Genomic DNA, 72,089 nt, shown 5'->3' on the forward strand with positions numbered 1-72,089 from the left:
CTTCTTACGTCCAAGAGAAAACTGCAGGAAAACCTATTTTGTTCTAGTATTAACAGGTACTGGAAAATATGTTACATTTTTTTTTAAACTTTATTGGACTAATATGATTCTGCAGATAGTAAAATTTAGTTAATCGTTAAAAGTAGTTTCTGTGTTTTATGATGTTCCCAGATAAAGAATTATCTTTTTCATAATCTTAAAACTTATTTTTCATTATATTTCTGCTTATATTAAATAATACTTGCTTATTTAAAGATATTTCAACATCAAAGAACTACAACATTTAAGAAGTGTAAATTCCTTATGTCTTTACATTCCTAGAAATTACTGTTAGGTTTCTTATATATTCTTCTAGACTTTTATTTGTTTATACTTACATATATATTTTTGATTGTTTTAAAAAATGTATTTATTCCGTACTTATTATTTTGCAGCTTGTTTTCTTCCCTGCTAACAGTATATCTTGACTATTATTCCATATAAAGACACGAGACATATAAAACCCTCTCATTCTTTTAACATCTGTTGTATGAATATTGCGGAATTTATTAACCAGTCCCATGTTAATGTGTGGGTTGGTTCCATGTTTATTGTCCAAAAATGCTGCATTTAAACATTTTTGCACAAGGGAGCTGGAATATTTTTTTTTTTTAAATGAGTGACATGGTAACATGGTTCAAAAATCAAAAGTCTGAAAATATATACAGTAAAATTTATCTTCTGCCCCCTATTCACCCAGTTTTGCCTCTCCTCCACATGCACAGAAGTGTATACTGCAGTTTCTTGTGTTTTTCCAGAGATTTTTTTTTATGTCTGAATAAGGAAATATAAATGTATTCCTGCCATACATACACTTTTTTGTTGTTGAAGAAAAGGTAGCAAACTATACACACCTTGTTTTTGTATTAATTTACAGTCTCACCAGCAGTAATGTGTTGGACTGACTGCCTGTTTACCTGTGGCGCCCTCACACAATGTGTGAAATAAAAGTTTCTAATTTTTTTCCAATTTTATAGGTGAAAAATACTCTTCCAATGTAGTTTTAATTGCGTTTCTCCTATTATGAATGAGTTTGAGCATTTTGGTCCATTTGATAACATTTCTGTAATTCTGTTTCTACAAACTCTCAGTGTGTGTTAATATTTACATTTTTAATAGATACTACCAAAGTATAATTCACAGGCAGTAAGTATACTATATGAACGTCCTCTCATTCTCACTCTCTGAGAAATTTATATTCTTGAGTCAGTTTCTTTAGATAAAAATAATATAGTCAATAACCATATAATGACTGATGTTTTTAGTTATGTGTGGTTTATGATGCTGTTCATAGTATGCTTTTCTTTAAAAAAAAAAAACTCAACAGCTAAATTTGTTGTCAGATGCAAGCATAAAGGTTATTTCATTGATGTCCCAGATATTTAGCTCTTCCCAGAAAAACAGTGACCTGAAAATGGTAAACAGGTTTTGGTCTTAGTGATCTGAATGGTTGGTGTTTTGGGATACACCCTGATCTTTGAGGAATTCTCTCTCTTCAGGCCTAAGTGCACTGCGTCAATGTGCTATTGTGAGACTACCTTGTACTTTAGACTTGATATGGCTAGATCTGGACGCATAACTTGTTATTGAGTCTGTCTTTGCACTGTATTTGTCAAATAAACCAGAAACGTGATGCCACACGGTGGCAGCAGGCTTGTCACCTTAGCTGGGTGTCTCTCCCCAAAGCCTTAAGATTTCTAAAAAGTTGCTCTTTGCTCTAACCAAGACCAAGCATGCAGCTTTATCTGCTTTCTCTCTTCACCTCTACCCCTAGCCTTGCTAAGTAGGGCAGAAAAGATAACCATGGCAAAATATATCAGAATGCCATTATATAGAGAACATGCTCTCAACTATATTAAGAAGAATAATAATTTTCTTAAACATTTGAAAATACATGCTAACACATTACTAGCGTTTGCCTCTAACTGTTGGATTTGGGGCATTGTTTAATCGTCTGACTGTGTGTTTGTGTGTTCGTGACATGCATGTGCATGTGTGCACATTCTTCTTCAGTGACCTAGGATAGAAGGGGTTGAGATTTTTTTTTTTTAATTTTATTTCAGGGTAAGGAGGTGTGTGTGTGTGTGTGTTTGTGTGTGTGTCTGAGAACCAAATTCAACCTTAACATGTGGTGAAAATCTTTGTTTACCTAAAGTAATATTTGTTTCATAATACTTTTTGGAAGATGTCTATATGAAGTGGATTCTAGCATCAAAACATTAGGAAAGCTAACATTCTTAATTTTCGTAATGGAGAAATAGTAACTTTCACTAGTCAGTCTCATCTTTAGAGAAATGCCATAAAGTTAAGGATGTTGAAAGATATTTAAAACTCTTAGTCAAAATTCAAGGTCTGAGCCATATTTGTTTCTTATTAAGATAAGAAACAAACCAAGTTTGTCTCATAGACTAAGTACGTTTTTAAAATTCTTGATAAATGGTATTGTATAGCATAATTTTTATTGAAGATTAAGAAGAAGGAAATGCTAGTTTATGGGGTACAAATCCAGAGACCTCTGGTTGATTCCCCCTTTGCTTACCTGTAGCACATTACCCTTTTAAATTTCTTTCTAACTTTCAAGAGATTCCTTACACCTTTATTCCTTGCTGATAGAATTAGTTTCAAATACTTAAAGTTAATAATTTTATATTCTTAAAGGTGAAAATCTTTAAAAGATAAACTTTAACAGAGATTCTGTGCATTCCATGAATTCAGATGGTAAAAGGAATCTCTTCTGGTATTCTTGCAGCTGTTAGTAATAATATATTGCTGAATATTTTACTTGTCATTTTCTTTCCTACAGTGACTGAAGCAAGGCTGTGTGACATTCCATGTTGGAGGAAAAACTAAAAAAAAAAAAAAAAAAAAAAATCGAATGCTCTAAGCTGGAACATAGGATCTATAGCCTTGTCTGTGGCCCAACACCTTGGCCTTGTATACAAAAATGAAGAAATGTTGCAATAGTAAAGCTGAACATCTAACACTAGCTTTCTCCTGCTAGATCTCTGCACTCAGCATATATCTATAAATACATGTAAAATCACATGTACATGGCTATATTTTTATTTGCTTGCTCCTAGAAGAGAAAAAAAACGACGACTTTGAATCACAACTAGGAATTGATGCTTTAATTTTTGGAAACTTTTTCAGAATTTTTAATTTAGTATGGTCCGGCCTAAGATCCTCAGTTGTATCAGGTTTTGTGCACAAAAGAAAAGCACAAGAGTTGAACACACTTGGGGCATGTGCTTTCTGTGTACCAAATATCTGGATGGGGTTCTTTTTTTAGGCCTACAGTCAAATCTGTGTCCAGAATTTTCTGACTTTTTTGACTTTTTGCTTTGTATAATCATAGAATTCATTGCTGCTGATTTCTATAATGATTCATGTTATCATGTAAAGTGTCTCTTAATAACTGAGGGCTGTCAATAACCTGTGATTTTGCCTTTTCTGTAGTCTTACTCCCATGAAGAACCGTGGTTCTGATGGAGCGAGTGAAAAGCTTTATTTCTTCCCCAGATATCTTTATATTTCTTGTATTTTTAGTTGTGTTCTGTGTGCTACAGCTTTGTTTTTTTTTTTTTCTTCTTTTTTTTCAGTTTGTTAGAAACACAATTTGGCAACTTCAAAATTGGTTCTACCTGCCTCCAAACAGAAACATCTGTACAAATCTTATGGATATAAACTAGTTTCTGATGAAATGGTCAGGATAAAATGAGTTCATGTTTTCACGAAATTTGTAAGAGGCTATATGGCATTGTTAAGCAGATCAGACTGAGTTTGACATTTGATTCAATATTTTTAGTATTCAGTAATAGGTATATTTGTTAGTTCTTCTCATTTGGGTCAGTTTAAAAGATATGTTGCAAGATATGCATAGAAAATGTGAGCAGTGCTCCTGTTTGCCTCTTGATCATAAACTTCAGCAGAGCAGTAAAGGATTCCATGTGATTCAAACTGAAATTCTTTCCTTAGTTCCTGTAAGAAATTAAATGTAAAATACCTTTTTTAGTTTTATTAGTTTTAGGCCTCTGAAAAACCTTGAAGCATGGAAATGAGGCAAGGAGTTGTACTCATTGAAGTATAAATGACTGCCCACTTCAAAATCTTCGTTGTGTTTATACACAAATGTACTTAACATAAATCAGAGGCATTTTGTAGATGCTTTGCTGACTAGTTCATCTCTGTAGAAACACAGAAATCAGACCCATTTTGTAAAGCAGAAAGTCATGTCACGTGGAACATGTCCTGTATATATTTCATACATGGTAATGGAGTCTTAATGATAAATGCAAGGTGATAATTTAATGATGGGATTAGTCTGATCACTTATATGCACAATCCTGGAAGTGAATTACTTGCATCAGATATAGTGGTATTTATTATTCTGTACAGAGAGAAAAAATACATATAAAAACATATGCTTACATTACATGCACGCAGATTTCATGCTCCATAAATCTTTTCTATTTTTTAATTTACCTTTCTCTAAATGATGTGCATGGAATATGCCTTATTACAGAAAAATGCTGTTCATAATTTGACTACGTGGAAAAGTGCCTATGATGGTAATGCTAGTAAGGCAAATAAGACAAATTATTATATCAGTTTACTACATCACCAGTTAACATTTTATATTGTGATGTTTAAAAACAAAAGTTTATACCTCAAATATGTATTTTATTTTACAATCATCTGTGGGCTGAAATGTGGGAGTATGGGAAGGTTGGGGAGGGGAGGTTTATTCACCACAGACGCTAATGGGAATCTTCAAAAAAATTCTGTATGCCCACTAAAATTTTTCTCTGTTTGCCATTTCTGGTAACTATCATGAACACAGACAAGTAACTCTTTCTTAACTAAATTGGATAGCTTTATTTTACAAAGGTATGGAAAGTTTACAAAGCAGTATCTAAATCTAATTATCATTAGTTGCATTTGCACTAAATGTTAATGATATACTTTTGCAATTATTCTGTAAATAAAATGATTACTCTAAAAATATTTGTATTAAAAAAAGGAGAAAAGGAAAGGATACATTTTACCTTTGGATAACTGCACTAGTACTTCACTAGAGTTAATCCTGTCCAACCAGATTTAGAAATGAGTAGGGGAATATGAACAGAATTTAAAAGAGTTCAAAATTTGGAGAGGTACTAGCCCTTTAGACAATATTCAGACCCTCTAGAATTATTTCTATATGGCTAATTCCTACATACTGAATATACGTGATGTTTTTTCATCCACAGTTATTTCCTACTCCTCTTTCCCAAGCCTAAAAAAAAAATATATTATCTTTTTACTCTCTTTTCTACTCAGTTACTTTTTGTACTGTGATGGAAACTTGAAAACTATTGGGGTTTTGTTCCCTGAGTGCCCACCGTACAGTTCAAGAGAGCACAGTGCTTCAGTTAGAATCCAGAGCTCCTGATTTGGAGGTAGAGGATGATCATAGCAGCTACAGGTTTGGGATCGCTACAGGAGCAGCCAGACCAGTGATGGGGATGGCTGGGAGGGAGGTGTGAGAATACAAAAGAAGGAAAAGGAGAAATAGCTTTCCTGTTTTCTCAGTTTCATCAACTAATTTGTACACCTATCCAACATCAGTGTCAATTGCTGTTGAGAAATTTTTAGTTGGGCTGAGCTGGTTCTCTTGTGAAATTGTGCTGGTTATCTTTAAGCTTATCAGTTGTTTGTCCAATTAAATAAAAACTTTCACCAGTATTTAGTCCACGTTGTTCAGATGATGTATTTGGATTGTCATTGTTCATCTACAAACTCAAAACATAATCATTTTAAAGTACCTTGGGAGTGTATAGAGTGTAACTATTCTATAATAGCTTTATGATCCTAATGATGTTTTTAAAAAATAATAAAGTTGGATCTTCCATGTTACAATCACAAAATTAAAATCAGTATTTAAAAGTGGAAAAGTATTAAAATATTATGGACAAATGTGCTTGCTTGATTGTTTTCCTTAACCCTGAGATACGGCCCTACACAATTCTCTGAGTAGCTAAGCGCTTGTAATCTAGTTCAATATTATTCAAACTGTAGGTTGTAACCCAGTTACGGATCAAGAAAACCATTGAGTTGTGACCTATTTTTTTTTAAAAATAGAACAGAATGGAATAATCAAATACATAGTATATAATAAATATTCTGTGAATTTTTTTCATATGTATATGTGTATATATTGTGGGTTTCTTACTATGTATCATGGTTCAAAAGTTAGATCATATATAGTTGGATATTTCTAAAATGAAAACACAGTGCCAGTCAATCATCCACTCTTATAATTTAACTATATGCATTTAGCCATAAATATATCGTCTCTCATTTATTTAAATAATATTGCCAGCTCCACTTGTTACACTCAGAGAATGTATGCCCTAGAACAACCAGGAAATGGGAAGTGGATTTGCAGTTAACTCCGGCAGTGGGTTCCCTCATAGTTATATTGAAAGGCATTGAGCATATTTCTCTCCTCTCATCCAAGGTACGTACCATCCAAACAACATGACCTCAAGCCAACTACTTAAATCTTGTGAGATGCTAGAGAAAATATCTGGCTGTTGTGTTGAATTTATTGACAGATTATTGTCATTGTTCATTTACAAACTCAAAACATAATCATTTTAAAGTGCCTTGGGAGTGTATAGAGTGTAACTATTCTGTAATAGCTTTATGATCCTAATGATGTTTTTCAAAAACATTATGTCCTCATGGCACACTTTCAAGGAGTTTTTAAAGAGTGATTTTAAGTATATGCAGTTTTTGCCTTAGTCTTGACTTGGGAATATAACCTACAAATAAGGTGTAGTTTAACTATTTCAAGTTGAGTTGCTTTTATAGTATCTTCCAGATTTTCTTGCCATTATTTTAACTAGGTTACAGCAGGACTCATAGTGTTGGCATTTGCATTGTCTACCCACTAAGACAAATTTTCTATGAACCCTCCATATCTGTACACTTTGAATAGCCTTAAACAATATCATAAAATATTTGGCCTCTTCATTCTCTTCTCTCCCACAGCATTTTATAAGTTTAGCACTAGAACAAATCTAAAAGGTCTTTGAAGTTTCTAAAAGATGCCCAACCAGGAATTTCTTATCACCCAGTCTTTGTTGAGATGCTGAATGAGGATGTCTGACACACACCAGGTCTGCATTTGCTCTAACTCCTCTCCTTACAATATTGGTGGTGGTGGTGGTGGTACCCCCATTATTTTACAAGTGAAGAAACAGGCCAGGGTTCCAGGTCCATGGAGTAATTCTAATAAAAGTCATTCCTTTAAGACTGCTAATTTTAATGCCTACGTATTTAATATCTAGAATATAGTGTTTGATGGACTAAAGAGCTGACATGCTTGAAGCACTTTTGAGGTACAGGTCTTAACACCACATTGGCTTCACAAAATCCTAAATACCTATGTGTCAAAGTTCCACCAGATACATGAATTCGACCATCATTTGATGCCTTAACTGCTTTCCTATCCTCCAGCTTAGAGAGATGAAATGGAACTCAATCATAAAACACTATTGCAGACAAGCCCAAGGAGGGTATTTGATCTCAGATTTTTCAATCCAAGTATATGAGTTCCAATGTATCTGTCACTGTTTTGTGAGCCACCTCCTGCAAAATGACCATTGAAGTAGTGACTAAAGCAAGCTTTGGATCCACTCCTCGTCAGTTTACTGTGGTTCTTTTATATTACTATTTCTTGAAATTGAGAGGACTAAGTGGTAGCTGGGTCCAGCAGTACAGAAGGTGTGTGGCAGCTAAATTAAGATAGCATCCAAACCATTTTAGCATAGGGATAGCACTAATTATCCTTCACTCCAAACAATGCCCAGAGCAAATGTTTATTGAGCACCTACTACTTGCATGCAGTATTCCAGAACGGGTAATACAGCAATTTAGGTAATAAATATTACCTAAATCTGGCCTATATTATTTTTGTCATAACCAAAGTTTTTAGAAATGGATCTAAACTAAGGAAATAAGCTATGAGATCAGGAGCTTTGAATCAGGTGCATTGAATAATAGCCACATTTGAGATACGCAGGTGTTTTTTCTATTCTTGGTTCTCAGCTGTGCTCTCAAAAGGTCGATGGGAAATGAGCTGTTGCTGTGTTTTATCAAGTCCGCCAATTTCTGTGCACGTTGATAACAAAATTAATTGGTAAGCTCTTCTGCTCTGTTGATTATTCATTTTAATTTAAAACTACTATTTAATTGATGGTTTGTGACTTTGACTTTTCATGCCTGACAATGCAATAGATTTTTATGTTATTTCTAAGTGTATTTCTCTCCATGTTCCTGGGTACCATGTATTCAACATACCAAAAGGGAGAGACTTAGAAGCTGGAAGACCAGAGTTTTTCTGGCTCTCTCACTTGAACAGCTTTGATCTTGCCAAGTCATTTCAGTGTCTCTAAATCTCCTCTTCTATAAAATAACACAAGATCACCTACCATGGCTCATCACAGGGTGATGTGGGGAAGAGGGAGATAATGTGTTCAAAATGCTTTGAATACTATGCAAATGTAAGGAATTTAGTCAACCACAAGTACATGCTCTTTTGAGTGCTACAGATACGAAGATAAGCAAGACAGGAATGACAGCAGGATGTGAGCATTTTGGGGCATTGAGCCCGAAATAAGTCACCTGGCTTGTCTGGGGTTTCGCCTACAGGAGTATGTCCTGTAAGGGAAAAAACTAGGAAGAGGCAGAGACAGCTGGTGAAAAACCTTGAAAACTATGGGTAGTAGTTTGCTTTTCATTCTAGCAATAGGAGTCACTGAGGGCTTTTTTTGAGCATTATTGTTTCACACATCTGAGAAACCTCAGTGGGACGTGGTGCCTGGTTTTGTTTGGATGTGGAATAAATCAATGTTTTTACTTGTAAATAATTCCCATGCTAATGTCAGAAATGAGGAGGAGAAATGAGTTTTTAAAACTTGAGAAATGGAAGTGATAATGTCTCAGACCTGAACTGCCTAGCAGTCCCTCCCATGTTTATAAAATATTAACTGTTAAGAGTTAAGAGCTGGAAAAATCAATGTAGAGATGAGAGTCTCCGAAGTGGTTGCTTTGCCTTTCTCCTTATATTTTGTTCCTCCTCCTCCTGCCACCATCAAATTATTCTTTAATACATAATGCCTCCTGCTAAAAATGTTTTAATAGTGCTCTTATCTCCAGGACTGAGTTCACGGTCCTTGACTTCAGGCAGATGTCCAAGGTATCTTTTAAAACTTGGGCCTTAACCCATGGGCCTTACCAACCAAACTGGTCTTGGTCCCCTCTACAAATAAATCAACCCAGCCAGGTGGATTTACCCTGTGTCACTCAGCAGTGCATGCTTACCTTCTAAGGGACTTCTCTTTCCTCCCTTTAGGTAACATCCAAAATCTACTTCAGGATCTCAATAGGAATTATACCAGTTCCCTCAACCCTTCCTCTTCAGTTCTGTTGTGCTTTTTCATTCATTCTTGGCTTATGTAACTATAACAGTCTCCCCTTATCTGCAGGGGATACATTCCAAGACCCCCAGTGGATGCCTGAAACCATGACTAATACCAAGCCCTACATATACTATGCTTTTTCCTATACATACATACCTGTGGTAGTTTAATTTATAAATTCGGCACAGTAAGATTAATAACATAATAAAATAGAATGATTGTAACCATATGCTGTAATGAAAGTTATGTGAATGTGGTCTCTAATAATCAAGAGAGCTACTAAGTGATTAATGGGCAGGTGATAACAGCCTGGATACACTGGACAAATGGATGATTCATGTCCCAGGTGGAACGGAGCAAGATGGTGTGAGATTTTATCACTGTTCAGAATGGTGGCAAACAGTTTAAAACTTACAAATTGTTTATTTCTAGATGTTCTTATTTAATATTTTTGGACTACAGGTAACTGAAGTTGCTGAACATGAAACCGTGGCTAAGAGGGCAGATTAATGTACCACGACATTGCTTAGATACCAGAATGTCTAAATTAGGGTTTCCAAGTGGGAATTCCCGCCCGTTCTCAGGAATTTTTTTCACTTTCCCATTCCGGAATCCTGAGATATAAACTGTTTTCTGTTCTCCACGACGAATCGTTTCCACAAAGTGACGGCCGATACTACCAACCACCTGGGTTCAAGGAGCCAATTTTCCCGATTTCCCAACCAACTTTTCTCGGGATTCAGGAACAGAACATAAAAAAAATCCTGAGAATGGGCGGGAATTCCTGTCTGGAAACCCTAGTCTAAATCAACAAAAACTCAGATCCTCCTCTTTGAAAAGTCTAGCCTCAAAGCAATCACACCGTGTAAAGCCTATTTCTGTCCTCTCCTGTGTCTATTCTACTTTCTCTCCGGGAAGCTTGAGCCCACATCCTGATAATTCCAGCCCGACTGAACCCTATCCCAGAAGTTGCCAACTTTCATAGTTGAGAACACGTGACCCAAGTAGCCTGGCACAGCTCGCCCCTTTCCGCATCTATGGTTTGGGTTCTGGGAGAGCTGAGAGCTCAGCAAACCAATGTTCCTGCACCCACCGTGGCCTGCCTGGGACATCCACTCACTACCTTGCCCACAGGGCAGAGAGTTCCCATGGTAAGGGAGCCATGCCCCATGCATTGCCATGGGCTGCATGTGACTGCCAGGCGTGAGGGTCCTGACTTTTTGCAGGACAGAGCCTCAATGTCTTGGTCATAGGCTCCCTCCCTCCCACACTCCCAGCTCATTTTAGAAATCACTCCCAGAATGATCTGTCTGTATCTCCAACAGATAGTGTCTGTGTGAGTATCTCCCTTTGCACTGAATTTCTGGGCCATCTCTTTTCCTGTATTTCTATCCTTCGTTCTTCTAAGATGAAAACAAAAGAAAAAGAAGGTATTAAATTTGAAAATACATATACTGTATGGTCTAGCAGCTATAATAATAAGCTTATTGGCCCAACTGGTTTGTAAGTCTCAGAACATAAGGGCCCCACCTAAAATCAGCCATTTCAATGAATGTAGGTATGAGGCAGCAAATAAGTAGTGAAAAAAAATTGATAGGTTGTTGTATACCTGAAAGTAATACAATATTGTATGTCAACTATAATTAAAAAACAAAAAACAAAAAAAACCTCACTAAAAATATGGATAGGTTGTGAAAAGGAGCAAATGGAGTTGAGACAGGCAGAGGGTTTTTAACTTCAATGAGAAGGTACATACTTGACAACAGAAGGAATGAAAGGAGGGTAAAGCTGTCCTCCAAGAAGGATATCTTAAGTACCAAAGGCTGAGTCCAGGAAGGCACACACCATCATCTTCTTTTCCGCTAGGACTTAAAATTTACAAAGACCCAAATCTCCCGGCAAGGGTTAGTGGCAGATGTGCAAGGAATTGGGAAGCAAATGCCATGGCATCTCACAAGGGTGTGGGCTGCAAGGAGTTAAGTAGTTATCTGTGCAGCTGCTGAGGAGTGATGACAAGGGAGGTGATTGACAAGGTGCCCATGCTCAGAACCCCTAGGATGCTCTGTGAAAGGTACCAGGCTGCTCCTGAAACTAAATATACAGCAGATCCTTATCACAGCCATTAGAAAAATGCCTCATGTTTCCATCTTTGGACGATAGAATGATTTTGTTGTATGTGAGGAGAGAATATATAATAGCATTTCATAGAATATGGAGAACTAGATAAAGCCTTAGGAGCCAGCTAATCCAGCTGTCTCATTTTACAAATAAGGGAACCAAGGACAAGAGACATAAAGTGAATAGCCGAAGGTCTTACAGCTAGTTAGTGGCAGTTACGACTGAAGCAGAGATCTCTGAATGAGCTCCCTCAACACCGCCGTCATCTTCCCATTTTAAGTGACTGTTATTTTCTCTATGGAGTAAGTTCTAATTGTATTGTTGTGTCAGCCATTCAACAACATGGAGTACCTCTAAATTTAAGGTACTGTGCTAAGATCACAAGAAAAGACTTGGTCCCTCTCTTTGAGAGAAGTCAGAAGGAAAATGTGGGCAAGATTTACCACTGGAGTACAGAAAAAAAATCTTCAATTTTTATTTGCATATATTTTTGTATTTTAGTTTTTGTTTGATAATGTACATAATTCAATATAATCCATCAAGAAATACCCATTTATTGGAGGTATGTATCCAAATCGTTTTTCTGATGGGGTGTTCAAGGTTTGGATTCTACTGGCCTAATTAGGCACTGTGCTAACCAAGTTAAAGACGGGCCTTTCCCCAAGAACTTTCCATTCAGTGTTGCAATTATCCAGGCTATACCAGCAAGCCAACTTGAAGCTTTGGCTGCTTCCCAAAAAAGAAGAAAGAGCCATGGCCAGAGGTAAGCAGGCTCTCCATGCATATCTGAGTATATTTTGCTATTAAGAGCAATAAAGGTTTAAGAGTGAGGTTATACCCTACACTCACAGGTAATACCCTACATCAGAAGAGGCGGAGGCAGGAAGTGGACCACCACTTGATAGCTTAACTAAGAGCCCTTTGAGGCTACATACAGCCCAAGTGATATGGACAGTGAAATGGCCAGAGATTTAGACGTTCCTGTGTTATCATCTTGGGGAGCTTCAGGGCTGGAAGAGCTGGCAGTGAGGCTTTTCCATCACACATCATCTGAGACTAACAATGCTCTGGATTTGCTTTATTGTGTCCAGCACTTCTAACATACAATTCCAGCTGATTTTAGAGTGGAGACAGACAGCATTGTTCTCAACGTCCCTCAGCCCTGCCCCACCCACTAAGCCCTGCTGACCATTTCAAATTGCAGTAACAGGAAAGCAGAAGTCCATGATTAACAGGCTAGGTGACCAGAGCCCTTCTGTTTTGCATTACTTCCCCATGATTTCTTGCCAAGTTTCCTCGAGGTGCCTTGGTGCTTTATGTTAGCAGCTGGCACAGGCCTCACCCTTTGATGCTCGCTGCCAACTGGCTTCAGAACTAAGCAGTTGGAATGGTCTATGTAATCAGTGTGTTACTTCTGGATAATGCTGCTCCAGGACTGCAGTGCTGGGAAGTTAAAGTGCAATGGAGTCAAATTTGGAAATAGAGTGGGTGAGGTGAGAATGGTGAGTGGATAGTGGTGTGTACAAACCTCTTCAAATGCAGGCTGACTACTTGGTTGCTTTTGTCCCCCACTCTTTTTTTTAATAAGATTTTTATTAATATAGTTAGTATACAATATATTTGTGTCCGCGGTACGCCATACTTATTCAACATTTATATACCTAAAGAAGTGATCACCATAAATCCAGCAACCATCTGACACTGTACTATGCTGTCACAATATTATCGACTATATTCCCTATGCTATATTCTACATCCCTATAACCACTTTTTAACAACCAACTTGTGCTGCTTGATTCCTTCCCCTCTTTTCACCCACCCACAGCCACCCTTCCATCGGGCAACTATCAGAAGGTTTTCCGTATCTATGAGTTTGTTTCTGTTTTTTGTTTGTTTATTTTGTTCATCAGATTCCACATTAAGTGAAATCACATTGCATCTCTCCTTCTGACACTCAGCACAATACCTTCCAGGTCCATCCATGCCGCAAGTGGCAAGAACCCATTCCCTTCCATAGCCGAGCAATATTCGATTGTGTGTACCATCTCCTCTTTATCCATTCATCCATTCAGGAACACCCAGGCTGCCTCCATATCTTGGCCATTGTAAACAATGCTGCAATAAATATATAGATGCACATGTCCCTTGAAGTAGTGTTTTGGGTTTTTTTGGATAAATACCCAGAAGTGGGATTACTGGGTCCTTCTTTGTCTCTTGTTATACCTTTTTTTAAAAGTCTATCTGGTGTAAGTATTGCTACCCCAGCTTTTTTTGTTGTTTTGTTTTGTTTTCATTTTCATGAAATAACTTTTTCTATCCTTTTACTTTCTATCTGAAGTGAGTGTCTTTCGATCTGAAGTGAGTCTTTCGATCTGAAGTGAGTCTCTTGTAGGCAGCATGTATAAGGATTTTGTTTTCTTATCAATTCAGCTCTTCTATGTCTTTTGATTGGAGCATTTAATCCATTTGCAATGAAAGTAATTGTTAATAAATAACTATTACCATTTTATTCATAATTTTGAACATTTATTTATGTATTTATTTCTTTATTTATTTTCCATCTTAAAGAAGTCCCTCCAACATTTCTTGTAATATTGTGTCTGAGAAACTCTTTATCTGTCCTTCGATTTAAATGTTAGCTTTGCTGGGTAGAGTACCCTTGGTTGTAGGTCCTTGCTTTTCAACACATTGAATATTTTGTGCCAATCCCTTCTGACCAGCAAAGTTTCCGTTGAGAAATCAGCTGACAATCTTATGAGGACTCCCTTATAACTTATTAGTTCCCTTTCTCTTGCTGCTTTTAAGATTCTTTGTCTTTAACCTTTGCCATTTTAATTAATAAATGTCTTGGTGTCGGCGTGTTAGGGTTCATCTTGTTTGGGACTCTGCACTTCCTGGGTTTGTATATCTATTTCCTTTACCAGGTTAGGAAGTTTTCAGTCATTATTTCTTTAGATAGGTTCTCAATCCCTTGCTTTCTCTCTTCTCCTTCTGGTACCCCTATGATGCAAATGTTGTTACACTTGATGCTGTCCCAGAGTTCTCTTAATCTAGCCTCATTATTTTCATTTCTTTTTTCTTTTTGCCTTTCTGACTGGGTGTTTTCTACTACCTTGTCTTGAATCACTAATTCAATCCTCTGCTTCACCTAGTCTGCTGGTGATTCCTTCTAATGCATTCTTTATTTCAGTTTTTGTATTCTTCACTTCTGACTGGTCCTTTTTTTTTTAAATTTATTGGGGTGACAATTGTTAGTAAAATTACATAGATTTCAGGTGTACAATTCTGCATTACATCATCTACATATCACATTGTGTGTTCACCACCCAGAGTCAGTTCTCCTTTCATAACCATATATTTGATCCTCTTTTTTTTTTTTTATGGTTTCTATATCCTTTCTTATGCTTGCTATCTGTCGAAGTTTTCACTAAGTTCCTTAAGCATCCTTATACCCAGTGTTCTAAACTCTGTCTCTTATATTGCTTGCCTCCATTTCATTTCATTCTTTTTCTCAATCCCTTGCTTTCTCTCTTCTCCTTCTGGTACCCCTATGATGCAAATGTTGTTACACTTGATGCTTTTATTTTATTTCCTCCTGTTCTTTTATTTGGGACATATTTCTGTTTCCTCATTTTGGCTGCCTCCCTGTGTTTATTTCTATGTATGAGGTAGAGCTGCTCTGCCTCCCAGTCTCAGCTGGATGACCTTATGTTGTAGGTGCTCTATGGGGCCCTGGCAGTCACCCTGGTCACCTGCTCTGGGTGCTCCAGGGGTGTCCCTTGCATGGGCTGTGCCCCCGTTAGTTGAGCCTTGATTGCTATTGGCATGTCATTGGGTGGTATTGACCCTCAGGCTGATTGGCTGTGGAGTCTGGCGACATCCATAGCTTATAGGCTGCTGTGCAGGGGGTTTACCCTACGAAGTGGAATTCGCCCCAGTGGGCCTGGTGCCTGTTGAGACCACCCTTTGTGTGTGCAGTTTGTGGGGCTATTGGGCCGTGCTCTGCTGTGGTCTGAAGCCAACCTCCAAGTATGTTGGTTCTGGGGCCTCTTGGGAGGGGCTCTGGTGCAAGCCCAGGGCAGCCACTGCCTGTGACCAGCCAAGGACTACCTGGTAGGAGCTACAAAGCAATCTGTAGTTTTCCCTTCCTATGCTCAAGTTGGGGGCTCGTGGGAGAGGCCATGATGCAAACCAAGGACAGCTGCCACCAGTACTGGGCCTGGGGTAGCTCCACAAAAAGCCAGAACATCCTGAGGCGTGCCGCCACCTGCCAGCTCCCTTAAGGTTCAGCCAGTGATAAAGCCTCCTGGGGTATGCAAGTTGTGTGAGCCAGGGTCTCAGGGAGTCACTAGTGGGAAGAGTTGTGGTCACCAGGGTAATGTAGACTCTGGTTTGATGCTAGTGCTGAGCCTGGAGCTACTCTGCAGAACACTCAGAGCACACTGAAGCCAGCCGCCGTCTGCCTGGGTCCCACAGACTCCGATAGTTTTCCGAGAAAGAGTGCAGTGTGGGCAGGGTTGGCTGCTCGCAAGAAAGTGGAGTTGGGGGAATTTGGTAGGTCAGGGTCCCAGCAGAGTTCCGCAGACCAATGAGATTCCGATTGGGCTGTGGAGGAGGCGGGCTCAACACAGGAAAGATGGCGCCTGCCTGCCAGCTGCGTGGGAGAAAGCTCCCTCAGAGGAAATGGCGACTGTCCTCCAGCCCGTTCTGCAGCCACACACCTCAGTCTGCTTCCCCCCGCGTACCTCCAAATCCTTTCGAGTCACCGTCCCTCCACCTGGGACCAGGGTGAGTACCTTCAAGCGAGTCTGTGCACGGGCCGTTTAAAAGGACTTAGGGGTTTCTCGCAGCCTTTATTCCTACCTGGATGGTCAGAATCCTGTTTTTCACAGACAAATGTTGTGGGGGGCTCCTGTGGGGACAAAACCCCAAAAAACAGTTTCCAGGCTCTCGGCCTCACATAGAAAGGTGCTGGCTCGGGTAGTAAATGGCCATCAACTGTGATCAGATGCCAGCAGCTGTGGCTAGTTGGCCGTCAGCTGTAACCCGTAAGCCATTGGCCACTAATATAACGGCTGTGGCTATGCTAGCAGAAAAGAATGGGGGCTAGCAAGAAGATGGTGGCTGGCAAGCGCAGATTGCTGTTAGGCAGATTATGTAGATCCTGCTTCCTGTGTCTCCAGCCCAGCCGCCAGCGAGAATATATTGGTTTGACTCCCCTACTTATGGCTCCATTGGTGTTCCTTTTTGGCCTTACCGTGTCCTGCATTCTTGGGCGGGGAGTGGGAGCTGAGACCCTGCACGACAAATGGCGCAGCGAGCAGGGTCCGCCGCGTGACAGCTCCTCTTCCCGGCACCAGTACTCTGGTCTGGGACTGGGGTCCCTCACTCCCCTGGAGAAACCTCCATGGCTGAGATATTCCTATTGATTCTCAACCACCAGAGGTTTGGGACCATTTCGTGTCTCTGCTTCTACCCGTCTCGACGTGGCTTCTTTATATCGTTATAAAACTTCTGTTCAGGCAGACTTCAGATGGTTCTCCAGGTCGACTTTTATCATTTAGTCGTAGTTTTAATGTGTTCACGGAAGAGAGCATGATTTATCTACTCTGCCATCTTGGATCTGTCTGTCTTTGTCCCCCACTCTTATTTGACCCTTTGGGAGAGCAGGAAAGAAGGGGTAGGAGAATGAGGGGAATGAATGGCTAAAATTCATTCCATCTGTTGAAGATGTGGAGATGTCTAGTGTTGGGGGGGGTAGGGAAAGGTCATAGGTGGAAGGCGGAAACACCAAAATCAAGTAACATAATTTCTTGTTAGTTGTTATATTTCTATAGGATTAATTCTAATTCTTATTAACCACTTGATCTCTACACGGTGTTTTCCAATTGTGTGCTTCTGAATAAACAGTTTTCTAATACCGTTCACTCTGCAATACCAGCCCACTCATACTGAAATCCACAACTGTTAGAGCAACAGCAGCAGCAACGTGTTAACCGAGTCCTGATCCCTCCCCAGACCAGGGGAATAAGAAACTCTGGGGGTGGAGCCAAGTCTTCCAAGTGAGTATATACTCCAGTTGGAGAAGCACTGGATTAACAAGACTCTTGTGTTTTACTTCCTAACTCCAGCTGTTAGCTCAAGGTTCTCTACTGACCTTAGGGAGCAACTGTTATCCTGACAGAGGAGTGCCCATTCCTCCCTCAGCAGCTCTCAAACTTGCTCAGGAGGAAAAGAAAGAAAGGGGGGGTTGGGGAGGGAGTAAGCATGTTCCATTACAGTGAAAAAGGAATGTCACAATATAATTGTAAACTAAATCACCTGCCATCTTCTCTTGGTTTCCACTGTAGTTTTTCCATTAATTATCATTGCTAATTGCGTCACGTTTATTAACAAATTCCAGTCTTGGCCAGAAAAGGATAGCTAGAGAAACACTGGTTTTGAAAAAACTTTCCTATAATGAATTTACTGCTCTTATATTTTAACCTTCTATACACGATGGATTTGTATTGATGTGTTTTGCTTCTCTGCATCCTTTTGTTTGAGCTCAGATCTTGAACAATGTGCAATGTTTCCTTTGGATTTAATTCTCTCCTAAGATGAGTCAAGTCAAAGTCCTGTCCTACCACATGAACCTCAGTGCTCATCATATCACCTATGCAGAAAAGGGGATGGAAATCCTTCAGGCCTGCTCCACACTGGAGGAGGCTGACCACACAAGTGATCACAAGTCATTTTGGGAGAAAAATTCAAACTGCTTTTCCAGTCTCTGGGCTTTGGTGCTCAGTGCCTCATTAAGTATCTTTTCACCTCTAACTATAGCAGAAGTGTAGTCAATAATTGCAAGTAAATGGGAATCAGCTTCTCAAAAGGCCAACCTCAGCTAAACTAAGCTATTTGCTCCAATTCAGCTGATACAGCTTATATGTACACCTGCAATGGCCATTTGGTTTTGGATGCCTAATCTTTATGCCCTTTTCCTCTAAACTAACCCTCACAACCCCAATATCCAAAAGTCCAGTTGAGATAAATCTGAACTAATCAAACTAAGATAATTTTAATGCACATATAACACCGGCCTGCCATGAATGTTGTAGAGTTGGAGAATATAATGGAGAACGATAAATGGTCATGGGACATCTAGAGTGAATTATAGGTTCCCACTCTGGCCAGACTTTACAAGCTTCCAGGCCTCAGGCCGAGGATTAATCCATACAAAAGGTTACTGCTTACACTTATCAGTATTAACTTCCTTTGCATAATTTACTGGAACTGGAAAAAAAGTATAACAAAGTGTATACAATTTAGTAATTGTACAAAACATTAATTTAGCATGACGATATTGGTTATAGTCACCAAAATGAAGACTCAACATACTTTTCACTGCCACTTCCATGAAAAATTCAGATAAATAAGTCACTGGCTGAACAGTCACAACAGAAGCAATTTAAACTTTACAGACAACAGAAAAAGTCAATCTTCCACAACAATACTGCAGACACAATCATTCAGAGGTTCTCCATGCTGCCATGGCATTACTGGAATGTTTTTCAAAGTCCATCTTCTACATGAGCCATCAGCTCTCCAAGACCAACACTTGAAGCATCAGATGTAATACAAAATAAGGAGTTTTTTTATTACTTATACAAAACTTGTACATTAAAAATAACATTCAAAAACTCTGCTGACCCCCTGAGAAAGCTAAGAGCTTTGATGGGTCCATCACAAGGCCTGTGTGTTTCAGTCGCCAACCTCCTGGCCACAGGAACAAGAACACTCCTCCAGGGCCATTCATGCGGCGCCTTCGCCAGCTCTGAAGGCAGACTCACACTTTCCTTAGGCTCGACAAGCCAGCCAGGGCTTCCTGGACGATGAGAGAACACAATCTTCTCTGGCCTAAGCTTAGAGTATTTTACCAGTATACAAGTCTGTTTACTTCTTGAACACTTTCAATAAACTCCTAGCATAAGAAGTCTTATTACAACATATAGAGATTTGATACAGATCTTTACAAAAACTATCTAGTTCTTTTCAGGTAAATTAAATGTCTTTTAAAGAAATTGTCTTAGAGAAATGGTACTTTTTCAAACTTGAGTCTTCTACCCTCTGAGTTTTGAGAAAGATCAGACTTGTATGTGCTTGATAAACACTTTTGTCTAAGCAATACTAAGAGTTCTTGTATCTTTAATAAAGAGCACAAAACTCTGTTTCTTAAAGCCTTATGTTGGAAGATTGTTATAGCCAATCTAGACATTTATATTTTGACAAGTAGCCTCTCTGAATAAATAGCCTGCAGACATAAATGCAGTGATTTGTTTTCTTGATAGAGAACTATTTAGCACTGCTTAGCACATTATTCTGTAGTTGGGGAATAATAATTTTTCCCTTGAAGAAAGGAGGTCCCCTTCTGAAGAATCATGTTGGCTACTCCAAAAGAAATCAAAATAGACCAGCACCAAATGAAGGATTAGTTTACAAAAAATAAACTTAGCTCTTATTTCTTAAAATTCTACAATCCCGGCTTAATAAATTAACTAGGAAATCAGGAGTTTCGTCAGCTACAATATAATTTAAAAATTCATTTTCAGCCGGGGTGGGGGTAGTGGGAGGACGGTCAGTCTCACACTGATCACCATGAACTCCATTAATTTCATCAAAAGAAAATACTTTTTTCCAGCTTGTATTCTCTTTCAGAAATGAGCTGCAGATTACCACCTGTGATGCTGTAAAGCATAACATTCATGTTGAAATCTTTCCAAAGAGCACAGCACATAAAGCACTAAACTGTCTTCAGTTCTGAGGAGTCTGCATGGAAAGAAAGACCTCAGACTTTTCTGAAAGAGCCAACCACCAAGCAGTCACCTCACTGATCACATCTATTCATCCTCAACAAAACAGTGCATTGAGCTTTTTAATTCACAGATTTTATGTTCGTCCTTTAGACCCCAACACCCGTGTTTCAGTTCAGAGCAGTCAGGCTATTCAAGCAGCCTTCTTAGCGCAGGTTCCTTGGAGGTCTTGTAAATTTATCTTTGACCTACGGCAAAAAAAAAAAAAAGAAAAAGAAAAAAGACAAAGTAGAGATATACAATGCAGAATTTTAAGTTGAGACTATTGTATCTGAATAGATTGTTATACTGCATATTTTAAGAACAGGGAAAACATGTCAAGTAAATCGTTAAGTCTCACCTGTTGTGAGTCATGTGACTTTTGACCAGGTGTCCTGCTGCCAGTGCTGCCATCAGTGACAACTCCCCTGCCATGACTGTACCACACACAATTCTGGCAAGCTGCCGGGCATTTTCCCCAGGATTGTCTCTGCATGCTCCTTGCACACCTAGCATCTGCAGCCACCGAGAGACACAGCAGGACTCATCCTTAAAGTCATGGCAACAACTTTTCCTACTCAAGCAACTAAAATCAGGGCAACTACAATGACATCAGAATAGAACTAGACTCCATTCAAAGTACTAAATTTCCCAGAGTTGACAGCCAATACTGACAAAGTAGACCCCATAGCTAACATACCACCCCCAGCACGGTTGGTAGTGCACTTAGGACAGATGAATACTCATTTGCTCTCTTTATCTGCTTTCTCAATTTAGTAAGCATATGCCTGAACATGCTTACTTGGACACATTAGGTTAGGCTGGTGGGAAACAAAAGGATGAAAAGATCAGCTAAAATATAGAGGTGAGTGACATGCAATGTCAGGTAGAAACACAGAGGATCCCCGTGAGTCAGAACTAGGCTTAAGGTCCCTGGACTGCGCCTGACGTGTCATACCTGCAAACAGGCTTGCTGGGGGAGCAGGTTGGTCCCTCCACCCACAGTTCCTATTTCTATAGATGGCATGGTGCAACTGATATACAAATCTTCATTTGTGGGACCACTCGCTTCCATTAAAGTAATACAGTTGGAACTACCAACATTCTGTGCTGCATCCTGAAAAAAAAAGGAAAAATATATAACTTCTCTTCTTTAGAACAATAAAAGAGAAGAGAAGTGGAGGCTGCAGCCCTCACCTGTCCACAGGCGATGTAAATGGCAGTGACGATGTTGGCCGCATGGGCATTGTAGCCCCCAATGCTCCCAGCCATGGCAGAGCCCACCAGATTCTTGCTAATATTGACCTCAACCATGGCTTCTGTCGTAGTCTTTAATACCTAGAAAACAGTTGTGCACATTTTACATCTTCCCCCAGGAGGTTCAGGACGGTGTTATCCAGACCTATCCATACCTCCAGAAGACAACGGAGTTTAGATGTAGCCCCATTTACGCCCTGTCTTCAATAAAAAGAATATCAGTTAAGTTTGTTCCTGTAAATGCCACAGTCAGATAGATGGGCAAGACAGGATAAAACAGTCATCTTTAACATAAAACATACACCCATATATTAAACTTTACTTAGAATGTTAATACTCCTTTCTCCAATTTTTCCATCCAGTTAAAGATTAACAAAATAAAATATTTTAATCAAATCACTCACTTCTCTGACAACCTTGGCTGGAATGACAGCTTCACAAACAACAGATTTTCCTCTTCCCTCTATCCAGTTTATAGCAGCAGGTTTCTTGTCAGTACAATAGTTACCACTAACTGCTAAGATCTGCATTTCCGGGAAATACTCATGGAGTTTCGAAAGTGCTTTCTCTGTACCCTATTAATAACAACAACAAAATTACATTAAAATGCACAAAGTGATTTATAGATCAGAGGCTTTATTTGTATTGGTGATACTAATACTTCTAAATACAATAACTAATAACCATAATATTTCTAATAACTATACTTCAAAGAAACTAAGCACAAAAATAACGGCTGTTTAAATAGCTATTAGAGACTAATTTCTCAGTCAGTTATAGATTCCTAATGTGTTTCTTTAGGTACAAAAATGAACCTTTTATAGTGATTAATGAACAAAATGTAGACAATAATATTAAAAAGTACTCAATAAGAATATAATACTCATATTCATGTCACTGAGGAATGAGTAACCCAACTCAAGATCAATGTTTAATAAATTCCCTCTTCTGGTTACTAAATTGTTACCTAAAAGTCCAAGTTACCAAGCCTATAAAGATAAGTCAAACATTAAACTACATCTTGTTAATGGAAAATTGTTGGAATTTACATTACATAAAATATAAACAAGACTTCCAGTAACTTCCAGTTAAGTGAAATTAATTAACAACGCCTCAATAACCCAAAACATACTTGTGGGCAATTAAAAAAATTTTAGTTATGGTAAAATACACATAACATAGAATTTACCATCTTAACCATTTTCAAGTTTACAGTTCAATAGTTTTAAGTACATTCACATTGTGGCACAACCAATCTCTAGAACTCTTTTTATCTTGCAAAACGGAAACTCTATGCCCATTAAATAACAATTCCCCTGCCATCTTTCTCCCCAGCCTCTGGCAACCACCTTTCTACTTTCTATCTCTATGAATTTAACTAATCTAAGTACCTCATAAGTGGGAATCATACACAATTTATCTTTTTTGTAACCAGAGCATTTCACTTAGCAAGCAAACCTCAAGGTTCATCTGTATTTAGTATGTGTCAGAATTTCCTTTCTTTTCGGGGTTGAATAATATTCCATTGTATGTATATATCACATTTTGTTTATCTATTCGTCCATCATTGGACACTTAGGTTGCTTCCGCCTTTTGGTTCTTGTGGATAATGCTGCTATGTACACACATGTACAAATATCTAAGACTTTGTTTTCAATTCTTTTGGGTGTCTATACCCAGAAGTGTAATTGCTGGGTCATAGTAATTCTATTTTTATTTTTTTGAGGAACCACTGTACTACTGTTTATTGGCAATTTTTAAAGCTTATGAATTTAGTCACTCTTTCTGAATAGTCCTTATAGACAGGTAAACCAAAAAATAAATTTTGCTAGCCTACCTAACTGACATTAATATTTTACATTTGTGTCTGGTAAATAACATCAGTAAAATAAAATGTAAGCCATATACAATCTTCTTATAAGGAAATAATCAAAATAAATGGACTATATACATGAGCTTGGCTCTTAAATACAAGATTTAAAGTCTCTAGAAGAGGTCAGCTTTCACGTCTTACATGACAAAGTTTTAGAGTGCTAACGCCGAGATTCTTCCCAACTGCTCAGTAGACCCAGAACATACATAATGCCACGTCTAAAATGTATAAAATACAAACAGCACCAATCAACAAATGCCTGATTCATTCAACATGAGTTACATCAGTATTTACCTTTCAAAAAAAATATTTCAATAAATTAGCTCTGAGTAAATAGACGTACATGGTGAGGACACAGAGTGGACAGTGAATCTGCTCCCCACTTCTGTCTCTTTGACACCGACTTCCCCTCTCCTGGGATAATCACTTTCAAATTCTGTTATAGTCTATCCATGCTCACCTTCGAAATCATGTTCATTCCCATGGCATCACCTGACTTTGCTTGGAAACGAATATAAAGGTTGCGTCCAGCCATACCCATATGAAGTTTCTGTAGACGTGCAAATCTATCAACAAAAGAAGCAAGGATTTTTTTTTTAAGAAGATGGAAGTTATTTTAAAATCTAGTTTAGTTGGTTCATTTTACATGTAAGAGAAACCTCATGCAGATTACTTATTAATGTATTTTCTTCTTTAACTAATTGATGTATTAGAATGCTACAATCAACTCTGTCTCAGTCTTCTGTGCTGCAAGAAGGGAGTCATTTCATCATAAACTTTAAAAGTCCAAATACAAACAAGCATATACACTTGAACTATGCTGGGGTTATCACATATTGATTATGCTTCTTTATAAATTTAATTTTCTGTATTCAATCTACTACATTAATATTTACTTCTATCCTGCTTCCAAAATCTTTTTCTCCTGCAATTTGGCTCTAGGACAATTCTAAGTCAAAAGTCTTCTAGGACAAAATAACTGACTAATCAAAGTGAGCCTTGTAAAACCAACACACAAACTTACTAGCTCTCACAATATTTTTCTAATTTACCTCTACAGAGGTATTCATTTAGATAAACATTCTGCTCCCCCACCCCAAGCTAAGCATTCACATTACTCATTTTGAATAAATGGATTTAAAGTTGCTATTTTATTACGTCACTTTAAGCAGGCAATATGTTAACAGTATGTTTAGTGATCAAAGAAGATGGCACTGGTTCTGAAATAAACAGTGCACTTATAAAGCCACAGACACACACCTGCTGGTGCTATCAAATGCCTCCTTTATCATTCTGAACCCTTCAGGCGTCTCAAGCCAGGCCTTCACTTCTGCAGAGTCAGAAGCACGAGGAAGACGTACCACTGGGCCCCGAGTCATCCCATCTGCAAGGATTCGGCTGCTGGCACCTCCACCAAGCTATATGCAAAGTATGTTACAGAAGCACACATTAATCCTGAAAACACTTCTGCATGTCCCAAAAGGTGTCCTTGATTGTCCCCCAATCTCTTCCCATCACCTGGCCTAGGGTGTATCCTAAAACAGATAAATTATATATAAATGCCAACTTACACCTATTGCTCTGCAGCCTCTGTTAGTGCTGGCCACAAGACAACCTTCTGTTGTTGCCATTGGAACCTGAAATTCTTTTCCATCTAAGCACAGAGGTCCTGCCACTCCAACAGGAATGGGCATATACCCAATAACATTCTCACAACAAGCTCCCATCACCTAAAAGGTAGAGTTAGGTACCAAGTGAAAATCTATATTGCAAATACACAGCCATTGTCATTAATAATTTTTTTCAAACTTAACCCCATGGTATATTTTTTAAACAAAATTTGTATTTACTTTTAAAAGTATTTAAGTTACTAAAATGCTTGTGTAATATCTATAAACAGGAAAAGTATTTTGAATTTCTATGATCTACAGCACAAGCAGAATACAAAATTACAGCAAAATGGCTTAAACAAGTAAATATTTTATAGAACTATGTACGTATAAAAGACCAGTCAAGAAAAAAAGAAAAACTATGAAAATCTAAAGATTAAAGCTATAAAACTAGAAAGTTACAAAGCAAACTTTCTCAAATCAAGAAAATAACATACCAAGGAGTAATTATAGTCTCTATAAGGTAGATACTGGAGAGAAGAAGGCTCTGGAAGTTTTTTGGAAAGTAACTGTCGGCGAATAGATACACCTCGTTCATGGGTTTCCATCAGAGATTCCAATTTGTAAGCTGGGATATGCTTAGCATTGACTAATTGGATGATCTCAGCATCACTAAGGAATTTTGCACCTTTCTAAAGAAATGAAAAAAAATGGGAAGGGGTAGAGGGAGAGAGATGACTAAAGACTTGAAGAACTATATTTCATATTATCCATTCTACATAAACCATTTAATACAAACAATCGATAGAGCTAAAACACAGGAGGAGAATCCAAAGGACTTTGGAATTGTAAAGAAGATGACTTCGGTAGACATAAGAATATCAAAATGAAAGCAAATTCTTTATAAAAAAAGGTAAAAACGTAATAAATGTAAGACCAAAACACTAAGTTTTACAAATAAGGTACACAGGGGAAAAAAATCCATAATTAAAATTCTGACACCTACCCTCCCTCTAAGTTTGGTTAACCCTGTATTCAGCAAGACAGCTGAGATATTGGTACACGTTACTAGGGATGAGGGAAAGGAAAGTGATAAAGAAAAAGAACTTTTTTCTCACTCATATGCTCATAAAGAATGAACCAGATGAAACAGAAATGGATGGAACACAGTATCAGGTGAAAGCACGAGTGGACTCACATGGTCATGTGTGCAGGACACCCTGTTCAAATTTCAGAAGGGAAAAGCTTCCTTATGAGCATCAAGCTTACTTAAAAAAAATTAAAAATAAGCTTTCTTCTGTCTTTGAGGGTGATTTCTGTGTTAAACCTTTTCTAGGCCTCAGCACACATATGTGCCTGCAGTGGCTGTTCATCTCTGAGATAAGCAGTAATAAAGTAGAAAGAGCACGGACTCTTGAGTGAGTAAATGTTAAACTCTTAATCCCAGCCTTACCATTTCCTAGATGCATTACTTTGAGAAATACTTAAACCTTCTGGTACCTCAGCTTTCTCATCTAAAAAGTGGAGATAATTCCACCTATCTCACAAGGTTGTGGGGAATAAATAAGACCAGTAATTGTAAACCATGCAACATGATCCCTAGTCGGTACTCAATAGCTATAACTTCCTTACTTTATAAAAAAGCTCCTTTTCTTAAGAAGGATAGCAAGCTCATTTATGTTATTTTCCTCACCTCTGCATTCCCAAGTATCTGTAGACATTCTTCATTAGGCCGAGGCTCCTTGGGAAGTTCAATTTCAGGTTCCTGTGTCTCTAGTTCCAGTGAAGTATTGAGTAAGGAAGAATTACCAACCACAAACGTAGCTCGATTTGAGGTGTCAGTTTCTGCCACTAAGGGTTTTATAACCTCAGCTGTTGAAGAGATCAAAAGAAATCTCACAACACTGAACCTAAGTGTTAAAATGGATTCAACTTCTTGACAAATCAGCATTGTAAGAATAGAAAATGAAGAGAGGAAGAAATTACCTTTCGTTTCTCTGTTTTTCCTGGTATCCTCCTCCATGGCATGGAATTTCTGGTTATTTTTTACCATTATAGGGTCACGTCTACAACAATCATCCAGGACCTTCTTTTGGGTCACTACAGGAGATGTGATAGGGTTTTTTAATGAGAGTGTAGATTCTGTCTCTGCTTGTTCAAAGAAGATATACTTGACGGCCAAAAGGAGAGCTAAACTTAGGGTAATAACTTGTTCAATATCCATGCTGATCATTCTAAATAAAAGAAAGCAAATTAAAATGTTATTACTCAGAAACATACAAGGCACAACCTAAACTTTTAGCACCACAGAGAACCATGATTAACATACAACAGAGCAGGCCTTAGGTAACTTACTTAGAGAGATAAAATTGCCAGAGGGAAACACTTGGTTCAATTCTCTTGGACACATTTTCATCCAATCCTAAAGAAACCTTAGAATTTTCTGCCGTACTATTTTGAGGAGAAGGATCAGCTATCCAGCGACTGTGAGCGTGAACGAGAACCAAGCCTAGAGACTGAAATAAAATTTTAAAAATTATGTATCTTCCATATATCAATGAAACTTAAACTTCCCATCCTTAGCAACTGGATAACCAGACACCATCTTCCACGACCTCTCCTTACCATTAAAAAGAAAACCCCACGCTTGCTGTGTGACTAACTAAAGCAGTGGCCCCACTGAACTACTAAAAACATTCAAAAGAATAGGTTTTCAGAGGAAGTGGAGGAACTTGAAAAATCTATTTAGGGGAAAGACACTAACAAAAACTAGAAGACTTAAAGAAAGACGAAACAAGAAGAAAAAATAATACGGGGGGTGGGGGGGGAGGAACACCAGTGAAAGAGCCAAAACCTGTAGAAAGATGACAAAAGAAGAAACAGAAAACAAAAGTGAAAAGCAGAATATGACATTGGAACCGAAGATACTGAAGGGAGAAAGAAACTATGTAATTACCATAATCATCTTAACCCTCTGAGTAACAGGATTTGGTTTATTTTCTTCTTCTTCTAAAACTCGGGCAAAATGGCTGAGCTGCCAAATTGGACGACCCTCGCGGCTTTCCCGAGAAAGCTACAAAGTAAGTCAGTGTTAGATTAGAAGGTATTGGTTTTATTTAGGTGAACTGATATGAGAAATATGACTCTTCTACTAATACCATACGTAAGTAAGAACTTCTCTTACCTCTAAAACCAAGGACACACAAGCTGGGAAGAAAGTCATGAACACAAAGTAGTTGGCAAGAACTGACATGCAGCCAAAGCAGCACATAATTTCAAGTTGACGTACCCCTAGTTAGAGAAAAATAAAATGTACAATTAATAAAGTATGTGTATTTTGATGATGCATACATCACAACGACTCTTCCCATAGGTAGATAAATACATGAAAATATCAGTATATTAATCTCTTTGCCATCTACTAGAAAAAGAATTAGGAACTCAGCGGTGATGTGAAGCCTGAGAGCAGAGGAATTACTCTCCTGGACAGAGACCTTATCTTCTCCCATGTCCCCAACCTCACAATGCCAGGCACGGTGGTAACACTTAATACACGTCTGATAATCCCCCTTCTTAACATGGTAGTAGTTTTGAGATAAGGGTGTCTAATGGAGCAAACCCTCTACAGTTATGCTATTGATCTAACCCCACTTGTTACCACAAAAGGAATTCGCCCATCGACCAAGGACTTTTTATAAAAGTAAAACATACTGCCAGTTATGCCATTCCGATATAGTATCATAATAAATATATTGTATAATGCTGAACTCTAATTTCAATATAACCTCTATGATATTTACTGTCATTCTTATATTTTGGTTAATTTTATTGATCTGTTTGGAAAACGATATAATGCAAAAAAGCAACTCAAGATTCAAAATTAACCGTTCCACACAAAATGTTTAAGGTTGTCATTTAGTAATTTTCTCAAATAGAAAGTAACAGAATTATAGAGCTGGAAAAGACTAGATTACCAAATCCTACTCCCTCACTTTACAAATAAACTTGAATATAAAACATATTTCTGATGTCATTCATATTAAATATAAAAATGTTTTAAAATATAAATAAAAAATGATTCCCTTTTCTATAAAAACTGCCAACTAGAATAATGCAAAAAAACTCAGCTTTATTTTATTTTCTGAATTGTAATAGATCATTTAAATAAATAAAAGAACAAGAGCAAGCACTATATTTTTAAAAAACTATAGCAATTACCCCATATATAGAAATTCAAGAGAATACAAAATTACAATTAACAAAAACATTATGACCTACATTTTAAATACTAGTCAAATATAATCTTTTCAAACTTGAGATCACCAAACCATACTTAACCAATGCTTTTTACAACTTGGCACTCTATTATTACGTTCTGTATCACAGTGAATTACTGTTGCCATGTATTCTCCAGGTATTCTTCCTTACTCTGCCCCAAGGAGTATCTCTAAGCCACTTTGCTAGTATACAAAGAGCACTAATCTATATACTTCTAGGAAGTTGAAGACTTTTTTCTTTTTTTTTACTGGCTTTCCAAAGGGTTACTTCCTAGTTAGTATGTTAAATCTGTCCCTTCTATCGACCCTAAGCCAAATCCCTAATTACTATACTATTTCTGTATAGCAGTAAGTATCTCCTAACTGGCTTCTCCAATTACAAACTTAACCAGTTCTCTGACTAATCACAACAAAACTCATCACCCTACTTTCCACATCAGTTTCAAATGAATAATCTTTGGTTTCATGGCCCACTACTGTTGTCTGGCTAATCCCTCTTCATCTTCTTATATACTTTTTGGCTTGAATAAAATCACATAGGTATATTTTCACCTAATCAGAAACATTTTTCTTGATTGTAGTGGTGGTTACATGACTGTATCTTTGTCAAAACTCAAAACTGTACCCAAAGAGATTTTAAAGAATTCACATTAAAAAAATAATTTTAAAAATCTTCTTTGCTAAATAAAATCTTGTTGAATGACAGATTAAATAACAAAAAAATTCCCTCAGAAAGTTGTAATAAACATTAAATATTTAATAAAATACTTAGTGAAGAGATCTCAACTAATAATTACAACCACTTTCTTAAAAGTTGGATAATTTACTTCTGAAAGAATGAGGCTCCTTAAAGAAGGCACTAAAGCCCTGGAAATACTACAGTGTTTCCCCGAAAAGAAGACCTAGCCAAACCATTAGCTCTAATGAGTCTTTTGGAGCAAAAATTAATGTAAGACCTGGTATTATATTATGTTATATTATAGTATATTGTATTTATTATATTATACCCGGTCTTATATTAATTTTTGCTCCAAAATACGCATGAGAGCTGCTGGTCCAGCAAGATCTTATTTTCAGGGAAACACGATAGTGAACAGTATTTAAGTGTGAACTTCAAAAGAAAGCCATAAAAATTTAGTCTTATTAGAAAACCTCAGGCAGCCAGTTTACTCAGTGGTTGGAGGGTGATGCTCCTAACACTAAGGTCGCAGGTTCGATTCTCACATGAACCAGTGAGCTGTGCCCTCCACAAGTAGATTGAAAACAGCCTGACATGGAGCTGATGGGTCCTGGAAAAACACACTATTCGCCAATTAAAAAAAAAAAAAGAAAAAGAAAAAGAAAAGAAAAGAAAACCTCAACAACATTATATCATTCTGGCAAATTTGTATGCCAGACCATAATTTTTGTCCTATATAATGGAGTCTTATGTTTGATATTTAACATCTATTTCTCTACTAAGTATTCAATTAAGAATTTACTATAATATATACTATCTGATTAAATCTTCCCAACCATCCTATTAGGTGGATCTAACTTAGCTCTGTCCAACTCCTGACTCTTCCCCTGTCTTCTACATGGCAATTAAAACAAAACTCGTCACCCTACTTTCCAAGGAACCAAGTCACTAATTCAGTTTACGCAATAGCAGCAGCTAGCTAGAAGGTACTTTCCAGAAAAGTCTTGAAATTTACAATCTTAGTTAAAAACCAATCAAAAGAACAAACAAACAAAAACAATACAGATTGGGACTATATCAAACTTAAAAGCTTCCGCACAGCAAAAGAAACCGTCAACAAAATAAAGAGGCAACCAGCTAATGAGAGAAGATTTTTGCAAACAACACCTCCAATAAGGGGCTAATATCCAAAATACACAAGGAATTCATACAACTCAACAACAAAAAAACAAACAACCCAACTGAAAAATGGGCAGAGGACCTGAAGAGACCTTTCCCCAAAGAGGACATACAAATGGCAAATAGACATATGAAAAAATGCTCAACATCACTAATCATCAGAGAAATGCAAATAAAAACCACAGTGAGATATCACCTCACCCCAGTCAGAATGGCTATCATCAACAAGACAAATAGCAACAAGTGTTGGAGAGGCTGTGGAGAAAAAGGAACCCTCATACACTGTTGGAGAGAATTGGTGCTGCCACTATGGAAGGCAGTGTGGAGGTTCCTCAAAAAAATTACAAACAGAATTATCATATGACCCAGCAATCCCTCTCCTGGGTATCTACCCAAAAAATCTGAAAACATTTATCTATAAAGACAAGTGAGCTCCAATGTTCATTGCAGCTTTATTTACAGTGGCCAAGACATGGAAACAGCCAAAATGTCCTTCGATAGATGAATGGATATAGAAGTTGTGGTATATATACACAATGAATACTATTCGGCGGTAAGAAAAGATAAAATAGGACCATTTGTGACACGGATAGATCTTGAGATTATGATGCTAAGCGAAATAAGTCAGACAGAAAAAGTAGAGAACCATATGATCTAACTGATATGTGGCATATAAACAGTAAACAACGAAAGAACATGACAAACAACTGAAAGAACAAACACTCATAGACACAGACAATAGTTTAGGGGTTACCAGAGGGTAAGGGGGTGGAACGGGGCTCTAGAAGAGGGTAAATGGGGTCTAATATATGGTAATGGAAAGAGAACTGACTCTGGGTGGTGAAAACAATGTGAGATATAGATAATGTATTACAGAATCGTATACCTGAAATCTATGTAACTTTACTAACAACTGTCACCCCAATAAACTTTAAAGAAAAAAAACCAGTCATCAAAAAGAGTGGTACACAGAAAGAGAAGATGGCAAAAATGAAAAATAAATCGATAACCTGCTGCCAAGTTTACATTAGTACAGACAGACATAAGATCAAGTACACCCATATATTCATACAATTAAAAAATGTTAAGAGTAGTATTAGACTTTTAAAGGTCAGCTTAAGAATAACCAATGCAATCTGAGATGTTCTCTTTACTATAAACTTATTTTTAAATATATTAAAAATTGCTTACAAACCTGACATGGTACCAACTCCAATCACAAGACATTCTACAAGAGCATCAAGGGTGAATGTGGGACCTAAAATTGCCATTCCACGAGCAATATTTTCCCTTACTTCATCCTAAAACACAGACCAAACACATCAATGAAGGTAAGGTACAAAATAACTTCTAAAAATGTTAGAGAGCATGCCAGGGCTTCCACTGATATCTAACTTACTAAGCAAAGAATAAAATATACTATATGATAAGACTAACAAGCATTCTAAATTCAAAATGTGTGAACAATACAGAGGATTTAAACACACACACACACACACACACAGCGCCTTTTTTCCCTTTCCACTGATATTCCTTGGAAAGATTCCTTTGAGGTGGTGCATTAATCACTATAATTTAAATCCCACATAAATAAATGCTATATAACATTTTATATTTTGGTTACCATGGAAAGAAGCTTTTAGTTGCAAATTTTTTGCAACCATATTAGTCTTATGAAACCTAAAACATATCCTTGTCAAATCATATCTTTACTCAAATGATCATAAATATTCAAATACATAGTCAGGGCAGAAGTACATGCTATTTTATACTCAGACATTCTGATTATTAAAGATTGTTAAAAATCATGACTTTTGAACATCAAGATAAAAACTGTGATTTTAACATGAGTGACTAATGAACAGAGCAAGATAAAAATTTTAGGTGGGAAATAATGCTAGTGTTTTCAAGGGGTTTAGAAAGAAATCTACTCTGAGACTCTCTTCCATTAGATCCTATCTTGTTCGCCAGTGTTTCACTAGGTAGATACTCTTATTTATCCAAAAGTCCAAATATAGCCTTAATTTCTGAAACCTGCAAAAAGGAAAATGGGGAAGATTCTACGTTTCAGAAGCTATGGAGTTATAATTGAGCTGTTAGATAAATAAATAGGACAGTTCCTGGGGTATTTAAGAAGACCAGTTTTAGGATGTGACAATTAAACGTACAATTGTAGGCAATTCCTAAATCTTAGACTATGAAGAAACTCTATTAATCCTTCCTATTGTAAACAAACTGAAGAAAAAAAAAAAGGAATACTACTAACATTTATGTCTTATAAATAATACTTACCTGGGAGTTGGAACTAAGGGCAAACTTTGCTAGTGCACTTGCTCTGGAAAGGTCAATCAAAAGTAGGAAAAAGGGCAAAGCTTCACTGGAAAAAAAAACACAAGATGATGAGGTACATTTAACAGAGGAAAAAATAAGGCTTAAAAAGTACTTTCTGAAATGAAACTCCCCCCCGCCCCACACATGGTATGATCCTCTAGTATGCATACCTTTTGCAGTCCAAAAGGTATCCCTATACTCCTGTGACATCCTATAAGCTAAATTTCAGTTGCTCAATCATTTGTTTAAAATGTAAAATATTTATACAAAAACATTTTCTGATAATTTTATACCAAAATATCATCCTTAGTAAACGATGTTTCATTGAGTTAGCATTGGAAAAAAAAGTAGAATATATATAAATTTTTTCACTGTGGTAGGTTAAACGAAACAACCTTATTGGAGAGTAAACTGGCAAAAATAGCACTCAAAAGTCCTAAAAACTAACACAGCCACTATCTCAATCCTAAAATGTATCCTAAGAAAATGACTATGAATATGAACAAAAATTTAGCTACAAAGACATTCACCACTGTGTTATCAATGGAGGAAATTAAACAACCAAACTATCCAACTCTACAGGATTAAATAAATGAACTGTGGGAATACTAGACAGCCATCACAAATAGTTTTTAGCAGAAGAAAATGCAAAGATGTTGATAAACTATTATTAGGCATAAAGAAGATATAAAGCAGTGTATACAGTATGATCTCAGAAGTTTTCTTTAAGTATTAAAAAAAGTGAGAAAGCATGGATAACAAAATATTAACAGGTATTATAATTAGCTAAATGACTATATGAAAACTTCCCTCAGATTTTCTATAAACTTCTGAAAATTTATGTAACTTTATAACATGAAGAAAAGTTCTTAACAATATATTTTGAAGAAAGTATACATAAGCTTTAAATACTTACTTCAAGCCTGTCAATTCTTTATCTAAGAAATGAATGACAACCGTACTGAATACAAAACTTGAGAAAATTGTGAAGAGGCCAGCAATACCTAAAGGACAAAATTCAACAAGCTGAAAAAACTTCATCTTTTATTACACACATAACATATAGTCCTAAATGATATTCTAAAAGAAATATTATTTCCTCCAGATGATTAAAGTCTCAAATATCAGAATGTCTAACTCCCAGTAATAAGGAAACTATTGAGTGCATGCAGCACACTTTAAGCAACACACATATTTCCATACACACGATTTGAACAAACAGGTGCATTTCCACAGCAAACAAAAAAAAAATCTGATGGCACACAAAGGAGTTAAGTTATAAAGTGATTACCCAAAATATATTTTGATCCAAGTTGACGTAAATTCTGGAACTGGAAGTAAATATACAGAATTGCTATGCATCGTGTTATTGTCAGAATTATAATGTCACTGCTCAAAACATCCTATTGGGAGACATAGAAAAAAATATCACAATAGCTACAGCTTTTAAAATAAGCAATCAAAAATAAGAATTGTTATTTTGTATGCATCATTTGTTTACGTATTATGATAATATCAATGTAGGCACAATACAAGTCAAATAAAAATATTAAGTATGCAAATCAAAAGTCCAATTTTTAAACAATCCACAGTTTAAGCCAGTCATTTTCACTGTTAGTCACTTATAAAAACTGTGTTTTCAAAGTAGAGTCAATTATACTCATTTGTGTAGAAAACTGTTTCCAGTACATTTCCATAGTACATAAGTAAATAGAAATTTGAGCTAAGTTCATGAATACTAAAATATTTTACTCATAACTTTTTTAATAATATGGTCTCTAAAAGGAGATACTCTAGAAATGGAAAATGTAATTTACTTGAATCAATGTCAAATTAATTTCACAAACCTCTTCAAACTTTGGACACTCATAATTCCAACCACAGATCTTATTGTTCCCAGTAAACATGTTCATGGACATCATACAGATGGTCAGTGTCACTGTCCCCACTATGACTTCCCACGGATGGGAGGCCACAAAGAGGCCATGCATTCGGAAAAGTCTTGACAACATTGTAGCTACAGAATCCTTGGGTCCTGGAAGGAATATCAACACTTAGTATACAGCTCACTGTATTTTTAGAAAAAGTAAGTTGTAAATCCTGGTTCTGTATGCACAGGGTCTTGTACATATAAATAATACTATTTGGTAGTGCTCCTTATAATTTTGGGAAATAATAATTATAAAATTAAACTAAGACTGTTGTTATTACTTCTTTACATACAACTTAAATCTTCTATTATTCACTAGTAACCAACTTAAACACAGCTATTTATTACCAATTGTATGAATTCAGGAATTTAAAATCAAACCAAATACATACTACCTCAGCCCCATATCATCCGAGCCAAGGAGAGCAATAAAGCAGAAAACAAAAGTAAGAAACAACTATTCACATTTATTTCCTAATTACCCTGAAGTAAAATGCATATAAACATCCTCTTGATTCTGGTTATGCAAAAGGTAGATAGACACCAAAGAACCCACTTGTTGAATGCCCTCCGTTACCTTAGTTTATAAAGCTCCTCAAGGGAGGAGCCCATTACACTTTTTAACATTTCATCCAAACACATGGCTTAATGTCACTAGCCAAAAGAAATTTAATACACCTTCCTAATGTTGCTGTCATAAGGGAAAAGTCTTTCCCAGCTAACTTTTACAGCTAATCAAAATGCTAAAACAATACTGGAAGAGGATGGCTGACCAAAGTAGGTGTCTATAGCATTCAAAAATTCCCAACAGAACACAGAGATAATTTCAATCTAATGACTACCATGACTAAACTTTCCCGTGTTTGCTGGCGAAATAATAATAATAATTATTATTATTATTATTTTGATATTCTGATTTTTAAAAAATCTAATATAGTCATTGATCTATAACATAGGAACTTGCAAGCCTTACTTATTCTAAAGTTAATGTTTTCATGATAAAGAAAAACCCCTCAACTTAGGTTATTCCCTATCAAGTCAACAATTCTTTCACTACTAAAAAGTTTATTCTGTAGAATGAAAATCTGAGCTGCTAGCAGGAAGGCACCCCAATTTGATCACAAATCGGTTTAGTACTATCAACCCATAATTATATATTAGGCACATTACATTTTCCCTCAAAAAGATTTCAAAGGTAGCATTGTCAATTCTGTGACATTTCTTTCCTGGGTGTAAAATCATTTTTACAACATTCAGGAAAAGAATTACACATGATCCTGTGAAGAAGAACCTGATCTATTTGGAAATACAAACTGAATAACCAAATGTACAAAAGTATGTCAAATGTAACCATAATTACAAACAATCTCATTTCTCATGAGCACCCTCCCCATTTCTCTGATTATGCAAAGCATTTAAATGACATAGACTACAACCTTCCACTTTCATCAGCAGTTTCAAGTGGGACTAGCAGGCTACAGGACAGCTCATGCAAATTCAACAGGCAGTATTTATGCCATGTTGCAATAAAAATTAACTTTACTTTAAAAATCAAGTTAAATAGGCAATATGTGTCTTGCTTGCTCAGATTGAAGTATGCTGCGAACATTTCACAAATTCTTCAAAAGAATGGATAATCTAAATTCAGTGGAATCCTCCAACTCTAATCTAGTAACCACAGAAACCATCCACCATGGACAATTGCAGAAAAGGATGCTTTGGCATCCTACGCTAATTCTTTCCTTCCACTCAGCACTCCTCCTATGCTACACATTCCAGCACTTGATTATATACTATCTTACACTGTTGTCAAATTAATTGCTGTGTATGTTTTGTATCTTTGAGGGTAAACACCCTATCTTATAATGAGCCATTTTGAATTCCAGTAAGATCTAGCATTCTGCTACTCAACCTTGTATCCTAGGGAAAAAATAATTTATTGCACTGGAAATCAGGAAATTTGGAAACACCCAATTCTATTGTATGCTACCCATTTATAAGTCTCACCTCTCTTCATTCACCTAGTAAGCTAGAGTGCCAAAGTTTTGACAAAGTATCAAATGGCACTATATGAAACTGCTATTTTTGTGGGTAAAAAACAGTCAAATTTTAAATATCAGCAATTTCATATGGGTCATCCTAAAAGGATATCAACAGATGTGATGATCTATCCACAGTCTAGAAACTAATCATACAAGAATAAAAAGAACACGTGTGCACACGCGTGTGCGCACACTCTTCATCTTGAAATGCTCGTGCCACATGCAAGTATTCATATGTTAATGATTAATCTTTGCACAGTATTTTTAACCTTCATGTTACTAATTCCCATTTGGGAATTAGTTATTGCCAACTTAATCTTAAATTCTGGAAAGACCCTACAACAAAGCAGGCCCTCAAAATCCAATCTATCAAAAAAAAAAAAAAATCAATCCATCCCCCCCAATGGATACTTATCTAGGCCTTTGCTAGATCACCTCTAAAGCATAAACTCTTTCATTGCATGGAGAGAAAAATAAATTCACAAACAAACAAAAAACACATTCTCTACATTGTGAGATGCTGATATGATGCCCAATTATTTAACGTGGCCTGGAAACATGTTTCCTATAACTTTTCGGCACCAAGTCTAAGAAGGCATGTCCTCCAGCACGGAAATATTTCAAACGACCATTTAACATGCAGCATATCAACCTCCGCTACTGCAGAAATTGCCTGCTCTATTATTTGAACCTCCAAGGTAGTTTTTTCCTAACTATATATAAACAAACAATTCTGAAAACCTAAAGGTTTGGACTAAAGGGCATCAGTATACATCCCTTACCAAAAAAATAAAATAAAATCCTTTTAGTCCTTAGGCGACCTCCTACATTGGGCTCCTTTCAACATGTTTCTCTTGGAAATAACCGGACACACAGCTCTTTTCACGGCTCTGAGTGAGTCGCAGCCTTTACAGAGATCTTCCCCATCACCTTAAAGCAAGGTGCTGACGAACAGCACCGCCTGGGCGCGGACGCCAGCACCGACGGACCTTCCTGCGTCCTCTCTGCGAACGGCCGGCCGGGTCGCCCCCCCAACCCCAGCCCCCCAGCATTTCCAGAACCGAGGGGCCTTCAAGGTCACCCTCCTGGCACCCTTCCCGCCCCGACGATCGTGACAGCGCAGCTGGCATTGCCTGCATCCCACAGGGCCCGCGCACACTGCTCCGCCCCGCCGCCCGCCGCTGAGGCCCAGCCTGGCCCCCGGGGCCCCCGGCATTGGTGCGGGCCGCCGCTCCGCCGGCCGCGACTCAAGGACGTCTCCTTGCAGTCCCCTGGGGACAGGGCCGCCACCCCGGCAAAGGCACCACCGCAGCTCTCGGCAGGTCCGCAGAAGGTGCCAGCCGCCCCTGCCCAGGGCCGAGCGGAGCTCGAGAGTCGCCACCAACATGGCCCGCAGCTCGCTCTCACCTACTGCTGCCCAGCTCCCGGCCGCCCTGGTCCCCTCTTCGCGGCCGCCGTCCGCCTCACCTCCGGATCTCACTAGAGGCCACCTAACCCCGGCTCCGGCGCCCTGCCTGTCCCCAGTCAACCGAGACGCGGAGCGGAAGGAATCTTCGGCTTACGCACGCTCGGAACCAGATGAGCCTGGGACCAATAAGAAAGGATCGTCCGATCATCTAGCCAATCACCTGGGAGCTGCTCGGCCTGGTGGCGCTACGTCACGAACGGTCGCCTTAACAACCTCCCACAGCTCTCACCAGTGCAGTGAACCGGCACCGCACCATCTCTCACCATGGCTCGGCCAACCAATAGCGAGTCGAGTCCCAGCGCTAGGGCCTGCCTATTGGTCAAAGAGCTGTGGGGACGCCAGCATGGAAGCTGCCTAGGCGAAGACCGTCTGGCATCTGGCGGGAGGAGCATCCTACAGCCCAGGACCTGACCTGTGGCATCCTGGCTGTGAGAGTACTAGGGGAAGCAGAAATGGAGCGCTAAGGTACACGTAGGTCAGGTTGAGGATAGAAAGCTCAATTACTTAGAGGAGAGAGATGGAGGGAAGTGGAGGTGGCCCTGAAAAAAAGAGGAATGCAAAAAGGGGAAGGTGGCAGCGAGATGCAACCTAAACCTCAAGCTGACTAATATCCAAAACCTAAACCATCACCTTCCTGTGACTCACCCATTCGTGTATATGACTCTTGTCAGTGGGGTCTCTGTCTACCTCCCTCCCTCTCCGTCTCTCTCTCCTTCTCCTCTCCCTGTCCCTCCCTCCCTTCCTGCCTTCCTTCCCCTCTCTCCAGTGGGAAGCACTAGTCACTGTCGATTGTCTCTGAACTGTGCCCCTCGTCGTGCCGTCCCTCTGCTGCAAGCCTTTATTATCTCTTACCTGAAATACTGCCTTAGACTCTCCTAACTGGTCTCTCGACTCTGTGCTTCCGCCTTCTAACCCTATGACGTATTCCGTGGGCCTGCCCCAAACCATCAGTTGCCAATTGTCTGCTAGGTTAAAGAACCTGGCACCACCACTATGGCCTTGCCCCACATTTCTTGTGCATCTCTCACTACTTCCCTGTGTCAACCCTACATTTCAGCCAAAAGAGTAAGTGGCCTCCTTTTTCAGTCACAGTACCTTTTTACCTCCCTGCTTATGATTCTTTGTTTAATCTGGATTGCATATGCACTTTAATTGTTGAAATTCTAACTATCCTTCAAGGACCATTTCATGTGCCAGCTCCTTTCCTGATTCCCTCAAACACACTTCATCTCTCCCTACTTTGAACACCCATAACATGTCCATAATACTTTGTGACTTGTCTTGATTATCTTATGTGAAAATTTATTAAGAACAGGAATTTGTAATTCGTTCTATTTTTAAAGTCCTGTATTTTGAAACACAGTCCCTAGAACATACTATATATATACATACAGTAGGTGCTTTAATGAACATCTTGCTAAGTTCTCATAATCCTTATAAAATAGATATTGATGTAGGAATATTTCTGTGCATGCCGGGATCGTGTCTCGTGAAACTGAAGAATGGAAGCATGGACCAAGGAGAGGCGAGGAGTTGTAAAAGAGGATAGTTTATTAAAAGTAAAGAGTTACAGCTCCCGAGCGGGAAGGGGTTCCCAAATGGGATGCCCCCTGACTGAGGAAAAAGCTCTTATACCTTCCCTTGCCTGTTTGGGGAAGGAGAGCTGGTTCCTAATGGAATTCATCTGTCAGGTTTGTTCTGTTTGCCAATCCTGAAGGGATTTATGAGATAATTTATTAACCTCAAGGCGCATTCTTATATCTTTGTCCTGGAGTGAAGGAGCCATTCTAGGATCAGGAGTTTCAGGACATGGCTGCCTTCTGTTTATTACACCAGGGACCTTCCTGTCTACCCAGCAACATGCTAGCTAAGCTGTCTCAATATTACCTCCATTTACAAAATAGATGAGTTGGTTAAGCAACTTGCTGTAGATCACATAGATAATTGGGAAATGTCAGATTTGAACTCTGATCTAAAGCTTACATGGTTCTACTATACTCTACTGCTTCAGTCTAATACCTTTATTCGTATCTCTATACTAAATACTTTTGGAATGCCCATTATGTGCAAATCATAGTTGACACTGGAAATATAGTGACAACATGACAGACATGGAAACTGCCTTTGTGGATCTTACATCCCTTACAGAATGGATGATCATTAAATATTTGTTGAATTAATTATAGTGGAAGAAAAGAGTTTTCACAGTGAAGAAAACTGAGGTGAACTAACCAAAGAATGCAATATTCTGCTATTAATCTTTTCAAAAGGAAGAAGCAGAGGAAGGAAGGAAGGAAGGAAGGAAGGAAGGAAGGAAGGAAGGAAGGAAGGAAGGAAGGAAGGAAGGAAGGAAGGAAGGAAGGAAAGAAGGAAGGAAGGAAGGAAGATTTGTAAGTACTAACGTTACCAGGAAAACTGGTTCTTGTCACAAATTCAAGGATGCACTGATAAGCAAAGCAAGTGGTAAATTTATTAGAGAGAAACAGTAAACTCTAAAGAAGGGAGAGTGGGCAGGCCTGGAGAAGAGCAACTGTGCAAAAGAACCAAGAGGTGGGGCCGGCCCCGTGGCTCAGGCAGTTGGAGCCCCTGTGCTCCTAACTCCGAGGGCTGCCGGTTCGATTCCCACATGGGCCAGTGGGCTCTCAACCACAAGGTTGCCAGTTCAACTCCTCGAGTCCCGCAGGGGATGGTGGGCAGCACCCCCTGCAACTAGCAACAGCAACTGGACCTGGAGCTGACCTGCGCCCTCCACAAATAAGACTGAAAGGACAACAACTTGACTTGGAAAAAAATCCTGGAAGTACACACTGTTCTCAAATAAAGTCCTGTTCCTCTTCCCCAATAATAATAATAAAAACAACCAAGAGGCTTAGGAATTTATTACTTCTAAATTGAGGGCACGAAATATTCAAGATTTAGGTGTGGCATTATAGGCGTTCCTAGGTGGGTCCTCGCTGACCACACCTTCCCATCAGGAGGAGGGATTTCTGTCTGTCCTTATTTGGCTCTTGTCAGAACCATCTTGGAGGCACGGGGTGAGGGTGGGGAGGTGGAGGGGGTGGATATTTTTCCCTAACCGCAATGCTAATAATATTATAATCCATTATAATTAGCTAAAGTTCACCTTGACAGACTAGGTGACATTCTGGATCTGCTATCGTCACTGAAATCTAGTTCTGGCCAATCTGGTAGCTGCACTTCTTCTTCAGGATAATCGCATCTCCTCCCTCCTTTGTTTTCCTGTACTTCCTCCTTCCCTTCCTCCTCCTCTTTTCCCATGGCCTTATTCTTTCTGCCTAGATAACACTAAAAGCCTAGAAATTCTGTCATACTTTTAATGTCCCTGGAAGTCTAAAGGGCTAGACATCTCAGAATTAGAAGTTACAGATTATACAAATGCTTGTTAATAAATTCACATAAGGATTATGAAGGTGTTTCCACAAAAGGCTTTAGACCAAGATTTGGAAACTTTCTCTCCCAAATTTTGCTTAATTGAGAACTCCAATGAGCAAGCAATAAACTCTAATTGTCTGGTTTTTTGTTCTTGAAACAACTTCTATATGATTCCCAAAATGTGTTTCAAAAGAAACTTAATTACATTTAACTAATAATTTGTATTTAAAGACAAGTCACAAAATTTTGCCTGGACGTAACATAGAAGGGGAAAGTGGGGTGTGGGGTCAAGGGAATCTGTGTAACATCACGTGTGAGTTTACCCTCAGAGCAAAGAGTTAATAAGGTATAATTTTTAAAAATTATTTATGGTTTTTTTTTCCAGTTACAGTTGACATTCAATATTATTTTATATTGATTTCAGGTATATAGCACAGTGGTTAGACATCTATATAATTTATGCAGTGATCCCCGCCAATTAATCTAGTACACCCCTGGCACTATACGTAGTTGTTGCAACATTACTGACTATATCCTCTATGCTGTACTTTACATCCTGTGACTATTTTGTAACCACCAATTTGCATTTCTTAATCCCTTCACATTTTGCACCGAGCTCCCCAACCTCCCTCCCCACTGGCAACCATCAGTTTGTTTTCTATAAAAGTATAATTTTAAGAGCCTCTTTTAAAGTAATGAATGACCTACATTACCATCATAATTCACGTTGCCCTTAGCACTTACTTGTGTAAATATGTTAGACCTCCAACCTTCACTTTTCCTTTTTGTTGGGTCCTGCTTTAAGATGGGGAATTTTAAGAATGATAAAAAAAAATAATAAAGACTTATATAGCTCTTTCTATGTACCAACCACTTTTCTAAGTGCTTTATTTATATTTACATCTTTAATTTTCATAACCGTTCTATGAGGAAAGTATTATAGCATCTGTATTTTACAAATGATAAGCTACAGAAACAGAGAAGTTAAGTAATCCACCTAAATTCACACAGCTTGGAAATGGCAGAGCTGGAATATGACTTTGAAATCTGGCTCCCAAGAACATGCTTTAAAACACTCCAATTGTACTACCATTTGCTTTAGCATAATATGTACTGTTTTGTCTTAGCACATATGATATTTTTGTTGTTGTTGGGGAAGGGGAACAGGACTTTATTGGGAATAGTGTGTACTTCCAGGACTTTTTTCCAAGTTGTTGTCCTTTCAATCTTAGTTGTGGAGGGCGCAGCTCAGCTTCAGGTCCAGTTGCTGTTGCTAATTGCAAGGGACGCAGCCCACCATCCCCTGCAGGACTTGAGGAGTAGAACTGGCAACCTTGTGGTTGAGAGCCCACGCTCCAACCAACTGAGCCATCCAGGAGGCAGCTCAGCTCAAGGTGCCGTGTTCAATCTTAGTTGCAGGGGGCACTGCCCACCATCCCTTACAGGACTCAAGGAATTGAACTGGCAATCTTGTGGTTGAGAGCCCATTGACCCATGTGGAAATTGAACCGGCAGCATTCGGAGTGGAGCTCCAACCGCCTGAGCCACTGAGCAGGCCCAGCACATATGATTTTTGAAGTTTCTAATGCTCCATTGTGAAAGACGTATTATTCACAGTTCCCAGCTATATTCAAATTTATATCTTCCAGTCTTGGGCAGTTTTCTTTCTTTGTCTTGCACAGTTTTGCACTCAAGGTACAGAAGTAAATAAGAAAACATACACCAACACATCTATTCCAGATAACATGGTAAGTGTTCTAAGTGAAATATGCAGAGAATCCCCTGTGAACAGAAATAGGGCATAGAGTTTGGAGTGTGGTGTATTTTGAACAAGGGGAGGAGTGGTTTGAAAGAAGGCTATTCCAGCCACAAGAGAGCCAGATTGTGAGCATGAGAATGGAGGTGACATAGATACAGGAGAAGAAAATTTAATTAGGCAGAAATCTTAAAGTACTGTAGAATATGAGAGATCTAAAAAGTGAAGTCATGAGCAGGTTGGCAGAAGAGCTCAGGTTTCTACTAGTGATATCTCGCATTGCCTAAATGTTTTGGCTATTCCTCTTTTTGCCACTTTACTTCAATAGCAAAACTTAAAATTCTGCTCCTTCTTTGTGCCTAAAACTTTCTAACCTGAAATCAGTAGCTGAAGCCTCTCTTAAAGTTGGGAACAAAGGTCTCTACAGGAAAGGGTACATACAATTAAAAATTTCTTCTGTCCACTGAGCCTGATTTCACTGTTTAACTGGGTTTGTTTGTTTTTGTTCCCCCATCCTCTATTTAGGCCTTTCTACAGCTTTGTAGAATCAGTTGGGGAGTAGGTATGAGTGAGACAAGTTAGTTAGCATGTTGTTACATAAACAGGGGGGTCCCTCGTGAAATAAACAAAAAGCAGCCATATCCTGAAACTCCAGGTTCTGGAATGTCTCCTTCACTGCAGGACAATGCTATGAGAATGCACCTCGAGGTTAATAAATTACCTCATAAATCCCTTTTGGCTGGACAAAGGAGCAGATCAGATAGATAGGAATGGGTTAGTTTGTTAATCCTTTCAGGATGAGCAAACGGGACAAACCTGATAGATGAATTCCATTAGAAGGCACCAGTCCCCTTCCCCAAGCACACAAGGGAAGGTATAAAAGTAAGAACTTTTGCCTCAGTCACTGGGCAACTTGGTCAGGACCCCTCTTATTCTAAGAGCTGCGACTCTTCACTCCTTATTTTTAATAAACTACCCTCTTTAACTCCTCGCCTCTCCTTGGTCCGTGCTTCCATTCTTCGGTTTCACGAGACACAATCCCGGCACAAAAAATATTCTACATCATGATCTGTGCTGGAACACATTTTTTTTTTCTTTTAAAGGCATTTATTCTTCTCAGGAAAAAAGGAATGTTCACGCAACATAGAAACAACCTATGTATAATGAGGAATAAGTGTCTATCCCTGATATTCTTAGGGATTCTTGGCTAAGGTGACTGGTTCACATAGGAGACAATGAAAGACCACGACAGGAGGTGAAGAAGAAAAAAATTTAACCCAAGTATGAACGCTGCTTTTCCCCCCCTCTGTAACAAACCTCTCCTGTTCTCAGTTGATAAGAATGAAGTGAGTCATTTAATAATACAAGGCTGGCAACTTCCTTTCCTCCTGTTTGCCTTCATTCTCCCATTTCCAACCTCTCCCTCTAGCTTTGTTTAGCTCCCAGTTGTGAGAGACCAGAAGGAAATTATAATGGGAGGGGTTGGGAAAAGCTTGGAAAGAGATAGATAGGATTTCACCAGGCAGGTAAGAGTGGAAGAAAACAAAGATGGATAATGGTCCAACGGGGTCTCCTCAGCTTTCCTGAACAGCCCTATTGAGGTAGACACCAAAGAGCAACTGCCTAGGGCTGCACACTGTGGGCAATCTTTTTATTTATTTATGTTTTTATTTTTTATTAGTTTCAGGTGTACAAAGCAATGTAATAGTTATACATTTATATCCCTCACGAAGTGATAACCCCCTACCCCAATCCACTACCCTTCAGACATCATATATAGCTGTTACAGTTCCACTGACTATTCCTTTCACACAGAATAACTGTCACTCACAGGACCCTAACTATCTCTGCTACAAATTACGATGAATTTGGCTACAAGTAACAGAGAACCTAAACTAAAAGTGGCTTAAACAATAATACAAGGCTGGCAACTTCCTTTCCTCCTGTTTGCCTTCATTCTCCCAATTCCAACCTCTCCCTCTAGCTTTGTTTAGCTCCCAGTTGTGCTCCCATTTCTTGCTTTTTGGATAAAGGAAACTGGAAATAGGTAGTCTTGGATTGGCATGGCGGTCCAAGGGACCCATCTGTCTCTCTGCTCCAGCATCCTCAACATGTGTCTTCCATCCCCAGTGTCACCTTATGGCCCAAGATGGCAACTAGAGCTCCATCCTTCTTATTTGCATTTCAGTCTTTTTGGAAGGAGCAAAATAAAAACAAAAGGGTGAAAAAAAAGAGTCTTTCACAGCTGAGTCAGCTCCCATCTCATAGTTTATTTTTCAACGGCCAGAAGTTCAAAGCCATACCTCACAACAAGGAAACTGGGGAATGTAATCTTTATTTTTGGCAACAATGCACCCAGCTCAAAATGGAAGAAAGGCTCGCACTTCTGTATCTTCCGTAGCGTCCACATACTGGGTGAGCACACAATAAGTACCCAATACAGTTGTTGATCACTTAACTCAATAGCAGTAAACAATTTCACTATCAATATTTTAGGGGCATAGGAAAGGACATCAACCTAAGATCAAAGATCTGTATTTCATAAACATTAGCTAGAGATGGCAATGGACACCTAGACTTGACTTGTAGCTAAATCCACCAAAAAAGTATAATGTTACAAGTGGTCCAACATAAGAAAATAATCTAGGAAACTAGCAAAGTGGACTTCTTTTTTAGAATAAAGGGCCTCACTGAATAAAGGGCCTCACTGAAGTTGAGCATTGCTCAATTTCCAACACCTGTAACATTGAATGAATGAATGGGTTACAGCAACTTTCCAACCAGTTTGTGGTCTTGATTTCCTTATAATTCCTGCTTTCTCCTCTGCATTTTTAAATACCTAGCATGATCTCTACGCTGCTTAACTCTGTACCACAATTACTGCCTCCCACTCTGAAATTTCTTAACACCTGTGAGTTTTGACTCCCTGAAAAGGTTTCCAGCTCTTTCTACATTTGCCTCAGTAGGACTGAACTGAAGCTACAGTTATTGATGTTTCTAAAGCCTATGTCTTGGGCGGGTCGGGGTGGGGGTGGGGGGTCAGCAAGCACTGATAAATCTTCTGGCCTTGGCTCATCCCTAAAATCTTACTTTTTCCCTTCCACTTTGCATTTTCCAGGTTTTGGGTAATTTGTACTACTTCAATGACAGCATGTTATGAGATATTCTTGGTAAAATCTTCCTAGCTGGATCTTTGCATCCCTAAAGCTAATTATTCCTTGTTATGGAAAGTGAAGGGGATTAGCAAACTACCCACTGTTCTTAAGAAAGTCATTGTCAAGGTCTTTGTGCTTCCTCCAGAAAGGTAGGCTACTCGTCTTTTCCAAGGGAGAACATATAATATCTGCAAAGACTCTGCTCAGTGCCTCTCTATTTAGCTCCCACTTGCGTCTTCTTTTGAAATATATAAATAATTTAAGAAGAAATTGGACCTATATACCCCAAGGAATGTTAAGCAAATTATAATATTTTTTCCTACTTTATATGATTTCTTTCTTTAGCTTTTTCCGCCATTCATTGGTTCATTTAAATTTTAGTTTTGTTCCATTTATTTTTCTTTACTTTGTGTAGTTTTACATGAATTCCTTTAAGTTTTAGTGATCATTATTTTAGTCTATCTAATGAAATACTTCACTATAGAAAGATGATATACAAAAACAAGAACAAAAAAACCCAGGTTCTGTCAACCAACTTCAAAAATCATTACAAGTATACTTCAAGGTTCTTACATAGTTTTTCCTTATCATAATCCCCTTCTTGCCAGAGGTAATCTCTTTACTGATATTGATGCTTATCATCCTATTATTTTCTTTATACTTTAACAACATATGCATGCATTTATTTAAAATGTTCCATTATTTTGTCATTTTAAACATTACTAAAATGGTATTATATGTCGTTTTCCAGTTGTATTTTTTTTTTTATTTTGCAAATTATAATATAACTTTTGCCCTAAAGAAGGAACTGAAAGCAGCCAGGACATCCCCTCTTCTAGCACAGCCTTTATGGAAACAGTTGCTCTGCAAACTACAGGAGCTTGGCTATAGGCTGTAGACAGAGCTCTGTGTCTCTACCCCATTCCTCGCCAAGGGAACCGATTTTCTTTTGGAATCTAGGACTGGTTGGACCACCAGGTAACCCCAATTTTGGTAAAGTGCTCAAACCATGGATGGTAATATCTGGCTATTTTTTGATATTGTATTTAATAGGAGATAAAGTGAAAGTGAAACTGTTTTGCTGGTCTCTGTCTTTAGGAGCTCCTGTTATTCCAATAAAAAGATACGAGTATAGTCCGGTACAGAGAAAGAAGGCCTCTTGGTTTTGGCAGTCCTTAAATATAACAGAAGCATCCTTTTCACACTCAGCTTGCTAAGTCTTATAGTCCCACTTCACTCTGCTCCACTCTTCTTTTCAAGCAGACCCAACTGAGTAAACAACTTCAACCTGCTTCTTCAGTTGATTCTATTCTTTCTTTACCACGAGTAGGACCATCTTGGTTTGGGTTCCCCCAAAGGCAAAGACTGAGCCAAAAACTGCCCCAAAAAAGCCTATTTGGGGGATGATCCCAGGGAGTCAGAATAAGAATGCAGACTATAACAGGGAAGAAGAAAAAGCCACTATCCAGTTAGTTACCATTGTGGGCAACTGGGGCTCAATCCTGCTGGGGACCCTCTGAAGAATCCTGTAGGACGCGCCTGGAAAGGATGGTGGGGGTGAGGTGGGACCACTTATCCACCAGCTCCAGGCCCTCTTTGTTGCCTTACAGCTGCCAAACCATTTGTTCCCCGTGCTCTTCCCAGGATTTCACAAGGGAGCGCCTCAGCAAACTGAGGCCGGATGGAATTATATGGGTCCCTCCCCTTCAATGGGTTCCTCGGAGCTGTGCGTGTGTGTGTGTGAAGGCAAAGTACAAGCTGAAACACAATGGAAACTTTCGGAAAGACAGCCAGCAGGCTACGTAACACACAGATCTTGAGATTAACAATCTTTTACCTCCTTAGAAGTTAACCAATAAAAGCTACACGTTGGCCCGCTTGGGGCTCAGTCCTTGAGGCGTGAGTGCCTTGGCCCACTTGCATCCTAGTCTTGGCCACTGTCTTTTCTTAGCCCTGCGCCGCCCTTCTCGCTTCCCACAGCTCTTGTCAGACTGGACAATAAAACTCTTTGGTTGAGAAATGCCTTCTGGGCCACAGGTCCAGCTGCATGTTTGTCAGGGCTGAGATAAGGAGGCTTTGGAAAAGCCCAGAGGCAAAAGAAAGCTGAAAGGCTTGATGGTGGGCCCTTGAAGAGGGGAGGATTCGGCCTTCTAGGAACCGTCACCACACTTGCAGCTGAAGGTAACACGTAAGCAGGAGATATGGCAAAGTGTAGCTTTCTGCTATGAGAACTGCATTATGGGTCCATACCAGCCTTTTTATTCCTGTTCTTTTTCCGTTGGCTCTCTAAATAACAAGCCTTCAGCTATTTCAGAAGCTGGCTCTATTCCTTCTGAAATTTTTATAGTTATTTGTTAATGCCTGGGCAGTAGTTTTCCATTCACAAACCACATTCTAAAGGCCTCTTATTTTCTCACTCTGGTTGTCTGTGGCCTCTGAGTAGGCCTGGTTCCCATAACAAGTGGCTGTTAATATTTTTAAGCTTGCAAGTACTCTAGCTTACACATATGGAAAGTGATCAATATTTATTTGTTGATGATTCTAACAATTGTGAAACTCTGACTCTTATTATAAATACTGTTAAGCAGGAACTTGACTAGTAAAATGAAATCAACAAACATTTCTTGCAGTAAGTATTTCAAAGAAAGGACAAGAAAACTGATGGGTAGGTAGTTTAGGAATTGAGGAAGCTTCTGCACATAGGCGGAGTTATAATGTTTCTAATATCTAAAATCTCATGTTTGTCAGATATATTATTTGTGGGAGCTTGGGTCTTAAAATCAGTGCAAAAAAGGAATTCCAGCAGGATGTTAAGTCTGTTTTTTTTTTAATCATGTGGGGAGGGAAAATGTCAGTCAAAAATATCCTTGAAATCTCTGTTTTCATAAAAAATAGTGTGCATATTTTATTTTTGCATTGACATTAGTTCTTATGCACACTACGTTGGAAACCCCTGACTCTTGGAAGAGTTTATATGTAGATAGTTAAGCATTCAGACCTTTCAGCCTGTAAAATCTAACTATGAAACCCTAAAATGAATGATAGATAGGTAACAAATGCTAATGCTGTGTTTCCCCGAAAATAAGACTTAGCCGGACAATTAGTTCTAATGCGTCTTTTGGAGCAAAAATTAATATAAGACCCGGTATTATATTACATTACATTACATTATATTATATTATCTGGTCTTATAGTAAAATAAGACCCGGTATATTATGTTATATTACATATTAGATTAGATTAGATTAGATTAGATCTGATTTTATATTGTAGTAAAATAAGACCGGGTTCTATATTAAGTTTTGCTCCAAAAGACACATCGGAGCTTATGGTCCGGCTGGGTCTTATTTTCAGGGAAACACGATGTGTTTCTCCTTGTCTACAGGGTTGCTCTAATCTGTGTCACTGATACTCTTCTACATGCTGTTAGATTTGAGGTGTGCTTCTTGTTAGGATTTAGCCTATTTTGATCTATTTAGCCTATTTAGATCTATTTTGCAAATACTTTCTTCCAGTTTGTCTTTTTGACTTTGCTTACAGTGATTTTTGCCACACAAAAGTAGTTTGTTTTTTTGATGTAGTTTTTTGTTGCATCTGGATTTTGAATTATAGTTCAAAAGCTTTTCCCTGTACCCAGGTTATAAAGGAATTAATCTGTGTTTTCTTTTAATACTTGTTTGGTTTTGTTCCTTACATTAAGATCTCTGATTCCTTTGGAGTCTATCCTTGGGTGTAATGTGAGGTATAGATCCAATTTCATCTTTTGCCCAGTGACTGTCTTCTGGTTTTCCTACACACAAAACAATGTGTTCTCTGCAGCCACACATCTATAAGGTCTCTCTTAGGATGAGTCACTTCTGCATATAGTGAATCACATCAGTGTTACTGTTTGGTTCCAAAGGGTAATACTTCCTGAGGCTGTTTACAGATTCTGAAAGTATTCCTTATCTGTACCTCCTAAAAAGAATATTTTATTTAAAAAGCACTGTTCTGATTATCCAGACCTGCTCAGGGATTGTGGAAATTTTAAATAAGGTGAATGATAAGGTTCCCATGATTAAAGACTTCAACTTGTGGAAGTACATGTGGAGTGATTAGAAAAAAACTGAAGGCAGCATAGAACTAGTAGAGTTTACATTTTGGGCTATTGCCTAAATACCAGGAAGTATTTCTCTGCCCTCGGGCAATCAATCTTCATTGTTATCAGAATCAGAAAGGGCATTTGTCTTCTCTGGGTTTCTGGTTCTTCATGGAAGATTACTTTTTGATTATTCATTTCAGCTACAGATAATGGAGAACCTAACTCACAGAGGCTTAAACATTTTCCCCCTCTCTAATATCAAGAAATCTGGAAGTAGGTGGTTACTACTGTGTTTCCCAAAAAATAAGACCTAGCCGGACAATGAGGTCTAATGCATCTTTTGGAGCAAAAATTAATATAAGACCCGGTCTTATTTTACTTATTTTATTATAAATAAGACCGGGTCTTATAAAATTAATATAATATAATATAATATAATATAATACCAGGTCTTATGTTAATTTTTGCTCCAAAAGATATATTAGAACTGATTGTCCAGCTAGGTCTTATTTTTGGGGAAACGGCAGCATTGGTTCATTAGCTCAACAGTGTTAAGGATAGTACCGCTCCAATTCTGTTGGCCTTGACACATAATTCCAAAATGGCTGCTGAAGCTCCAGGTATTACATCCGGTTCTGAAGAGTAGCAGAAATGCCACTCTAAAATATGCCACTTTGGCATAAAGATTGTTTTGAGCTAGAGGCACTTGAAAAATAATAGATGCTAGAAGGGCTCTTTGACCTCCTTTTGTCTTCTTGTAAAGCAAGAGATAAAGCACCCATGTGAAAGATGCCCTTCCTATAGCAGGGGGGAAAGACCATTCTTATTAGAAGAGATAGTGAGCTGAAGCCAAGAGAAACCTGTACAAACAGAACTTGTTAAAATAACCCTTCTCTTCCTTTAGCCTCCCCATATGTTTTAGTTATGTTTTCACAATTACTACTTCGTGTTCAACCTAGTAAATAAGCACTTAGGTCTAATTGCTTTTTGGGTCTTCAGTTTCCTGTGAAGTATCCTATGTAATTGTAAAAATAAAATTTGTATGCTTTTCTCCCCTTAATCTGTCTTATGTTAACTTAATTCTCAGGCTCAGCCAGAGACCCTAAGAAGGCAGAGAAAAGTTTTGCCTCCTCTACAGTTCAAAGGAGGAGTAAGGTGAAGGGGCATACTAGCTGCATCTGTCTCTTTTATCAGAAAAAAAGTTCCCTAAACTTCTTTAGAAGACTTCTACCTATGTCTCACTGGCCAGGACTCTATCACATGGCCACCAGTAGATGCGAGAGAAGCAGGGAAATAGAGTATTTAAATTCTGTAACTTCTATTGGGGGGAAAATCCAGGGAGAGGGGGTTGGGAATGGCTACTCAATAAGCCAAGTAATGGAGTTGGTCACATTGAAGTACTTCCTTCTGCTTGCTGAAAACAATGCCTGGTGTGGTACAACTCTGAAAATGCAGGGCCAGATCCTAGGAAATCTAAGGATATTTTAAATAAGCAGGTTTCAGGGAGGGTAGTAGCCCTAACAGCATGAGTTCAGGGATCTTCTGGTTAAAGCTCTGCGATTGATGGCATGCAGCCCCCGACTCCTAGTCTCTATGCCCCACAATTCAAATTCATGTGGGAAAGACAGATGAACCAGCTTGGTTAGCTGCCACTCCCATGAGGTCACAGGCAGGAGCAGGTTACAGAGTGCAAGACTGACTGCTGAGGGATGACCCCCGAAATTCTGGGGCAAATGGACAATGCATTTTAGTATAAGTATAAATACTTATGTGTGTGATAATTGGTGGTGTGTTATCAGAACCAGAAATCCAGAGTAGACAACTGCCCTTTAAATAGGGTAATTGTGTATGCTTTTAGGTAGGAACATCTTGATTCCCAATTTGAGAAATTTGGCAAGTGATGAGTCAAGGTTTTTAGTTTTTGTTTTGTTTGGGATACTGTGGTATAATTTGAAAACAAAACAAATATTTGGTGTTTGTCCCTGGTTCCTGGCACAGAACTTCTAAATACTGTTGGAATCTCTGGAGTGATGAGTGTGTTTCGTACACTGAGATGGCTGGTGTTCCCTACAAAGCATCAGGATGAGGGCTGGTAGCCAGAAAGACCAAGGCATGATTAGAGGGTGGAATTTTCAGCCGCCCTCCCACCTCCAGGCTAGAGACTGAGTTAATCACTAATGGCCAATGACTTCATCAACCATGTCTATGTAACAAAACCTCCATAAAAATCCCTAAATGATGAGGTTCAGAGAGCTTCTGAGTTGGTGAACACATCAAGGTGCTGGGAGGGTGGTGCTACCGGAGAGATCATGGAAACTCTGTGCCCTCCCCCCACCCCGCCCCTTGCCCTATGCATCTCTTCCATTCGGCTATTCCTGAGTTGTTTCCTTTATAATAAACTGGTTAATGTGTTTTCCTGAGTTCTGTCAGTCATTCTAGTGAATTATTAAACCTGAGAAGAGATTTATTGGAACCCCCAAATTTATAGCCAGTTGATCAGAAGCACTTATCACAACCTGGGACTTGAAACTGGCACCTGAAAGTGGGGCAGTCTTTGGGACTGAGCCCTTAACTATGGCTCTGACTCTAATTCCAGGTAGATAGTGTCAGAATGAAATTGAAGTGTAGGATAGCCAGTTGGTGTCGGAGAGTTGGAGATGTGGTGTTGGAACAGACACCACACATTTGGTGTCAGAAATGTGAATTTAAAAAAAGCTCAGAGATACCAACAGAGCAAAAAATGAAGAGGATGAGTACAAATGACTCTAGAGACCTCCCACTATGACAAAGGGGGCCCAGCCAGAGGGTTATGGCCTTGACCTGAAATAGTGAATCTAAAGGACAGATGGTGGTGGAGTTAATAATGAGCTTTAAGAAAGAAAGAGACAATGTGTCAGAGAGATCAGGGATTATAGCTATGGATAAAAAGGAGTTGGAAGGGCTTAAGGCAAGGGAAGCAAGTTGATTTATGTCTCTGAGGTAGATGTCGTTGGCCATGTCAAAGCCTAGGACGGGTGACAGACTAAAGGCCTGAGTAAGTGGTGAGGGACCAGTGTCAAGGAGAGAAGGAGGCTCTAGGTCATGTGCCTGGAAATAATTTCTTCAAAAGCCAATCTGTCAATGAACCAATTTGCTTTAAGCCATCAAACACCTTAAATGAGTCCGCAACAATGTCAGGTTCCCAACTTTCAGAAACCAGAGCAAACTCCAGGGATATGGTGGAACTGACGTGTGATTGGGTCAAAACTCCTTGGCCTACCCCAAGTGGGTTAGCCACTGGTTGAACGCCAAGAAACACAGAGTTGCAAAATTATTTTCCCACCAATTTATGGTAGTTTATAGAGCTATGGAATTACACAGATGGAGGAATTCACAGACTCTCTTAAATTTTGAGAGCTCTCCGAGAACATCAGTGTTTGGGTGCTGGCTAGGGAGAAAAGTCCTGAGGCATTCCCTGCCTCTTTACCTTCCGCTTTTTTGGCCCACACTTTCGGAAGTATTTCCCATATGCTCTAGGCCAGCTTCATGTTCTCATGTGAACGACAGCTGTGGAGGTGAAACCTACTGGCAGGTATAGATAGCACTTGTGGAGCTGATCCTCTCCTGGCTGTGAGAAATGAATATTTATGTCTGGCTGCTAGCTCTGTGTTTACTTAGTCTAGCAAATTGCAGAGAAGTTCCAATTGCAGCACTTATAAGGAATGTAGTGTTTTTGTGGCTCCTTCCTGCCAGGGGATTTTGGCTCTTGATTGAACTGCCCTGTTGGTGACGTCTTTTCTTGGCCTTCTCCCCTTGGGGAGTTGTGAAGATGAAAAGACTGTGTCCTTCCACCTCAGGGATACTGTGGATACCTGATCATGGCATTGTACACCAGAAGCTAAACATTAATGAATGCCAACTATAATTTTATATATATATAATGTGATGGTTCAGTGTGAGGTCGGAGGGATAGTGGATGGGGGGAGGGGGGTTCACAGTATGAGGGATATAAATGATGAACGTCTAAGTATTACCTTGTTTTGTACACCTGAAACTAATAAATAAATAAATTAATTAAAAAAAAAAAAAGACTGTGTCCTTTGACAGGTGGTGCCCTACACCCTGTTGCTCTCAGTAAATAATTATTAGTGAACTCAGTGTTTGGAAGGCACAAAGCTGTCGCCATTGATCAGAACATGCTGTGTGCTTAGTTATATGGGATGCATGTTTGAGGGCAGAAATATTGGACTCATGCACAGAGGTTTGTGGATTCCTCCATATGTTGTGAAAACTCTGAGAAGTAAGTATACCGATTTGCCTCTCTCGAGAAGAAAACACAACAAGCTAGAAATAGGGACGACATAGTACAGAAATAGAGAAAACCTAATTAGGATCCGGACAGGAAAGCTGGGCTTTCAAGAAAGTGTAGACTCAGACATCTCTCTCCATCCTCCCATCCAGTGTCCTCACTCTATAAATACTAATAGCTCGTAAGGAAGCTAGGTGGAATTAGACTGGGGCAATCTCAGAAGCAGATCGGATTAGGACCGGTATCACGTTCCCCAAATGAAAGAAAGACTGATTAAAACCTTGTAAGGGAAGAGTCTCCCAAGCAGCTATGATCCGAGGGTCAGTCCCTAAAGATCCTGTTGCTATTGCTTGCCCAGATTTACCTGATTTCTTAGACAAGAATCCCTTCAGACTTATCTGATTCAAAGTTGATTTCTCTTGTTGCTTTCTGGTTAGACGATATTTACAAGTATCTTCTAGAAAAGGTTTCACCTTATCATAATTCTTTGCTTATAGCCCTCCTCACTGTTACCTATGGGCTAAACACCCAGACCTAGTGCTTCCTGGTTGGCCTAGTTTTGTAGCCATCCAAGATCAATAATGAAGCAATGTAGGGGTAATAAAATAATAGGTCTGGGATATCTTAATACCTACTGTACGGTAGGAAAATGGGGTAAAGATGATGAGCTGAACACAAAAATCTCCTTTCTTTACTACCAGACATAATCTTCAAAAAGACAGAGAGAGAGAGAGAGAGAGAGAGAGAGAGAGAGAGATGCAAACTTTTCCCAGTAGCGATAAAATGAGGGAAGGAGTACAATTTTGGAGATGTATGCTGAAGTATTTAGCAATAGAGTATGATGATGTCTGCTTCTTATTTTCAAATGATTTAGAAGGAAAAAAATGTATATGTAAATGACTGATAGAAATAAAGCAAAATTGCAGGATGGTAACAATTATTGAATCTAGGCAGTAGGCATTCAGCTGTACATTTCACTACTCTCAACCTTTTCGTGTGTTGAAAATGTTCATAGTTTTAAAAATGGGGGAGAAAATATGGTCTGAAAATGAGATTATTCTGCATATTCCAGGACTTAAGTTCCTTTTCAAGTTCTTGGATCTTTTCTTCTGGTTATTTGAGTAGATTGAGAGTTCTCAGACTCTGAAAGCATGCAGGTGAGAACAAGAGGACAGACAAGGTGAAAAATCACTATGGATAAGCAAAGGAGACCGAAAGAAAATTGTCAAAATGTGGTTAGTAGCTGTCTCTGTGTAGTTAGACTATCACTGCTTTTTTAAAAAAAATATATAGTCCTTTGTAATTTCCTACAGTGATTGTTGATTATTTTTATAATAAAACAAAAGAACATAAATTTAATTAGATAGAATAGGAGTAAGAGAGGGAAAACTGATAAGGAAAGTTTTAAAAATTGGTTGGAGTTTAGAATAAACCTACCCTTTGGGGCAGAGATGGTAGCTGATATCCTCTTCCTTCCTTAGAAGTAGAAAATAAAACACATAGAGAGAAAGGTGTTTTGTCCAGAAGAGTAAAAAATTACAATCCCAGAAAAACTGGTTTGGGATTTTAGGTATGAAGAGAGAAGTACATTTAGAGATTGGGTAAGAAAGAGGGTTTTCTTTTCCTTAAGATGCACTTTCAGCTTTGGAGAGTCTAAGGCTCCTGAGGGCTGGTTCTAAGTTCAAGGAAAATGGTGAAGGAGATTTTCAGGTTACCTTCCAAAATACCTAATCAAAATTGGAAAGAAGGCAGGGATCTAGAGCACCCTTTGAAAATAAATATGAATGTTAAGGGGTACCCACATGTTGAAAAGTAAAGGGACTGTTTTGAACTGAGAATTGTTCTTACAGATTTTCTACCTCAATTCTCTCAATAGACGGTCCAGAGAGGTTAAATGACTCATCAAGATCAGCCAGATTAGACAGAAGCAGCTAGAAAAATAATCTCATGTAAGGATCCAGCTGGGATATAATTAGTGGATATATTATAAAAATGAGTATGGTATAATTTCTAGGTATCTAATATGTGGCTTCTCTGAAATATTTTATGCCTCCAAAATTGTTACTTGCCTCCAGCAAGTAACATATATAAATCCATAAATCATTGAGGATATTAACTGACTGGAATCTTGTATAACTGACTGGAGCAAGGAGTCAGGGTAGCAGTCTGGATTGATTAGTAACTATAACTGAAACTGAACATAATTATGTAACTTTAACCTGTTCTAGTTTAAAAGTAGGTCATGAAGTTGGGATTTTGCAGATTAATAGTCTTGAAAAGAAAAATAAGCATAAATAAAGTCTCCGAAGGACTCATGCCAATTTTGGACTTTCTTGACACAAATTTTAATCAGTGGAAACTTCATATAGCCTTCACAATCACCACATAGCCCCTTATTGTTAAAGTTGGATATCCCTGGAAGAATGGGAGGAGTAGATGTGTGTTTTCACCATTCAAGGCTACGAGATCTTGGGTTAGTTTCAACCCTGCCCTAACAAGTTGTGTGGATCTTGAACAAATCACTTCAGTTTAGAGGCCTCAGTTTACTTATATGTAAGAATTGTATTTTAATCTCAGAGGATTGTACTCTCCTATTTAAAAATCTTATTTTTGTCACTTATTTACCATGTTTCTCCCAAAATAAGACCAGGTCTTATATTAATTTTTGCTCCAAAAGACGCATTAGGGCTTAGGTTCAGGGGATGTCATCCTGAAAAATCATACTAGGGCTTATTTTCCAGTTAGGTCTTTTTTGAGGGGGAAACACTGTATGACAGGGAACATTTGTGAGCAGTCTATTATGAATTAACATAAGCCAATTTATTCAACAGTTGTCAGGTAAAAATTAATAACCCGGTGATTAAAGATAGATGGAGTGTCCATGTGCTTCTCTCCTACAATTTTGCTTCCAGGCAATAAATTATAATTAAAGCAAACCTTCGAACAAATTCTGACAAACCACATTTGTAAGCAAGCAAAGCCAAAAGTAATTATGTAATTGGTTCCTATAAACTCAGGGCAGACCTCAATCTCTGGTTTCAGACATTCTGACTCACACCTAAAGCAAGAAGTTCACTCTGAGGGGACTCAGGAACAGTTAATCCTATAGTTGTCAGGAAATTTCATGAAGTGACAGCTACTAGATAAAGCAGAACTCTAGACCTCACGTGCTTCTCCAAAAGTAATAACTTGTGAGACCTCCTGAATTCTTACGCTGTGTTCACGCAAGACCAGTGATCTCTACACAGTCTTTCTACCTTGAACACCATTAATTTCACCAATCAAAAATTATATTTAATATCCCTGAGCTATAATAATTAACCAACCCCTGTGGAGATTTCAGAAAGATATTTGGAACGCTGTGTAGCTATTTCAGGAGTGTGGATTCCTGGTTGGAGTACTTTAAGTGCTAACTAATTACCTCCATGATGAAATTGAAGTTAATTTATACATGCACAAGTCATGATGTGCTGACGGACAGTATATCTCCCAACAGCAAACAACTGAGACATGGTTAAACAAACAATGATTTATCAAAGCATGGAAGTTCATAAAGATAGCTACTATGTGCATACATCGATATTTGGAAATCCACATACAAAAGCATGCTAAATGGAAAAAGAACACAATATGTAAAGATGTAAATCAAAATGTTTGTTAAATTAAGATTAGGTTAATTACAGACACGTACTGAAAGATATCAAAAGATAAAACATGGGTTGGCCCAATGGCTCAGGTGGTTGGAGCACCGTGCTCCTAACATTGAGGTTGCTGGTTCGATTCCCACGCGGGCCAGTGAACTGCACCCTCTACAGCTAAGATTGTGAACAACAGCCCTCCCTGGAGCGGGGCTGCAGTGGGCTACCGTGTGCTGCCAGGAGCGGCCGGTGGCCAGAGTGAGTGGCCAGCAGCCAGCGTGAGCAGCAGGCAGCCAGTGAGAGACTGCCTGGGGGTGGGGGGAGCTCAAGGCTCTTAATACCAGCATGGGCCAGGGAGCTGTGTCCTACACAACTAGACTGAGAAACAACTGTTTGAACAGGAGTGTGTGTCTGGGCGGGGGGGGGGGGGGGGGGGCGGAGAAGGGAAGGTGGGGAAAAAGGGGGGAGAAGATAAAATGTTTCTTTTTCCTTCTAATATTTTTCAGGTACAAAATAGGGAAATACCCTGATATTATGATCTCTATCAACTTACTCTGAAACATTCTTAATGTTCAGGTTCCAAACTACAATCATTTATTCGTTCCACAAATACGTTAAACATTTGCTATGTGTCAGGCACTGAGGACACAAAGATGAATGAGAACAAATTCTTGGCTTTAAAGAGCTAACAATCAGGGGTTTAGAAACAAGCAAATTGATTATTATGATAAGGTAGGTACTATAAGAGAGACAATGAAAAATGCTACAGAAGTTCCCACCCTTCAGGCCAGAATTTCCCACAGTGTGCAGCTCCTATCTATGGGGGCATACTACTGGCAACGCTAATGAAACATGCTCAAAACCTAACTTATGACTTCTCTTCCCTCCCACTTCGCCAACCTGTTCTTCCTTCGGTATTTTAGTACCAGACAGAGGAAACCACAGATTGTGGCTCTGTCCACAGCCCCCTTCTACACTGCGATAGGAAGCCCCCTCCCCCAACAATCCTGCTGACTGTGTAAGTCCTAGGTATTTCCCTCATCGATTGGTGTCTCAGCCAACTGGAGAAAGAATGATTACCCGCTTAAAAACAACCATTCCAGAAACTAACCAGCTGCCTATTAAGTGCCCTGATAGGAAACTCTGTTCCAGTAGTGACAATGTTGGGTTAGGCCAATTTTCTTCATAGGAAAATTGAAGTATAGGTTTGAGAAAAAAGCCAAGCAGTTTGTAGCAAGAACAGAATCCAGAAGACACTCATAACACAGTGCACAGAAGCCATGAATAAGCAGAAACTATGAGTAAGTAGTACAGCTGAGGTAGAAAGAGAGGAAGTTGATTGGTAGTAATAAGGCAGGGGCAGAAAGAAGCTGTCACCATAAATGCAAGGGCCCATCAAGCTGCTATAAGAACAAGAACACCTGGTTTAGGCTTTGGAGGCCTAACCAACTTACTATCCCCAAATTATGTTCCAGACTCTGCAGCCTAGAAATCCTGATATCCTTATTTTTACTCATGTACACACAATAAACTCCCAATCCCTTATTTGTAACCTGAGTGATTCTATTCTTTTCCACAAAAATTGTCTACTGAATTCTCATCTGAGTCACCCAAAGTTGAAGTCTAAAAGTCATCCATGTTACTCCTAATCTCTTACCCCAAATGACTGTGTCCTACACATTCTCCCTTTTGAATTTCTCTTAATCTGTCCTCTCCATTCAACTCTATTAACCTGCTTCAGTTCTTATCACCATAATTTCTCATTGGATTTCCATACTTCCAGCCCTACTTGCCCATCTTTCATGATGCCTCCACAGTGATTGGCTTAAAAACAAATTTATGAAAGGAGCCTTAATAGTCGTTATTAGAAAGTGATTTTGTTTACATAGAAGCCATAAAAGAAGCTATGGAAAAACTGTTAGAAATAACAGGACTTGGCAAAGTGGCTGAATATAATAAAACTTTTTAAAAAAATAGCTTTCTTCTATCAGAAAATATAAAGAATAATCCTGTTCATGATAGCAACCAAAGTATAAAAATATAATATCTAAAATATAATATCTAAATATCTAAAATATCATAGATAACTTTAAAAAAAGAAATGTGTCATGAGAAGGAAAACAGCAAACTTCAGAGATATACACAGACTACAAATAAATGTCTTCAGTATTTCTCATGATAAACCCCTAATTTTCTAAGACAATGTGAATAAATCTTTGTTCCTTATAAACAAATCCTATTCATGTTCCTGGCTGAGAAGACTGAAGAGTATATAGAAACACGTCAGTTCAGCCCACATTAATATTTGGATTTAATGTCACCCCTATTAAAATTCCCAACAGAGAGTGCTTGACAAAATAATTCTAAAATTCACATGAAAGAACTGGTAAGAATGGCAAGGAAATGTTTACAAAGAAGAATATTTAGGGGGACTAGGCTTCCCAGATATTAAAACATTATAAAACCATGATAATTAAAGGTTTAGAAACAGCATAAGAATAAAAAAAGAAAAAGAATGAAACAGAAAAAGAAGCTCCTAAATAAAAATTTGTATAAATAAACATAATATACAACAGCAATTTAATATACATTATAATTCAATTGGGGACAAATGGATTATTCAATAAATGATTGGGGAGCAAGGGTTAGATACTGAGAAAAAAATCATTTAAGATTTTGATGCCGTCTATCTATCTATCCATCTATCATCTATCTATCTAATCTATCCCAGACAACAAAAACTGAAAGCAGTTTTTAATACTTCCCGTCCAAAGCTCCAGGCGCCCGTCTGTATTAAAAGCCTCCTGTTTAACATACACCATTGTAATACTTGATTTACTTGTATGTCACCAAACTCAAACTGTGACGAGGAACAGGGAACTCAGACCAAGACAAGAGGTACTTTCTGTACCATCTCTGTTTATACTAAATGTGCAATAAATGTAGAGTTAATAACAGAGGAGAGGGAACACTAAGTACCCAGGATTATAAATAAGATTCCATTCAATAGCTTTTGTTACTCAACCGATAATTGACCGTTGATTTACTCAAGAATTTCTTTTAACCGTAATTCTAAACAATAGCAACTTGAAAACCAAGATGTAAGAAAACACACACTATTTATTTTGGATTTAAGAAAAATATTAAGGAGTAAAATAAAGATAAACAATAATACCCCAAAGCAAGAAAGGGCTTTCAGCTAAATCCAATCTATCTCTCCTGCATTCTACATGGAACAATACCCTATCTTTCTATGTAATTCTAAATTCCTTCCAGGGGTATTTCCTCATCTGCCAATTTCAAAAGGAAGATACAGAAGCCTCTGGAGTTGCATATTTTTTCCGTGGTGGGCTTCTATTGTAAATTGTTACTTAGCATTTTATAAACATCCATCAAAGTTATTACTTCTCCTGCTATGTTGGAAAGGACAGTTGCAACGCGTTCCAAAGAACCATAGAGGAACCACCCATAGTGATGCAGGGTAGAGGTGAGGGGAAGCTTTGTTCTACTAGATTTCCAAACAGTTTAAGAACAATAGTAAGGTTGGTATATGTGGTGGTGGTAGAGTGTTTTTAATTTGTTTTGTTTTAATATTTGGCAAAATCTTTTTTATTTTATTGGGGAAGGGGAACAGGACTTTATTGGGGAACACTGTGTACTTCCAGGCCTTTTTTCCAAGTCAAATTGTTGTCCTTTCAATCTTAGTTGTGGAGGGTGTCATTCAGCTTCAAGTTGTTGTCCTTTCAATCTTAGTTATGGAGGGCGCAGCTCAGCTCCAGGTCCAGTTGCCGTTGCTAGTTGCAGGGGGCGCAGCCCACCATCCCTTGCGGGACCCAAGGAGTTGAACCGGCAACCTTGTGGTTAAGAGGACGCACTCCAACAAACTGAGCCATCCGGGAGCTCAGCGGCAGCTCAGCTCAAGGTGCTGTGTTCAATTTTAGTTGCAGGGGGCGCTGCCCAACATCCCTTGCGGGAGTTGAGAAATCTAACTGGCAACCTTGTGGTTGAGAGCCCACTGGCCCATGTAGGAATCAAACTGGCAGCCTTTGGAGTTAGGAGCATGGAGCTCTAACCGCCTCACCAACCGGGCCGGCCAGCAAAATCTTTTTATGCAAACTGACAGGTAGACTGTTTCTTGATGACTTTAATATTACATAGAAGGAATTTTTTTTTTTTTGTATTACGTAAATAACCAGGTCACTAAAGGTAATTAAGAAAGAAAAAAAAAAATCAATGTAGTGGAACATGTTTTTCTTTTACATGTATAATCTCTCATTGTCTTCTAAGGAAAGCTGAAGATCTTTGGTTTGTTATTCTCCACAATATGGTGGTCCTTCTCAAGCTGAAAACCTTATTCACGGACAGATGGAATATGCAGACCATAGAGAGAAGTTGAATAAGAGGGAGAACTGGTGGCTGATAGTTGCGGGGGAAGGGAGAAGTCTAATGCAGATTTTTCTAGGAAAATCTGTCAGGTATGTAATATAAATTCCTTCATTGATCTCTCCTATGAAATATTCAGTACATTTTGCATTGTTAATTAATGCTGTGGTGAGTGGACTGTTTTCGTTATGAAAACATGAGGACAACTTAATATGTAACATCCAACTAATTGCACACTGAATTTTGCCCCTACTGACTTTCCCAAAACTGCTTTCACTAAAATAGCCAATGATCTGATAATTATTAAAGCCAAAATCTAGAGGAGGGGCTGGTGTTTAACAAATCAGGAGAAAAAGAGACTGATTAATTATTGGTGAAAGGATATGTTTAAAGGGAGTTTTTAAAGTAAAACCTTGGCTAAGGCAATGTAAACTTCATCCTTGCTTTCCTTTAAAATTTTTGGGGAAAAAATTCTACAGTACAGTACCTCTTTGCACCTATAAAAATGTTAACAATTAAAAAGACAGAACAATAAATGTTAACAATGGTATGGAGCAACATGATTCTCATACATTGCTGGCAGGAGTATAAAATAGCATAGCCACTTTGGAAAGAAGTATGGCAGTTTCTTACAAATTAAACAACACACCTGTCCTATGACCCAGCATTTCCACCTCTAGATAAGTATCCAAGAGAAATGAAAAATTAATGTCCACAAAAGACTTAGACAACAATGTTCATAGCTCTATCAATGAGATCCTCAAACTAGAAACAACCCAAATGTCCATTAATAGGAAAATGGATAAACACATTATGGCATATTCATGAAATGCAATACTACTCAGCAATAAAAAGGACTGAACTACTCATGCACACAACAACATGGATGAATCACAAAAATATTTCGTTGATGAAGAAAGCCAGATACAAAGTGTATAAACTATGATTATATTTATAGGAAGTTTAAGAATAGGTAAAATTAACTTATGATGGTAGAAATCAGAACAGTGGTTGACTGTGAGGGTGGGGGAGTGCTAGAAGGAAGCATAAATAAACTTTCTGTGGTAACAAATATTCTATCTCTTGATCAGGGTGGTGGTTACATAGATATATACACAGAACTGACCTCAATAGGCACAGTAGATACAGTGCCTAGGATCCACAATACTTTTAGGGGCTATGAAAATATTTCAATTTAAATTTCTTTTAAAATCAGAAATAGAAAATGAATGAAATGTTAATGAATGTATCTTTGATTATATTGGTTGATGTGCCGACACATTCATAGAATATAATTATTAATATTTTAATGAAGTAAGGGATACACCTGAGGCCCAGGAAAGCCACAGCAACCCTCTGTATGCATTTATGAACATTCATCAAATTGTACATTTAAAGATGTATGCATTTCACCACATTTAAATTTTACATCAGTAAGAAAAATTATGTAAAAAAAAACAAAAAAGAAGTACATTGCTTTCAGAGGGACAGTTGCCATTTTCCCTGTGTAGAACCCTCCTCCTGTGTAGCCAAAATGTGGGTGCTATCTTCCTGTGTTGCGCCCTGTTCCCAACATAGTCAGATCTGAATCTGCATTGGCCTGGTGGACTACACTAATTCCATCCTCTCACTCCACTCTGGTGACTATCTGGGACCTCAACCCCACCCAATTCGCTCAATGATGGAGGCACTTTCTTGTCAGGCAACCAGCCCTGACCGCCTTGTACTCTTTCTTGGACAAGTCTCAGGGATCTGTGGGCCCCAGGCTGGCAGCAGCTGGCCTTGGGGTGCTCTGGAACTTTTGTTGAGTATCTCCAGGCTCAGCACTGGCACCAAACCAGAATCTACATTAACTTGGTGAGCACTCATCCCACACTGCTGACTTCCAGAGACCCTGCCTCACCCAACTCTATTGGATTGGGTGCAAGAGGCTCCATTGGTGGTGGAGCCTTACAGAAGCTGGCTAGCAGCAGCAGTCCTTAGGTTTCCTGAGCTTTTTGCAGAGCTACCCCAGACTTGGTACTGGTGACAGCCATTCTCAGTTGGCAGTGTGGCCTCTTTCATCTGCCTCCAGGTCCAGCAAAGGCAGCAACCCACTGCAGATTGCTTTGTAGCTCCTACCAGGTAGTCCTCGGCTCATCACAGGCAGTGGCTGACCTGGGCCTGCACCAGAGCCCCTCCCAAGAGGCCCCAGAACCAACACACCTGGAGGTCAGCTTCAGACCACAGCAGAGTACCACCCAATTAGCCCCAGAAGTAGAATGCCCAAAGGATGGTCTCAAAAAGCACCAGAGCCCACTGGAGTGAATCCTGCTCCATTGGGTAAGCCCGCCGCACAGTAGCCCATAAGCTGTAGATGAGGCCAAACCCCACAGCCAGTCAGCCTGAGGGTCAATCCAGCCCACTCATGTGCCAGCAGCATTCAACTACAACAGGAGGACACACACAACCCACACAAGGGACACCCCTGGAGCATCCAACACAGGTGACCAGAGAGACTGTGTTACTGGGTCCCATAGGGCACCTACTACATAAGACCACCTGCTCAAGACTGAGAGATGTAGCAGATATGCCTAATACATTAAAAAAACAAACAAAAAAAAACCACACAGCCAAAATGGGAAAACAAATATGTCCCAAATGAAATAACAGGAGAAAACTCCAGAAAAAGAACTAAATGAAATGGAGGCAAGCAACATACCACATACAGAGTTCAAAACAATGGTTATAAGGATGCTCAAGGAACTTAGTGAGAACTTCAACAAAGAGATAGCAAGCATAAAAAGGACATAGAAACCATAAAAAAGAACCACTTGGAAATAAAGAATATAGTAACTGAAATGAAGAAAGCACTAGAAAGAATCGCCAACAAACTAGATGAAGCAGAGGATGGCATCAGTGAATTAGGAGATAAGGTAGCAGGAAACACCCAATTGGAGCAGCAAAAAGAATGAAAGAAAAAAAAAATGAAGCTAGTTTTAGAGACCTCTGGGACATCAAGTGTAACAACATTTGCATCATAGGGTACCAGCAGGAGAGAAAGCAAAGGACTGAGAACCTATTTGAAGAAATAATGACTGAAAACTTTCCTAACCTGGTGAAGGAAATGGACAAACAAGCCAAGGAAGTGCAGAGTCCCAAACAAGATGAACCCAAGCAGGCCCAAACCAAAACACATTATAAAAGGCAACTGAGTACATACAAGGGAGCTCCCATAATATTGTCAGCTAATTTCAGAAACTTTTCAGGCTAGAAGGGATTGACATGAAATATTCAAAGTGATGAAAAGCAAGAACCTACAACCAAGATTACTCTACTCAGCAAAGCTATTGTTTAAAATTGAAGGAGATATAAAGAGCTTCCCAGACAAGAAAAAGGTTAAGGAGTTCAGGCCCACCAAACCAGTATTACAAGTAAAGTTAAAGGGACTTCTTTAAGAAGAAGAAGTGGAGTGGGAGTGGGAAGGAGAACATAAAGATGAATAAGATCCTTTAATTAAAGGTACAATCAGATAAAGAGAACAATGAGGAACCCTAGATGACTTCCTGTACTATTTGAAAGGGATTTGAATTGATGAAGGGAGGGCACTTGCTCAATTTACCAGGGGCAATTGAGCAGAAGACCCCTGTTGGAAATTATTTTAGCCCTGCTCCAAGCTGGCATGACTTGGAGAAGGTGGGTTTTGTAATCAGCTGGGACCAGATAAATACACAAATACAAATAACCCTATCATAGCCGCTTTCTTTATCATGCAATAAATTTGACCTGCAAAATTTGCACAGACTGTACAAGTGAATGGTGCAATGGCAGCTTGAACACCTAGCTTCACTTTGACCTGATATATGTTGAAATTAAGAAAAAAAATATTGCTTAATCTCTTGAGCAGCTTTTCTATGTTTAGGATAGAGTTTTCTACAAAATCTTATGGGATGCTTACTAAAAATACAAATTGTTGAGCCCTTCTCCTGGGTGAGTAGGCCTATTTGTTAACATATAAGAGCTAATTATACATGTTTAAGTGCTCTACTAAAAACCTAAGGTGTGTGTCATAACTCAGGTGAATCATGCAAGCTGATTCACCACTGATACAAGGCATCAGGAACCCAATGAAAGGATTCCAAAAATACCAAACCCCACCTTCACCCTCTGCTCAAGACTCAAAATTACATTCAGTCATGTGATGTCTTAAAGTGGGAAGAGAAAGAAGGAGATGTTTCTTATCCCTCTTTGTCCCAGGGTGGGATTGTCGACCATTCTCTACATCTTTTCTTGGCCAATGTATCAAAAAGATACTTGGTTCCTTAAATCTCTATTTATTCCAGACTTGGGGCACTTGATTTTCACAGGAGCCCACCCTAAAGCCAAATAGAAGAGTATATATGATGGTGTCTACAAGTAGATCTAAGCCAGAACAAATAGAAACTAAATCTTCATTGTCATCAGGATCTATTGCTTGAACCCAAAAGGCCTCTGATATGTTTGATCAAGATCCGTTTTAAACCTATTTAAACTAAATTTAGGAGTCCAGAAAATAACCCCCACCCCATTTTCCCTATGTGCCCCTATCACCTTCTACAGAAACATCCTGGTTTTGTATCTTATGTTGCCTGCTTCACTGGTGGGTGGAGGTTTGGGCCTATTTGAGCCATGCTTAAATTCGCAGGGCTTAAAGCTTCTCAGACTTTAGAGTAAGCAAGAACATGCTGGAGGAGAGTTGTTTAATATGCAGATTCCTGAGCCTCACCCCCAGATGTTGATTTCATTGGTCTAGGAAGGGGCCTGAGTAATTTGCATTAAAAAAAAGATTACCCTAGGTGATTTTGGTGTGTGAGATCAATGGATCTCTCAGGAAAATAAAGGCCTAAATGTCTGTAGGTAGATAAGAAAAAAAGGACTACATATAAGTTTTAGAAACACAATTCAGAAGGCAGAAAGACTGGAAATCAAGACGACTTTGGAAAGCCATTGCAGTATGGTTTTCAAACTTTCTGCTTGTGACCAACTGTAAAAATTACACTTTATATCATAAGCAATACATACATATAAAAAATAAAACCAATACACTTTCCAAAAACATTATTCTTACATTATAAAATGCATGCTGCATCTCTATTCTTTTTTATTCTATTTTCAGCAGTTGCTCCTCACTGTGGAATTTCACCATGAAAGGCAGCTTTGCATGGTTGTTTTCATAAGTTTATGTGGCCCAGGCTGCTTGAGTCCTTCTCAGACTTTACTAAGGATGCCTGTACTCACCATCTATTACATTGGACAACACCTTCAGTTTCAGCAACTCTTCTGAAATGGGCCCATCATGCTTTCCAGTGACTCTGTTGGCTGTTTGTGGGCTTTCCTTTTCTCAGGTCTGTCAGACACTCCTGTTTCCCTCTGCTTCCTCCTGCACAGATCATGGTACAACACAGCTCTTGTGGCTATGGGTGTTTATCTCCAACCATTTGTATTTTCAGTTCCTGAAGAAACCTTGCCACTCGGTTGTATTGTAAATTTTGTCCATGAGGTTTTGGTTTTGCCATCTAGTGTCTTTGTTTTAACGTGGGAATTTGGAGAGATTCAAAACTGCTACTGCCACTGCCACTTTCACCTTGATTTTCTTTATAATGTTACAAAATCTGTGTATCTTTAAGAAATACATTTTGAATAGTTTTGCCTTTTCCTTTGAGTTACATAAAGAGACATGTTCTCCCATACCTACCTTCATTTCAGGCCAAACCTTATGTTTGTGAGTCATTCATAAGTGATACTTTGTGATACTTAAAGGTATATTCATTCACTTTTGCTGCTGTATTTATTATATTATATGAATACGTCATAATTTATTTATCGATTTTCCTGTTATTAACTTTTTCTGTTTTTGCTAATGAGGTTTTGGTGAATATTCTGTACTTGTCTCCTGACATGCATGTGTGAGATTTTCCAAGGGAACATATCTACGTAGATGTGAAATATTACTTCCCCCCTCCTTGCTCTGCCCCCTCAACTCTGGTTCAAGTCATTGTTTCTCAGTCTAGTTGTGTAGGACACAGCTCCCCCACCCATGCTGGTATTATAAGCTTTATGCTCCCTCGCACCCCCCGACCCCCCTCCACCTACCCCATCCCCCCATCTACCCCACCCCCGGCTGAGGCAGTTGTCACCAGTTGTTGGTTGCCCATTCACAGCAGCTTAGGGCAGTTGGCAGTTCATGCAGGCTACCAGCCACTCATGGCAGCCCAGCTCCAGGGACAGCATTGTTCACAATCTTAGCTGTAGAGGGCGCAGTTTACTGGCCCATGGGGAAATCAAACCAGTGACCTCAGCATTAGGAGCAAAGCATGCCAACCACCTGAGCCACCCTGCTGGCCTGAAATATTATTTTTAATTTCAATTTTCATTTTTGTGTGGACGGAGTCCCAGAGAGCAGTTTCCAGGCTCTTGGCCTCACATGGAAAGGTGCTGGCTTGGGTAGTAGATGGCCATCAGCTGTGACTAGTTGACCATCAGCTGTTACCGATTAGCCATTAGACCCTAATATAACTGCAGTGGCTACGCTGGGGGGTTGGTTAGTTAGCAGAGAAGAGGTCGGTGGATTGTGGCTAGCAAGTGGGGTTAGCAAGCATGGATGGCAGATTGTGGATCGTGTGGATCCTACTTCCTGTGTCTCCACTCCAGCCGCCAGTGAGAATATAGTGATATGACTTCCCTATCTATGGCTCCGTTGGTGTTTCTTTTGGCCTCACCATATCCTGAGTTCTTGTGAGGGGAGCAGGACCAGAGACCCTGCATGACAATTTTCCTGATTACAAATGAAGTTGAGCATCTTTTCATGTGTTTATCCACTAACCACATTTCCTCTTATTTAAAATACCTGTTCGTGACCTTTTAACATTTTCCTACAGGATTGATTTTTTTATTAAGAGTTCTTTATATACTCTGGATATTAATAATTTCCTGGTTATATGTTCTAGAAATATCTTCTCCCAGTTTGTGTATTGCCGTTTTCACTCTCTCCTTTTCAAAAATATAATTCGTAATTTCTATGTAATAAATTTTATCAACGTTTTATGAATTTTGCTTTTTGTCTTATTTATAAAATATTTTCTACCTTGAAATTATATTCTATACATTTATAAGAATATTATACATTTTCTTCTAAATGTTTTAAAATTTGGCTTTTTCAATGTCAAATTGATTTTTTGTGTATAGTTTGAGGTATTCCTCAAATTTAATATTTTATAAACAAATAATTGTTCTAACACCATTTCTTCAATATCTTCTTTCTCCATTGATCTGCATTATCAACCATTTTCATACATGCATGGATCTCTTTATGGGGTTCCCACTCTCTTTCACTGAGCTATTTGTATATTTCTGCTCCAGTATGCACAATATATTTTTTTTAAACAGCTGAATATCAGGATGGATCAATAACTAGGTTTGTTTTTTTTTTTTTTAAAGATTTTTATTGGGGAAGGGAAACAGGACTTTGTTGGGAATAGTGTGCACTTCCAGGCCTTTTTTCCAAGTCAAGTTGTTGTCATTTCAGTCTTAGTTGTGGAGGGCGCAGCTCAGCTCCAGGTCCAGTTGCCGTTACAAGGGGCGCAGCCCACCATCCCTTACAGGAGTCAAACCAGCAACCTTGTGGTTGAAAGGACGCATTCCAACCAACTGAGCCATCTGGGAGCTCAGCGGCAGCTCAGCTCAAGGTGCTGTGTTCAATCTTAGTTGCAGGGGGGCTGCCTACCATCCCTTGTGGGACTCGAGGAATTGAACTGGCAACCTTGTGGTTGAGAGCCCACTGGCCCATGTGGGAATCGAACCAGCAGCCTTTGGAGTTAGGAGCATGGAGCTCTAACCACCTAAGCCACCGGGCCGGCCCCCACAATATTTTAATTAGTAGAACTTTAAAATACATTTTGATACCTGATAGGAGAAGTCCTCCTTTTCCCAAACCTTACTTATACTTGCTGCTTCCCCGTGTTACCATCTGAAGAATTCCTCAATAATATCTCTGTATGCCTCTCACAATCCAAAGTGGAAGAGAAATGGTCCCAGATTGCAGAACTAGGTTTCCTAACTCATGTGGAGTTCAGACCAGCATCACATGTTGATAGCAGGTATTTGTTTCCTAGGTGTGCACGGGAATGCTGATATTATTATCTAGGCTTCATGGATTGTTATTCTATGAGTAAAAGCATTTTCATAAATAATTGTTAATTGAGTATAGAGAAATGAAAATTGCAGGGACTAGATCAATCTCTATCTAATTTGCAGTTACAAAAGTTAAGGTGGAGAGAGAT

The 72,089-nt window shown here is 38.8% G+C and overlaps 2 protein-coding genes across 5 annotated transcripts in view; one reads left to right on the top strand and one right to left on the bottom strand.

The window, feature by feature from the left end:
• Nucleotides 1-6,221, top strand: part of CERT1 (ceramide transporter 1) — a 94,676-nt gene extending 88,455 nt beyond the window's left edge. Inside the window, exons 18-19 of one of the 2 annotated variants that reach the window (XM_081053211.1) lie at nucleotides 1-56; nucleotides 2,843-6,221. The exon at nucleotides 1-56 is cut by the window's left edge and continues 81 nt beyond it. In XM_081053211.1, coding sequence (XP_080909337.1) covers nucleotides 1-47 — 47 coding nt within the window. In that variant the 3' untranslated portion in view covers nucleotides 48-56; nucleotides 2,843-6,221. The remainder of the gene's footprint in view (nucleotides 57-2,842) is intronic. The other variant, XM_081053210.1, reaches the window with a different exon arrangement.
• A 13,015-nt stretch (nucleotides 6,222-19,236) lies between these two features.
• Nucleotides 19,237-39,981, bottom strand: HMGCR (3-hydroxy-3-methylglutaryl-CoA reductase). Of its 3 annotated transcripts, none has more exons than XM_081053214.1 (20): nucleotides 39,951-39,981; nucleotides 35,506-35,693; nucleotides 34,950-35,061; nucleotides 34,575-34,662; nucleotides 33,620-33,704; nucleotides 32,523-32,628; nucleotides 28,377-28,483; nucleotides 28,149-28,265; nucleotides 27,548-27,708; nucleotides 27,179-27,426; nucleotides 26,886-27,064; nucleotides 25,690-25,884; nucleotides 25,154-25,312; nucleotides 24,843-25,000; nucleotides 24,043-24,148; nucleotides 22,114-22,284; nucleotides 21,650-21,790; nucleotides 21,411-21,569; nucleotides 20,814-20,968; nucleotides 19,237-20,661 (listed from the first exon to the last, which is right to left on the bottom strand). In XM_081053214.1, the coding sequence occupies exons 2-20, from the start codon at nucleotides 35,668-35,670 to the stop codon at nucleotides 20,607-20,609; spliced, it is 2,667 nt and encodes an 888-aa protein (XP_080909340.1). In that variant the 5' UTR covers nucleotides 35,671-35,693; nucleotides 39,951-39,981; the 3' UTR covers nucleotides 19,237-20,606. The 3 variants fall into 3 exon arrangements, with proteins under 3 accessions (XP_080909340.1, XP_080909339.1, XP_080909338.1); XM_081053213.1 differs by lacking the exon at nucleotides 39,951-39,981 and adding an exon at nucleotides 39,098-39,216; XM_081053212.1 differs by lacking the exon at nucleotides 39,951-39,981 and adding an exon at nucleotides 39,038-39,200.
• Nucleotides 39,982-72,089: the final 32,108 nt, after the last annotated feature.

This window comes from Rhinolophus hipposideros (assembly GCF_964194185.1).
Source record: "Rhinolophus hipposideros genome assembly, chromosome: 7".
NCBI lineage: Eukaryota > Metazoa > Chordata > Mammalia > Chiroptera > Rhinolophidae > Rhinolophus > Rhinolophus hipposideros.

What these genes read in the sequence shown, in the direction of transcription:
- HMGCR (XM_081053214.1), bottom strand. Translation starts at nt 35,670, where the DNA reads ATGTTGTCAAGACTTTTCCGAATGCATGGCCTCTTTGTGGCCTCCCAT. An exon ending in AGTGTCCAAAGTTTGAAGAG is followed by an intron (nt 35,062 to 35,505) that starts GTTTGTGAAATT and finishes GTCTCCCAATAG; the next exon opens with GATGTTTTGAGCAGTGACAT. An exon ending in GAGGCTGCAGAGCAATAGGT is followed by an intron (nt 25,001 to 25,153) that starts GTAAGTTGGCAT and finishes CTTTGCATATAG; the next exon opens with CTTGGTGGAGGTGCCAGCAG.